Consider the following 71,323-nt stretch of genomic DNA (forward strand, 5'->3'; position numbering starts at 1 on the left):
TTTCTGTGGATCCTCAGGAGTGTGGGGAATTTTCTACAACCTTTTGTCAGGTTCTTCTCTATGCTTATATCTTCTCTTATACTTCCTTTTATGGCTGATTCTTTCCCACAGCTTTCTTTTCCTATCGTCTCTTTCTTTGCTCCTGCCTAGTCACCATGATGTAGCCTTTCAAGAAGTTAAAACCCTAGGGTAGTTTCCTTGGAAATACTGAGGGCAAGGAAAATGATGACTCTCTATTTGGAGACCATATATAAACACAGAAGAAACCTTGAAGATTACACATCTAACTCAGTCGTGTAAAAAGAGATCCTAAGGGCCAGATGGGGAAGAAATGTTTCAAGTCAATCACCTGATTAAATAGCCAGGGAGGGTGAGCTTAACAGTCAATAATTTTGCCCCATAAGTCCCAGGAGAACATTTCCAGGGACCAACACTCAAGTATGCAAAATAAAAGGACTGTAACAATTTGAGCTGGCACGGATGTCATATTTACATATCATTTGCATACACCTACATCAACCCCGCCCTGCAATCCCTTCTCGGTTATTTCTGAAGTGAGAATTTATCATTGCTTCCCTTGTTTGTCATTTTTAGTTTTTCATTTCTCTATTCCTTTTCACCCACTCACAGTCTTTGGCCCAGATCCCCTGCAGCATTCAAGGGGAAAAAGTATTCACAGAACATTAAAATTAAACTTCAGACAAGTGTGTTTCTCTGACCATCTGGCCCCCTCTAGAACAGCCACTTCTTGAAGACAGGGGCTCTTGGCCTCAATATTCCCTCCAGAACCCAGAAAACGGGGATGCTCAGTGAGGCCCAAGCTGAAGAGGTGGATGGTTGCAGGCGGAGCCAGTTGGGGGGGTTGGGACACAGCGTGACAAAGGTTTTAATGCAAGACCATATATTCCATGAGGACAGGGACTTTCCTCCTTATCACATTACCTCCAAGACTTAGTCCAGCATCAGATACAGAGTAGACCATATACATGTGGGGAATACATGAACGTATGAAGTTATGTAGAAAGTTTTGCATACTTATGTAAGGGTAAAAAGCCAGGTATCAGTTAGTTATCTACTGAATATGTATTTCATAGAGAAAATCATAACTTTTCATGCTTTTAGAAACTTCACAGTCTTCCTGTCACTTGCTCTCTCTCCAGGTTTCAGGGAAAGTGCCATGTGAAGCCTTAAGTGCTACACAAGTGAGATATGCTGTTATTTCTACACAATTAATCCATTTTTGGAACCAATATTCTCAGTCCTAGATTATATTTCTGGGAGGCAGAGTTACAAAATTTAACATTAAGAGCTTATTAGAGAAGAGTGACAGATAAATAACTTCTTAATAAAAACATGAATGTGCACACTGCTATATATAAAATAGACAGCTAATAAGGATCTTCTGTATAGCACAGAGAACTCTACCCTGTACTCCGTAATGATCTATATGGAAAGGGAATTTAAAAAAGGGTGGAGATATATATATATATCCTGGAGGAGGGCATGGCAGCCCACTCCAGTATTCTTTCCTGGAGAATCCAGAGGAGCCTGGTGGGGTACAGTCCATGGGGTCGAAAACAGTTGGACACAACTGAAGTGACTTGGCACGCATACACGCGTGTATATATACATATATATATATATATATGCACGCATATATAGAACTCACTCACTTTGCGGTGCAGCAGAAACAATGTTGTAAATCAACTATATTCCAATAAAAATTAATAAAAATAGACATTTAAAGGCAGGCCTGGAGAAGCCAATCTGAGCCATCTTAAACAAAAGAGGAGACTCTGTCGTTAGATTCCAGAGGTATTCCACGGAACTGGTGGTGGTTTTGAAGCAGGTACACAAATCCTGAGAGTCCTCCTTTCAAGAGGTGAGGCTTAATTCCCGTCCCCTGGAGCCTGGGCTGGACCTCGGGTGACTCACTCCCGATAAATGGCAAGTGGACGCAGCGATGACGTGTGACTTCTGAGACGTGGTCGTTGCGTTAGTTTCGGGGCTGCTGTAAGGGGTAGCAGAAACTGGGTGACTCAAACAGCAGAAGGGCGTGTCTCCTGGTTTTGGAGAAGTCAGGGAAGCCTGAGCCCTAGGTGCTGGCACGCTGCCCCCTTCTGGGGCTGTGAGAGGAGCCCCCGCTTTGCCCCTCTGGCCGCCCGGCAGGGCTGGCTGGCCGCCCTTCTCCCCAGGCTTCTCCCCGTCTCTGCCCTCACTGTCACGCGGCAGTGTTCCTGTAGGCACGTCTGGGTCCAGAGCGCCCTACTTTTTTTTTTTTCGAAACAGGGAAATGTTTATTACAGGGTCATATAAAGAGATGGGTGGCTCATGCCTTAAGAATCCCAAGATTACTGAAAGCTTTCCGCCAAGCCCTTTTAGAGGAAAGGTGAGGATGGGGTGTGGTTGTGCAGAGTCGCCCAGTCGTGTCTGACTCTGTGACCCCATGGACTGTAGCCCGCCAGGCCCCTCTGTCCATGGGATTCTCCAGGCAAGAGTACTGGAGTGGGTTGCCATTTCCTTCTCCAGGGGACCTTCCCAACCCAGGGATCAAACCCAGGTCTCCTGCATTGCAGGCAGATTCTTTTCCATCTGAGCCAAACTTCTTGGTGTCAAATCTTTTGTTCTTTTTTTTTTTCCCTCTGAGTGTTTCCTGATGAACCTATTTGCATGGCAGCAGAGGGTGTGCCGACATAAAGAACAGAGTTGTGGACACAGCGGGGGAAGGAGAGCGTGGGACGAATTGAGACACTGGCGTGAACACATGAACATTACCAAATGTAAAATTAGATAGCCAGTGAGAATTTGCTGTGAGACGGAGGGAGCTGAAATCTGATGCTCCGTGACAACCCAGAGGGGTGGGATGGGGTGGGAGGTGTGAGGGAGGTGAAGTGGGAGGGAGCAAATGTATACCTGTGGCTGATTCATGCCGCTGTGTGGCAGAAACCCACGCAGTGTTGTAAAGTGTTTATCCTCCAATTAAAAATAAATACATTTAAAAAAGCTGTCCCCTTTTATAAGGACATGAATCGCATTGAATTAGCACCCCGCTTCATTACCTCATTTTATTTTATTTAAACGTTTTTAAATTTTACATTGAAATAGAGTCAATTAACAATGTGTTAGTTTCAGGTGTATGGTAAAGTGAATCAAGTATACATATACATGTATCTATTTTTTTTTCAAATTCTTTTCCATTTAGGTTATTACAGAATGTCGAGTAGAGTTCCTTGTGCTATACAGTAGGCCCTGTTGGTTATCTATTTCATTTTGTTATCTTTAAGATGATTTATTTGGCTGTGCTGGGCTTGCAGGCTCTTCGCGCTTTAGTTGCAGCATGTGGGATCCAGCTCCCTGACCAGGGATCGAACCCGGGCCCCCTGCATTGGGAGTGCAGAGTCTTAGCCCCTGGGCCCCCAGGGAAGTCCCGGTTATCTGTCTCAAATATAGCAGTGTGTGCATGTGATGACCTCATTTAATGTGAGTACTTCTGTAAAGACCTTATCTCGAGATAAGGTCACATTCCGAGGTACTGAGGGGTAGGACTTCAATGTGTGAATCTGGGGATGGACGCAGTTCAAACCGTAGCAATCATAAGCGGTCTTGTGGCTTCCTTCTTGCTCCATCTCTTGGATCACTGGCTCTGAGTCTGGCTGCCAAGCTGTGAGAACACTCAATGTCTGCTTGGCAGGGGACCAAGGCCTCCTGTTAACAACCAGGTGAAAGCAGCTACTCCAGCCTTGGAGGTGATTGCCGCTCTTGATGGCATCTTTCCCCTCCAGCTTCATGGAGGTATAACTGACAATTAAAAATTGGTTGCATTTGAGATTATAACTTGATGATTTGTTTTGTTTCTCAGGCAACTTGTGGGATCTAGCTCCCTGACCAGGGATTGAACCCAAGTCCACAGCAATGAAAGGGCCAAGTCTTAACCACCAGACCACCGGAGAAGTCCCAGCGATGTAGGAGATGTGGGTTTGACGCTGGGTCGGAAGATCCCCTGGAGAAGGAAATGGCAGCTCACTCCAGTATTCTCGCTTGGGAAATCCATGGACAGGGGAGCCCGGCAGGCTACCGTCCGCGGGGTCACCCAGAGCCAGACAAGACTGCGCGCCCAGGCACCAGCCGTGCGGGGTTGTGTATCAGATCTGCAGAACTGATTCGTCTTTCATAACTGAAACTTTGTGCGCCTTGACCGACATCTCCCATGTTCTGCTTCCTCTAGCCCTTGGTAACTAGCATTCTACTCTCTGCTGCTCTGAGTCTGGTTTTTTAGATTCTGCATGTAAGTGAGACCACGCAGTGTTTGTCTTTCTGTGTCTGGCTTATCTCATTCAGGACAGTATCCTTCAGGTTCATATGGGTTATTGCAAATGGCAGGATTTCCTTATTTTTAAGGCTGAATGGCATTCTGCGTGCACGTGTGTATACGTCTACATACACACATATCCATGTATAGAACCTTTTCTTTATCTGTTCATTTGTTGACACTTACATAGTTTCCATTTCTTGGTGACTGTGAATAATGATGCAATAAACATGGGACTGCAAATATTTCTGACATTATTTCCTTCGGATATATACCCAGAAGTAGGATTGCTGGATGAGAATGGATTTCTAGTTTTGATTTTTTGAGGAAGCGCCATGCTGCTTTCTGTAATGGCTGTACTGATTTCCCTTCCCACCAGGGGTGTACAAGGACTCTGGCTGACCCCTTGACTGCAGCCGTACGGGAAACCCTGAGTAGAACCACGCGGCTCAGCTACCCTGGAATATTCAACTTGCAGAAATTGTGAGAAAATGAATGCTTGTTATTTTGAGCTGCTAACTTTGGGGGTAACTTTCATGCAGCAGGAGGAAATTAAAATGGACCCTACTGGAAGGGACAACGGAGGAAGCAACAGGCAGGGAAGCAGACAGTGCTCCTGTCCTCCGGCTCCTCTCCTGCTGGCTTTCTCTAGGACTCCATCCACGGAGAGAGGCATGGTCACCTCATGGCTTTTGAGTTTACCTGTTACAGTTCCAGTAATGCAGAAATCCCAATTTCAAAATTCTGAGAGAACAGGGGTCAGCTGTGGCAGGGACAATAGCTCTATGGAGAAGTTCAGGTTTCCTGGGACATGGAGAGTTTATCTTTGGGGGAGTTCATCAAGAAAAAGAACACTAGGGAATTCCCTGGTGCTCAGGACTTGGAGCTTTCATTGCCAAGAGCACAGATTCAATCCTTGGTTGGGGAACTAAGATCCTACAAGCTGCTGAGTGTGGCCAAAAAAAAAAAAAAAGAAAAAGAATGCACGATTACACAGAAGAAATGATTTTTTTGGGATGGATGAGAAAATAAATCACAACAAATTAAAAAGTTCTATCAGTGACAAATACCAATGCATTACAAAAAAGAAAAAAAATCGTATGACATTTTTATCAGTTAACCCTGGTGATTGAAAGTAGTTTCTGTGACTATACTCTGTCCATTTCAGACCCGTGTGCATCTGAGTGCTGTAGGCCACATGAGTGCAGTCATCTGAGTTCTGACCCCACACCGTCATGCCTAATGCCAGGAGAGCTGGCACAATGGGTGATGTCCTGGAAGCTGTTCTCCACTGGGATGACTGCCAATGTGTGCCAAGTCGCCTCAGTCATGGCCAGCTCTTTGCGCTCCTATGGACTGTAGCCTGCCAGGCTTCTCTGTCTGTGGGATTCTCCAGGCGAGAATACTAGAGACTGTTGCCATGCCTTCCTTCATGGGATCTTCCCCACCCAGGGATCAAACCAGCATCTCTTATGTCTCCTGCATTGGCCGGTGGGTTCTTCATCACTAGCGCCACCTGGGAAGTCCTGGAATGACTACCAATAACTGAACTAAATGCCAGGCTATTTAGAAATCATAAGAATATATGCAATAAACCCAAGCAGAGTGTATTCCCACCTCAACCACCCCTTAGCTGGGTCTCACTTTGCCAGCAGCCACTCTAAAGCTGCAGAAGCGTAATGGGATGTGGGGGAAATCAAGGTGGAAAGAGGCAGTGGTTTTAACAAGTTGTGGTGAAAAATACCTTCTTTCTAAAACTTTACAAAAAGACATCTGATGATGTGAGCACATGGCTATGGCCTTCCTCGGGCCTTGGGAGGGTCCTGGCAGGTAAGGAGGCCCTGAAGCCTTGGGGTGTCACTTTCCTGGCAAATCTGTCTCTGGGCAGAGTCTTGTATTAACAGAACACAGTGATTGCTGGAAGCTTAACCTGGTGGATGGGGCAAGTGTTTCCTGAGAAAATTAAAAGAATCCCATGAGGACAGATAATTCTAATATACAGTGAGAAGAGGTTGGGGCAGACTAAGCAAGCAGAAACGCAGAAGTGGAGGGTTGACTCAAACTCGCAGAGTCGATGTGAGGGATTGCTTACTGTGGGGAATGACGTCTTGGTGAGTGGGAAGAATGTTCCAGGCGGATACGTAGCATACGTGAAGAGAGGAGGTGTAAGAGACCATGGCTGATTTGGGGGGCACAGCAGATATTGCAGAGATGTTGGCATGAAGGGCGTGAGGATGGGGTTGCTTGAGAGGCAACCCAGGAAATCAACCTAGGTCAGGTCACGAAGGGCCTTTCGAGTCATGCTATGTCTTTGGACTCTATTCTGAGGGAAGTGGAGCATCAGTGAAGGGTTTTCAGCAGGGAATTTGGACGATCAGTTTGCATAAGCCTAAGACAACCCTGAATAGTCACCGGAAGGGCTGATGCTGAAGCTGAAGCTCCAATCCTTTGGCCACTTGATATGAAGAGCTGACTCACTGGAAAAGACCCTGATGCTGGGAAAGATTGAAGGCAAAAGGAGAAGGGGACGACAGAGGATGAGATGGTTGGATGGCATCACCGACTCAATGGATATGAGTTTGAGCAAGCTCTGGAAGAGAGTGGAGGATAGAGGAGCCTGGCGTGCTGCAGTCCACGGGGTCACAAAGAGCCAGACAGGACTTAGTGATTGGACAACAACAACAAAAATTACAACACTTGAAGTCAGTATGGGAAACTTCGCTATATTAGAAGAAAACTTTCCACAGATAATTTAGTGATCCGATGGACTTTTATTCAGTGACAGCATCTAGTCTAGCAGACTGGGAAGAGCTCCGAAGAGCTGTGAGATGCGAGAGATTTTTACAGACCAACATGAGTAGGAACAAGGAAGTTAACCTGGGCATTTGCTTTTTGTTTGATTTTTTGCAGATTGCATTTCATTATAGTTATTACTGGAGAAGGAAATGGCAACCCGTTCCAGTATTCTTGCCTAGATAACCCTTTGGACAGAGGAGACTGGCAGGCTACAATCTGCCAACTGGGGTTGCAATGAGTTGGCCATGACTGAGCGACTGAGCACATAGTTAATTACAACATATTGAATAAAAATTCCTGTGCTTTATGGTTAAAAAATTAAAAAACAAAACAAAACTGGGCACTTGCCAACTGGGTAAAGCGGGTTGTTTTCCTTCCAAGGAGAAAAGGGAAGTCTTGGATACCGGTCAGGTAACTTGTGCTGAGTAGGTAAGCAGTGTTGGGTTGACCTGGGGCTTCCTTTTCTGGGGGAGCAGAGAAATTTAGTTAAGTTTGCTTTGTTGATATGGGGCTTAGCATGAGTCCATTTTGGGTCTATTGTGGTTACTTTAAGAGAGGAAACTGGAACCCCTTTCTATCTCAAACACAGAAATGCAGGAAAAAAAAAACCTAATAAAATAATTTGAAAGATATGATTGAACTCAAATCTCAGGAAAGGAAATCGCTGAGAGCCAGAACAGAGGAGAACTCCTAAACGTGGGGAAGGGAGGGGAACTTGAACCATGGCCCCAACGGAAGGGGACTGGATTAGGGTCTTTAGGGTTGGGGCTGGGCTTGAATGATCAGACACGTGGTGGGGTTGTCTGGATCACAGACTTAGCACAGGCTGGATACAGTGACTGACTTCAGGAGTCATAAATCCAGCTGTCCACCCAAGCCTCTGTGGATGAAGGGTCAGGACTCTAGAAAACTGGGCAGTTAATGGATCATTCCTTCCTTAGCTTCTGACACGGAGACCTCTCAGAGACCTCCCTTCTCTCCCAGGTGGACTGTAGACCACCAGGCTAATCAGTCCATGGGATTCTCCAGTCAAGAATACTGGAGAGGTTTGCCATGCCCTCCTCTAGGGGATCTTCCGGACCCAGGGATCAAACCCGCGTCTCTTACGTCTCCTGCATTGGCAGGTGGGCTCTTTACCACTAGTGCCACCTGGGCAGCGGTTATAAGTCTCCATCAAGGGCCCCCATCCTACGTCTGGTACCTTAACCAGGAATGTGTCCATCAGGCTCGGGACTTCATCAGCTGAACAGAGGCTCTCCGCTCAGCTGAGCACGATCTCTATCTAGCAGCGAGCAGATGTGACTGGAGGGCTGGTGGACCGATGATGACACACAGGCAGGGTCTGAGGGCCTCACGGGTCTGCGGTCTTACACTGGGCAGCTTGCATGGGGCAAGCAGTGAGCACAGTAAGATTCCAGGGAGAAGCAGGGTGTGCATAGGCTGGGTGGAATTCGCTGATGGCTGGGAGAAAGTCCGTGTGTAGGGTGGGGTTAGGGTAATGTTCGCCCTGAGGATTTATAACTTTCTTCCTGACGAGGGGTGTGGCGTGGAACGTTTGAGGTCCAAGTCTTGGAAAAGGACCCAATGGACAACCTGCAGGCTGCTATGTTTATGTGCCCAAGAGTGGATGTTGTATTGGATGGTGTGGGGGGCCCCCTTGAAATGGGTATCGTGTTCTCTAAATTACAAATATCTACTTGGAGGTTAGATTGCCTCACTGTGTTGCTAAGATCATGGCCTTCGGAAGCTCTCTGGTGTTGGGGGAAGGGCAGGGGTGAACCTCAACCTCTGAGAGAAAACCTGGTCCTACCATGGCTAGTATGGAAGCCACCAGCCAATGTGGCTGTTGAACCCTTGAAACGTGGCTGGTCCAAATTGAAATATAAGAAAAAGATACACTTCAGATGTAGAAGACTTCCTGTGGAAAAAAAGAATGGAATATAGCTCATTACTACTTTGAAAATATTGATTACATGTTGAGGCGACTACTGACATATTGGGTTAAGGAAAATACATTTTTGAAATTAATTTTGCCTCTTTATTTTAATTTTTTAAACAGTGTGGCTAACCACGAGGAAAGGTAAATGACATGCGTGGCCTGCATCTGTGGTTTGCATGGCGTCTCTATGAATGGTGCTGCTCGGTCCATCAAGACTTTGGTTGCCATGGGAACTGAACTCCTGGGTCCCTTCTGGGTTCTTCCTCTCCTCCCCACACTCTGAGGATTTGATGATTCTCCACGATCATCACTTCCTCTTTCTCATCTACGAATCTGAAAGAAGCAGCCATAAGCCCCTAAATGTGATAAGGAGATAACCTTTAGGAATTGCTAGGAAGAAGCAGCTACGAGGGAAGGGGTAAGGAAGACGGAGACCCAGCCCTGCTTTCTGTAGAAGGGAGGGAAGGTGAGGAGGGAAGTCCTCTAAGGCCAGTGGTCTCAACCAGGCTCCTTCCTTCCTACCCCCAGGGGACATTTTGAAACATCTGGGGACATCTTTTAGCTTCCCTGGTGGCTCAGATGGTAAAGAATCTGCTTGCCAATGCAGGAGAAGCAGGTTTGATCCCTGTGTCAGGAAGATCTCGTGGAGAAGAAAACGACAACCCACTCCAGGATTCTTGCCCAGAGAACTCCATGCACAGACGAGCCTGGCAGGCTACAGTCCATGGGGTTGCAGGAGAGTCGGACACAGTTTAGCAACTAAACAACAACAAAGAGACGTCTTCGGTTGCCACACCCGGTGAGACAGGGATGCTGCCAACATCTTAGGGCAGAGGCCAGGGATCCTGTGAAATATTCTACAACACACCAGAAAGCCCTCCCCGCCCGCCAACAAAGAATCATCCTGCCCCAAGTGTTGACAGCGTGAAGGCTGTGAGACCCTCACCTGCCTAGGAAAGGCCGTGGATATCCGAGGACCAGGGGCAGGAAGAGAGGCTGCGGACCCTGACACAGCAGGGAGCCGGCCCCACCCTCCCCCATTGCCTGGCTCTTTCTTTTTTTGCAGAATTTATTTATTTTTAATCAGAGGGTAATTGCTTTACAATGCTGTGTTGGCCTCTGCCAGACATCAACATGAATCAGCCGTAGGAATAATACGTCCCCTCCCTCTTCAGCCTCCTCCCCACCTCCCTCTCCACCCCACACCTCTAGGAAGTCACAGAGCACGGAGCTGAGCTCCCCGCGTCATGCGGCGCATCCCCACTGGCTGTTTATTTTACAGACGGCAGTGTGTGTGTTTCAGCGCTACTGTCCCTGGCGCTTTCTTCCTCCTCAGTGACTCACAGCCCTTCCCCTGCACTCCGAGCCTGTCTGAACTCATCCTGGTGAAAGGAGAAGAAGCTCTCCTTCTTGGGCGTGACTCACAGGATCCGAGCCTCAGGTAGAGACCTCTCCCTACAAGAGGCAGGGTTTTCTTACAGAGAAGAAAACTGTCAATTTGCCTCTGGATTTCTTAGAGCTCTCCAGGGTCTGCAGTGGGGAGCAGTGCTGCTAGGGCTTGGACAGTTCCATTCTGTAACTTGGACAAGGTCCAACCAGTCCACCCTAAAGGAAATCAGTCCTGAACATTGACTGGAAGGACTGATGCTGAAGCTGAAACTCCAATACTGTGGCCACCTGATTTGAAAAGCTGACTCATTGGAAAAGACCCTGATGCTGGGAAAGATTGAAGGCAGGAGGAGAAGGGGACAACAGAGGATAAGATGGTTGGATGGCATCACCAACTTTATGAACATGAGTTTGAGTAAGCTCCAGTAGTTTGTGATGGACAGGGAGGCCTGCCGTGCTGCAGTCCGTGGGGTCCCAAAGAGTCGGACACGACTGAACGACTGAACTGAATTGAACTGATCTCGTAACTTTCCCACCAGATTTCATGGAGCCCTGATTCCAAACCCCAGCTGTGAAAGGCAAACTCCCTGCCCTCAGAGAATTTACTGTCTAGCTGGGGAACATGAAATGTGTACGCTTACAATGATCTAAATGGCTCTAAGGGGGACTCAGTGGTAACAGAGGCTTTAAGGCAGCAGAGGGCCAGGGTTCAGAGAGATGATGGGGTTGCCAGAGCTGAAAATGCTTGGGCTCTGGAGCCAGCTTTGGCTGTATCCTTCAGTATTAAATGTAGCACTAGTGTTACCAAAAGAGTGTGGTGAGGTCCGGCTGCTCGTCACTCAAAAGCCAATCAACAGGCTGGGTTGACGGGAAGGAAAGTTGGCTTTATTTCAGATGCCAGCAGCTGGCGGGGGTGGGGGGGGTGGACATCTGTCTGAGGGTTGACTCTCCCCCCATTGGCAAGCAGTGGGTCAGAGCTTTTACGGGCAGAAGGAGGGGGCTACGTGCAGAAGCAGCACAGTCAGCTCTGACAGGCATCTTCAGATCGGTCATTGGGGGTCTGACCAGCGTCAGACCTTGTCTGTTTGACGCACAGTTAATATTCAGTTCTGGGCTTCCCCGGTGGCTCAGTGGTAAAGAATCTGCCTGCCATGCAGGAGACCCTGGTTCGATCTCTGGGTCAGGAAGATTCCTGGAGGAGGGCACGGCAACCCACTGCAGTATTCGTGCCTGAAGAATTCCATGGGCGGAAGAGACTGGCTACAGTCCATGGGGTGGCAGAGTCGGACACGACTGAGCAACTGAGCACAGCCCAACACAGTCAGCTCCAAGGTCCATCTGTTCCCGTTTCTCTGAGGCCAGTTCGCGGAACTTCCCTGGGTACAGCCCAGTCATTGTGCAGTTAACTTCTCCACCTGGCGTTTCAGTGTCGATAAGACAGCTCACAGGATGTGGCTCAGAATATGGTCTGTAGGCCTTGCTGCCGCTGCTAAGTCGCTTCAGTCGTGTCCGACTCTGTGCGACCCCATAGACGGCAGTCCACCAGGCTCCCCCATCCCTGGGCTTCTCCAGGCAAGAACACTGGAGTGGGTTGCCATGTCCTTCTCCAATGCATGAAAGTGGAAACGGAAAGTGAAGTCGCTCAGTCGTGTCCGACTCTTAGCGACCCCATGGACTGCAGCCTACCAGGCTCCTCCGTCCATGGGATTTTCCAGGCAAGAGCACTGGAGTGGGGTGCCATTGCCTTCTCCCTGAGAAAGAACTAAAGTCCTTGACTTTGCCTAATGACTACATTGTTACTATTTAGTCTCCTTTGACTGTTTCCCTTTGCTTCTGCCTTTCTCTGATTAAGCTTACTGACTAAATTCTTCCACAAAAGACAGGCAGAGGACCTGAGGGGGCTGGGGGTGGGGCAAGGACAGTGGGGTCCTGCTCCGTTTCACCAAAATCTAGGAATAAACGAGACTCTGCTCTCTGCTCCCGTTCCCCACACACAGCTGGGAAGAGTCCTCCCATGGAGGACCACTAGGGGTTTCCAGATTGCTGTCTGCTGGAAAACGGCTCACAGATGCAGCTTGCCGATCTGGAGGTGAGGAGCCTCAGCTCCCCACAGAAGCACGCAGCCCTGTAACTTGCAGCAGTGGCCTTGGGCTTAAGCTAGAGGCATCCTCCCGGCTCTATTCTTGGGAGAAGGGTTCGTCCCGTTATTCCGCCTCGTGTGTCCTTCTGATGGGAGCTGTGATTTACTGAGCATCTATTATGCGTCAGGTACCATGTAGGCACTTTGCTGTTTTATCCTATTTGTCAAGCAAGAAGCAGTAGCTGAATATCCTCTCTGTTCTGACCACTAGGGCAGAGGCTGGGTGACGGGGAAGTAAGATAAAAAAAAACAAACAAACTGAAAATACAAATGGGAGAGAAAAACAAACCTGACATTTTCTTTTTCTAAAATTATTTAAAAAAAACACCACATTTATTTCTTCTGGCCGAGCCCTGAGACATGCAGGGTCTTGGTTGCCTGATCAGGCATCGACCTGCGCCCCCTGCGTTGGGAGCATGGAGTCTTAGCCACTGGACCACTTAACTGCTGTCGTTCAGCTGCTTAGTCATGTCTGACTCTATGTGACCCCATGAACTGCAGAGGGCCAGGCTTCCCTGTCCCTCACCATCTCCCGGAGCTTGCTCAATCTCGTGTCCATTGAGTGAGTGATGCCATCCAACCATCTCACCCTCTGTCGTCCCCTTCTCCTCCCGCCTTCAGTCTTTCCCAGCATCAGGGTCTTTTCCAAGGAGTGAGCCCTTCACATCGGGTGGCCCAAGTATTGGAGCTTCAGCATCAGCATCAGAGGGAATGGCAAACCACTCCAGCATTCTCCCCTGGAGGGCCGCGAGGGAAGTCCCCACACTGACGTTTTCAGCGCCGTGTGTGGGCACTGGTGAGCGGGTGATAGTCAGCCTGGACCTGGTCCCTGGCTGCTGCTGAGATGGCTGCTAACTGGGGGACCCCCGCCTCAGGCACCTGGTGCACCCTCACAGGCAACTGGGTGCCGCGGCCCCACCCGAGCCAGGCGCCAGACGGGAACCGGAAGCCCACCTCTAACGACGCCAGATCCTCTCTAATTAAAAGCCCAGGGGACTTCCCTGGTGGTACAGTGGATAGGAATCCAGCTGCCGATGCAGGGGACACAGGTTCAGTTCCTGGTCCGGGAGGATTCCGCACGCACGGAGCAACTGAGCCTGTAAGCGACAGCTCCCGAGCTGGCCTTGTGCAGCTACGGAAGTCCATGCGCGTCACAGCTAGAGCCGTGCGCCCGAGCCAGAGAAGCCACCGCGCTGGAAAGCCTGCGCGCCGCAAGGAAGACCAGCTCCTGCCCGCTGCAACGAGGGAAAGCCGCGCCCAGGGGGCAGCAGTAGGCGGGAACACCCAGCGACGCTGCTCTCCTAGCCTGGGACAGGGACAGTTCCTGCTCCTCTGGCTTTAGAGAGTGACCTTTCTCCTCCCACATTCTCAGATCCGAAGTTTTCCTAGGCAGTGCTGGACTGGGCTTCCTACTTGAATCTTTTATTTCTTTCTTTGTTTTTCCCATTCAGCACTCAATCTTTAGTTTCCGGTAGCTTTCAAATTTTTCTTTAAGGAAGACAAACCACAGCACAGAGGAAGGAAGGATGAATGACGGCTGTAGAGGTCAATGAAATTCCCCAGAAGAGGCTGTGTTTACACTGGGACTAGAATCTCCAAAAGGGCTTCCCAGGTGGTGCTACTGGTAAAGAAACTTAAGTGAAAGTGAAAGTCACTCAGTCCTCTCTGACTCTTTGTGACCCCATGGACTATGCAGTCCAAGGGATTCTCCAGGCCAGAATACTGGAGCAGGTAGCCTTTCCCTTCTCCAGGGATCTTCCCGACCCAGGGATCGAACCCAGGTCTCCCATATTGCAGGCGGATTCTTTACCAGCTGAGCCACAAGGGAAGCCCAGTGGTAAAGAACCCGCTAGCCAATTCAGGAGACGTAAGAGGTGCGGGTTCAATCCCTGGGTTGGGAAGATCCTCCAGAGAACGGCATGGCAACCCACTCCAGTATTCTGGCCTGGAGAATCCCATGGACAGAGGAGCCTGGCTGGCTACAGTCCACAGGGTTGCAAAGAGTTGGACACAACTTAGCGCCTAAACCACTACCACCACCATGACAAAAAGACAACAGAGACTCTGGGAAGAGTGATGGGGAAGAATGGGGTGGGGAGAACTGGAGAATCTGTGTCTTGTTTTAAAGGGCATCTCTGACTCAGCACCAGATGACTCAGCACTATGCTGAGATGAAGACTGGTGGAGTGCTCCAATTCAATTTTTCTTCGCAGAGAAGGTGGGAATGTGGGTTTTTGAAATGTGATTGCATCAGAATTTTTTACGTTGGCTAAAAACTTTAAGCTTACTATTTGCTGCCCATGCACCACTTGTTGGCAGGGTGCGTCAGGGTTGTGGGCGAGCCATCGGTCCTCTGCCAACCCCTGTGCTGGGCGGTAGGCAGCAAGGGCGGTGTGGTCAGGAGTGCCGGACGCCAATCCAGGACGCATTCTCCCCTTCTTTGTTAAAAACAGGGCCCCAAGATAGTCGAGGTGGCTGTGTGTGCCACTGAGGACCATGTCCCCCAGCCTCCCTTGCTTAGTCATCTGACTCCCATGTGGCTAAGTCCTGGCCAATAAGAGGCCAGTGGTTGCACTTGGCTGTTTTTGAAAAGGCTACAAAATGGGGATCGACAGCTGGAAGTTTCCCCCTTTTCTCCAACTTTCTTCTTCAAACAGTGAAGTGATGGCTAGGGCTTCAGCAGCCACAGTGGACCAAGGGGAAGCCTTGACACAGAAGCCATATTAGCACGCTTGGCCTACCATGACAAAAATGGCAGGGACTGGGTAACGTAAGCTGCAGGTATTTATTTTTTCAGCGTTCTGGAGGCTGGAAGCTCGAGGCTGAGGAGCTGCGCGGTTCGGTGTGTTCAGAGGCCTCTCTGCACCTCCTGGCCATGTCCTCCCAGCGTCTTCTCTGCACACGCTCGTCCCTGGTGCCCTTCTGTGTCCACATTTCCCTGTCTCACGAGACATCCGTCAGATTGTATTAAAGGCCCTGCCTCCAGATACAGCTGGAGAAGGAAATGGCAACCCACTCCAGTGTTCTAGCCTGGAGAATCCCATGGACAGAAGAGCTTGGCAGGCCACAGTCCCTAGGGTCGCAAAGAGTCAGACACGACTTCAGCGACTTAACACACGGTCCAAATACAGTTATGGTCTGAAGTGCTGGGGGTTAAAACGTCAGCATACCAGTTTTGGGCTGGGGAGATAATTCTGCCCACAACAGAAGCTGTGCATGAGAGATGCTGGGACCGAAGGACGCTGTGCCTGGGTGTTCTTCACCTGCGGGGAGTGTCCGTATCAGTCGGAACCATTTCTAGCCTTTTCTTTTTACATTTATTTTGTTTATTTATTTTTAGCTGTGCCGTGGGACATGTGGGATCTTAGTTCCCTAGCCAGGGATCAAGCCCGTGCCCCTTGCATTGGAAGCGTGGAGTCTCAACCACTGGACAGCCAGGGAAGTCCCAAGCCTTTGCTTTTTAAAAAATAAGATTCCATCACAATTCAGGACGCATGGGGATGTCGTCTCCCTGATCCTTTGTCAGCCTGAAAAATCTCTTTGTTATTAACTCAGTTCTGCCTTTAACTTAACCTCTTCTGGGAAACGTCTCTGACTCCTGTAGGCAGCAGGCATCATAAGAAACCTTCGAAGCTTAAACTATTATGGTCAGATTGTTATTGGGAGCAGCGGCAGGCAGTTCTTGGCAGATTCACGGGGCTTCCTGGAAGAGGAGGGGTCTGACCGGTGTGTGTTTTCCGGAGGTCTGAGGGGAGGAGGGACATTCAAGGGTAAGGGAGGCGCCGGCAGGAGAAACCGAACAGGAACCCAAGGACAAAAGCTCCCGCAGTCAAAAACGACCAAGAACGTTCATGTTTTCTGAACTAAAGTTGAGAAGTGTGTTTAGGGGATTCCATTTTGATTCAAGGAGCCTGGGTTCTCAGCTCTAAACCACTTCATGACCTTCCAGTGAGACTCAGAGCTGATCAGTTCATCCTCTAGGATTTGTTATTATTTTTAGATTATCTGTAACCTGGGGGTAATAATATTTGGCTTACTTATCTTACAACTTTTGGTAAAGATCGAATAAAAGAATGAATGTGAAAATATTTTAAAAAATATGAATCAATACCAGTGTTCCCAAAGTCATTTGTCCAACTCCTTCATGGTATTTTGCCTTGCGTATCACCTGTACTGTGATTTTTCTAAAAATTGGGCTATTCTAAAAAAGTTGTATGAAAAAAAATAAAATAAAATAAAAAAGTTGTATGAAAAATATTTTATGAGGATCATAGTAAAGTGACACAGTAAAAAATAAAAACAAAAGCAATATAATGTTAATAATTGCTAGCTAGCTATTGTGAAGTGCTAAGGTTTGCTCTTAAAAACAGAGACTAGATTCAGGAAGGTTTAAAGTCAAACTAGTAACGGGTAGAAACTTCAACTCTGACATAATCAGAAGAGTTAAAAAAGGAAAACGAGAAAGGAAGGACTTTTCCATGATTCATTTAATCATGGAAATTAAATGAATGCTATTTAATATAGCTACATGGTGTGGCCTCTCAATTTTAAAAAAGTGAGGTATAGTAGATGTACAATGTCGTGCTAGTTTCTGGTATACAGCCAAATGGTTCAGTTATACATGTGTATATGTGTGTATATACACACACACACATATATACATATACATTCCTTTTATATTCTTTCCCATTATGGTTTATTTCTTGCTACTGAATACAGTTCCCTCTGCTATGCAGTAGGACCTTGTTGTTTATCTGATATGGTCTCATTCCTAACAAACACTGGTGGAGGGAATTCCCTGGTGGTTCAGCCGTTAGGACTTTCACTGCTGAGGCCGGGTTCAGTCCCCGGTCAGGGAACTAAGATCCTGTAAGCCACGCAGCATGGTCAAAATAAACAGAAACAGACAAAAGCGATGTATGAGTGTTTGGTTTTTAACAACGACCTACTGTATCACACAGGGATCTCTGCTCGGTGTTATGTGGCAGCCTGGATGGGAGGGGAGTTTGGGGTAGAGTGGACACATGTGTGTGACGGCTGAGTCCCTCTGCTGTCCCCCTGAAACCAAGAGCATTGTAAACTGGTTCTACCCCAATACAAAATAAAAAGGTAAAAAAATACAAAGAATACTTGGTTTTACGGAGAGGTTTCCCCAGGGAAGAAGAAAGCTCAATGATTGGTGAATAGTTGTTTGTGCCAGGCCCTGTGTGGGCCCATTTTATCCTCATGGGCACCTTGATAACCAGCTGAGATGGGGATTGATGCCCCGTTTCACTTGGGAAAACGCAGGGTCAGCGGCTGTGTACCTTGCCTCGACATCGCACAGCTGCCCAAAGAGAGAAAAACTCAACGGCAGCGTGAACTCAGGTGTGCCCACACCACTCGAAATGCCATGACCCAGCTCCTCCTTATGACGTATGGAACTTAGGAAGAGCTGTGCTCGCTGTCTGCTGCTAGACGCATCATCAGAAAAAGCCAGTGCAATGAGTTGGTTGAGAACCAGGTCTCTGGAGCCAGACTGGCTGGATTCACAAGCTGGCTCTGCTTCTTATTTGCTGTGTGACCTTGGGCCAGTTTCTCTACCTCTCTGTGCCCCAGATTCCTAAGGGATAATCATAGTGCTCGTTTCAACTCGTTGTGAGAAGATTAAACGGACTGGTGTGTGTCAGTCACTTAAACGGTGCTGGTACAGGCTTCCCTCTCTTCAAGCATCAGTATTACCCAAGCTTTATGTTACGTCTACCATGTTATAACTCGGGGATAGAATGTTCCACCCGGGGTTAAGAAGGCAGCAGGCCAGGGCATCTCTTCTTTAGAGCAGCCTTCACATCTTTATTCCTCAGGCTGTAGATCAGAGGGTTCAGCATGGGGATGATGACTGTGTAGAAGACAGACACCACCTTGTTCTGCTCCGCGGAGGTGCGCGAGCTGGGCTGGGTGTACATGAAAGTGGCGGTGCTGTAGAAGAGGCAGATGAGGGCGAGGTGGGAGGTGCAGGTGGAGAGGGCTTTGCTCTGAGCGTCCAGGGAGTGCATCCTGCAGATGGTCACCAGGATGAAGCCATAGGAGACCAGGGTAAAGGTGATGGTACAGAGGAGAATCAGGGCAGCAGACGGGAAGATGACGGCCTCAGCCCGGGGCCTGTCTCTGCAGCAAGCTGGAGCACCGGGGGGATGTCACAGAAATAGTGGTTAATGACGTTGGGGCTGCAATAGGGCAGGCTGAAGACGTTCCCGGTCAGCAAAGCTGAACTGGCAACAGAAGCTGTGTAGGTGGCCGCCACCAGCTGGACACACAGACGTGGGGACAGGAGGCTGCCACAGAGCAGAGGGCGGCAGATGGCGGAGAAGCAGTCGTGGGCCATGACGGCCAGGATCAGACACTCGGCGGTGCCGTGGAGCATCATGAGGGCCATCTGGACCACGCAGCCTGCGAAGGAGACGGACTGGCTGGGGGCGAGCAAGCCCCCCAGCAGTCCCGGGGTGTTCGCGGTGGAGAAGGAGGAGTCTGTGATGGCGAGCACGCTCGGGAAGAAGTACATGGGCGTGTGGAGCTGCGGCTCCGCGTGGATCAGGCTGATCATGCCCAGGTTGCCCAGGAGGGTCGCCGAGTAGATGGGCAGGAACAGAGCCAAGAGGACGCCCCGGAGCCCCGCCCGCTCCGCGAGCCCCCGCAGGACGGAGCCGCTGACGTGGGTGCAGTTCTCGGCCGTGGCGCGCCTGTCAGGCCAGAGACGCCAAGTCAAGCCCCGCATGCAGCCTCGAGGCAGACGCGGGGTCCAGGCCTGACGTTCGCCTAATGCCCCTGGAGCGGGCGGCGCCGGCGGGACTGGGGCCGGACGCTGGCGTGGACTGAACACCTACTGTGTGTCACGTGCTAACTCATCTCCCAAACAGCTGTGGAAAGCGCACACATGCTCTCTCTTTTCGATATTATGCCCATTTAACTATGGACAACAGCCAAGACATGGGAGCAGCCTACACGCCCACCGACAGCGGAAGAGGTCACGAAGATGTGATACATGTGTACAATTACTACTCAGCCATGAAGGGAGTGAAATGCTGCCGTCTGCAGCAACGTGGATGGATCTAGAGATGATCATACTAAGTGAGATAAGTTCAGGAAGAGCAAGACAAATATCGCATGGTATCACATGTGGAACCTAAAGTATGATGCCAGTGAGCTGGTCCATGAACCGGAAACAGACTCACAGACACAGGGGCCGGACGTGCGGTTGCAAAGGGCTTCAGATGGGGGAGGGGTGGCTTGGGAGTTTGAGATTAGCAGATACAGATTACTGAATACAGTAGTATGTATACAAACCATGGTATGTATATAAAACTATGTGTATACAAACTATTACACAGAGAATGAATAAACAAGATCCCACTATATAGCACATGGCACTCTATTCAGTATCCTGTGATAAACCATGATGGAGAAGGATATGAAAAAGAATCTTTATATATGTCTAACTGAATCACTGCCGTATAGCTGAAATCAGTACATTATTAATCATCTGCACTTCAATGAAATAAATTTAAAAATATATACAACTTAAAAATATTATGCCCACTTATATTTACTGAGATTAGCAACTTGACCAAGGTAAGAAAGCGAGGACATAGGAAAGTGGGATTAGAACTCAGTGAAATGAATTGTCATCAGCCTATTACATAGCTTTAGTCACTTCCTGTCCCCAAATTTCCTGTTCCATGGGAAAGTGGCATCACTAATGAGTGTTGCGGGCCTGGTGTGTTGGCCCAGAGGGGGAATGCATGGCAGTACTAATCTGTAATTTATTTTGGGGCAAAGGTCCCTCAGGCCAGGGACGCAGGAGACCGGCCTAATGTCACTGGAGCACAGGGGACGCAGGAGAGCAGAGGTTTGTCCCCGTGTTACGGTCTGGACTGCCTCTGTCAGGAAGACTTGCTGAAGCCCTCACCCCTGGGACCTGTGAATGTGACCTGATTTGGAGATGGGGTCTTTGCGGGTGTGAGCAAGTTGAGTCATATTCGATTAGGGCGGGCCTTCAATCTACTGTGACTGGGGTCCTTAAGAGAAGAGAAAGTGGGGGCTCAGTGGTGAAGTGGGGGCTCAGTGGTGAAGAGTCCCCCTGCCAACACATGAGACACGACTTCATTCCCTGATCCGGGAGGACCCCACGTGCCGTTGAGTAACAGCCCATGTTACTCAGCAACTGGGAGCAGTTACTCCGCACCTGGGAGCCCACCGCAACAAGAAGACCCAGCACAGTCAAAAAAACCCACCAAGATTAAGAAGAGAATGTGGGGATACAGGGAAGAGAATGCCCTGTGAAGGATCAGACACAGGGAAGGCGGGCATGTGAAGACAGGCAGAGATTGGGGTGACGCTGCCACAAAAAAAAAGAGACTGGTGATGCGAAGAGCCGACTCGTTAGAAAAGACCCCGATGCTGGGAAAGATTGAGGGCAGGAGGAGAAGGGGACGACAGAGGAGGAGATGGCTGGATGGCATCACTGACTCGATGGACATGACTTTGAGTAAATTCTGGGAGTTGGTGATGGACAGGGAGGCCTGGCGTGCTGCAGATCATGCGGTCGCAAAGAGTCAGACGCAACTGAGCGACTGAACTGACTGCCCCAAGCCTAGAATGCCTAGAGCTTCCAGAAGTTGGAAGAGACAAAGAAGCACCCTTCCCTCGAGGCTTCCGAGGGAGCTCGGTTCTGCCAGCAGCTTCACGTTGGACGTGTAGCCTCTGGAACTACAAGGGAGCATATTTCTCTTGTGTGAGTCTGCACACTTTGTGGGACTTTGTTACAACAGCCCTTGGAGACTCACACTCCCTTCTGGGGACCCTCCTGGCTCTTGATGGAGGCTCCTGAGCCGTTGTCAGGAGCCTGGGGTTTCTGATCTATGTCTGCGACAGAGCTGAGACTCCAAGGGGAGAAAATGAAACGAAATAGAGCCAAGTCTGTTTTGTTATTTACTAGCAACTAAGAAAAAGATTGGAGAAGGCAATGGCAACCCACTCCAGTACTCTTGCCTGGAAATTCCCATGGATGGAGGAGTCTGGTAGGCTGCAGTCCATCGGGTCGCTAAGAGTCAGACACGACTGAGCGACTTCACTTTCACTTTTCACTTTATTGCACTGGAGAAGGAAATGGCAACCCACTCCAGTGTTCTTGCCTGGAGAATCCCAGGGACGGGGGAGCCTGGTGGGCTGCCGTCTATGGGGTCGCACAGAGTCGGACACGACTGAAGCGACTTAGCAGCGGCAGCAAGAAAAAGATTTGTCCAGGTTAATGGGCAGCTACAGTAAATATGAAAATTCCCTTTCGGCAAAGCCATAAGCAAAGAACAAACTGCTGCGCGTCAGCTATGAACAGCCGAAGGCAGCAGGCCGCGGCAGATCTGAAGCACCGGGGCCCGAGGCCGGGCAGGTTCTGAAGGCAGAACTGGAGGCCAGCTCTGTCCCCAGCGAGCACAGCTCAGCCTTCTCACTCCCACCTGCTCGACCTCCCCAGAGGGGCTCTCTCCGCTGGAGTCACGCTCCCAAGCACTTCCTTCTGGAGAACCCCGCTATCTAGATTTTCAGATTGCCACGGCTGCTTGCTGTTCTGAGGGGAAACCCTGGGGTGGGGTCCCGGCCAGGGTCTGCTCTCTCTGGCTGGGCGTCTGTTCGGTTAGTGGAGTGTCGGTTCTGGATTGGGGCCTGTGGCTTTTCAGTTGTTAAAACACATAATTCTGAACGGTCTGGATGGAACAAAGGAGGAGTAAGACAGTCTCTTTAGAGTGTCTCAGGATAACGAGAAGTAGGTGGTGTCTGTGTGTGTCTTAGCCACTCAGTCGTGTCCGACTCTGCGATCCCATGGACTGTAGCCCGCCAGACTTCTCTGTCCTTGGGATTCTCCAGGCAAGGATACTGGAGTGGGTTGCCCTTCCCTTCTCCAGAGGATCTTCCTGACCCAGGGATTGAACCCTGGTTTCCTGCATCACAGGCAGATTCTCTACCGTTTGAGCTACAGGGAAGTCTAAATCAGGTGGTGTCTAAATCAGAGCTACTAGCATGACTATGTGGTATCAGCATGTGGTGGCAACTCAGTCTCTTGCCGATAAGAAGAAGGGGACACTTCTTCTGCACTTATGATGTGTCCTTCCCTAAAGCGAGGACCCACTGGGTAACAGTCCTGACGCCCCCTTCTCCTAGAGGAGGACTTTTTCTGATCAGTGAGTTTGGGATAAGGCACTGGATGTGTCTAGCTCTGCGTGGCTCTCTCCTTTGCTTTACTAGAAGCACAGGTTTTCCTCTGCTCTGCTTCTCCGTAACGTAGATCTGAAAACTAGGTCATTGTCTGTCTGATTTTTAAGACCACTTACAAGGCTGAGTCATGTTCTGCAGCACCAGTTTTTTTTCAGTCCTGCAGGTGGTATTTTCCTCTCCGTCTGCCTTGCTTCTACCTCCTCTCTCTTAATTGGTTCAGAATTTGCAGAGAGGTGAGATGCTAGCTGTTGGGATGCTTCAAGACCTCAGAGAAAACAAGAGGGGAACAGGCAGGCATGCTCTGCCTGGCCTGTCTCTTCAAGGCGTCCATGAGCTGGGTCAGGACACCGATAGGGTTAAGGGGTGAGGTGGTGGAAACAGTGGGTGTGGTTGGACCTCAGAGGACCAGGGTTCACAGTGGCAAACTCCTGGATGAGACAGCCGGCTCCAGCGCCTCTGCTGAGATGCTCACGAGGGGCTGCCGCGGTGAGGAGAGTGTGTGAAGGAGACTGAAGTGTCCTGATGTGAAGGAAAGAGTAGGCTTGTCAAGGTCAGCAGAGGGGTGGCTCGTGAACGTGGAGGTCACTGAAGGAGGGAGAGTCCCTGAGAGTTTCTGCAGGTCTCCTGTTCCCACGGACACCTTCCAGGGTCATGGATGGGTCCCGGTTCTCTCTCTGACACCCCTGCTCTTTCCTCGGGCACAGGAATTGCTGTTTTGGGTTATCACTTTAAATGCTCAATAAGTGAAATTGAAGTCGCTCGGTCGTGTCCAACTCTTTGGGACCCCATGGACTGTAGCCCACCAGGCTCCTCCATCCATGGGATTCTCCAGGCAAGAGGACTGGAGTGGGTTGCCATATCCTTCTCCAGGGGATCTTCCCGACCCAGAGATGGAACCCGGGTCTCCCGCATTGCAGGCGGATTCTTTACTGTCTGAGCCAGCAGGGAAATCGAGGCACTGTGAACCAGTACACAGGTTCGCTTTTTAACAGGAGACATTCACTCACCAGTTCTGGTCATTTTTAACCATGAGGAATGCTGTTCAGCTTCTGGAGGACGGCCCTCGAGAGCCCCTAAGTGGAGAGCAGCTGTAGGCATTTAAGCAAGACAGCGACATGGTCAGACTAAGCTGTTAAAATGAATTCAAGGGAAATTAGACAGGAGGCAGGAGCTACATTTGGCAACTGGTCACAGTGGCCTTAGCTGAGATGATGTTGTCTTATTGACTCACAGATAATCTAATGCCTTTATTAGGACTGGAGATACAATGGAGATGAAGGTAGGGGAGATTTTTGCTCCCAGAGACAGAGGAAAGGTTAGGGAAAGGGTTGGGAGATGGGTTTATCCCTGCTTGCTCATTAATTAGATATGCGGGCTGAAGGAGAGTCAGGCGTGACATCCCGGGTCCTGGATCGAGTGATGGAGTGGACAACTGTGTCATTCACTCTAACAAATAATAGACTTGAGGAGGGATGTGTTGAGTTCCATTTTTAAAAAAAAAAATATTAATTTATTTGTTTGATCTTAGTTGTGGCATGTGGGATCTAGTTTTCCCTGACCAGGGATCGAACCCAGACCCCCTGCACTGGGAGGATGGACCCCCAGGGAAGTCCTGGTGAGATCCATTCTTGACAGAGAGAGCCCAGTACACAGATCTGGGAGACAGGGGGGTCTACCATTCTGAAGCTTGGGAGGAAGCTCTTTGTAGGAGACGGAGGCCTCAGAGTTGATGGACACGTTCGGTCATTCAGAACATGCCTATCGTGTGTGTGCTGAGCACAGAGTGGGGGTGGGGATCCAGTGGTCAGGGCAAACAGACGTGGTGCCCCTTCTGGAGCTCAGAGGGAGAGCCGGACACTAACAAAGTGGCCACACAGGTCACTGAGAGTTGCAGCTGGGGCAGTAACTCCAACACGGAGGTCCTCAGTGCTGCAAGCCTAACACGTGCGCTCAAGAAGACCAGGGAGCATTTTCCCCAGGAAGAGTTTTTTCACAGAAGAGTGGCACAGCCCACGCAAAGGCCCTGAGGTCTGAGCAAGCCTCGCGAGGCTGAGGAGCTGGAAGGGGCCAGTGCTGGCAGAGGGCGATGAGGTAGGGCGTGCAAGCCGAGACCGGCAGGCGGGCAGCGCCCTGGGACACTTAGTGAGAGCTTTCTGTCTGCCAGGCGCCACCCTAAACACCATTCATGTAGCTTAATCCTCCCAACAACCTGATCAGATGCACCATTGAAATCTCGGTTTTACATCTGAGGAAACCGTGAGACAGAGAAGTTAGGGGACTTGCCCAAAGGCTCAGCGACCAAGTGGCTGAAGTGTGGTTTGAATTCCGATGATCAGATTTAGAGCCTGCACTGTTATTATCTAGTACCCTAGATTATGTTAGGAATTTTTTTTTTTTTTTTTAATGTGGGATACCGTAAAAAATGGAGGAGGGAATGGCAACCCACTCCAATATTCTTGCCTGGAGAGTCCCATGGACAGAGGAGCCTGGCGGGCTACAGTCCACGGGGTCGCAAAGAGTCGGACAGGACTGAGAGACTAACACACATCACAAAGGAATTTTAACCAGGAAGGTGCCAGGGCCGCACCTGCTTTTTGATAAGATCACTCTAAATACAGTTGTGGAGGAGGGTCCGTAGACGGGGGAGACTTGTTGGGGGGATGTTGAAGTCATCTAGGAGGGACTCATCGCTTAAACTAGAGTGGCCGTAGCGGAGACGCTCAGAGCGAAGTGGGTCTGAGAGCGGCTCAGCTGTCAGCGTGTCAGGATGTGGTGACGGGCTGAAGAGCCGCGTGAGGAGGAGAGCATGTCAGGGCGAACTCCCAGGTCTCTGGTGTGCAAAGTAAAGCTGGTAGTTGAAGCCGAAAGAGGTTAGGGTGTGAGCTGTAAAAGCCAGGAGACCCCAGGGCACTGCCCTGAGGAAGTTAATTTCAACCTTACGGCTCACTGCTTCTGAGCTCCAGTTTCTGCCCGTTCACCTAAGTGTTCAGGCAGGTGGTAGGATTGGAATAGTGTGAGCAGGTTCATGAAGAAGGGAGAATCAAGGAAGCCAAGCCCTCACTGGAATTAGGACTCCGTCTCTCAGCCTACTTACCTGTGGTGCAACGGAGGCCGTCCATCCATGAGCCTGATTTTTGCAGACCTCTTGGGGGTGTTCGTCTCCCCTTTTCATTAATGGCCTCTGACCAGCTTTCTCAAGAGAACTTCTCGAGTTGTAGCAAAGCTTTGGGACTCCTTATTGCTGGGAAGGCCGTTGTCTTAAGTTTCATCTGACTTTTTCCATCCTGACCCCTGGACTTTAGAAATGTGCCAGGGGGAATCTGTGACTCGTTCTCCCAGGAGCAGACCTAAACTGCAGGTGGTCCCCGAGGGATGCTGGAGAGTCTTAGGGAGGGTTGTCTGGGAACCGCCGAGGAGCAGGGATTCTCCATCAAATGCCAGGATGGTTGGTCTTCACTGACAGCGTCCACCCATGGTGAGCCTCTCTTCGCAGGTTACTGAGACTCAGAAAGCCAAGATGTTCACAGGGACACAGTCAGCATAATCCTCAGGTCTCACGGGAAGTGACGGAAACTGACAATGACATCCACGTGTGAACTCTTTGATTGTGGAGCTGTGGCTTCCCCAGTCGTATTTCCTCTGATCTTCAGAACATCTCTGGGAAAAAAGCATGTGTATTGTATTTGCCATAAATATACAGCTGGGCTTCCCAGGTGGCTCAGTGGTAAAGAATCCTCCAGCCAAGCAGGAGATGTGGGTTCAATTCCTGGGCTGGGAAGATCCCCTGGAGAAAGACATGGCAACCCACTGAAGTATTCTTGCCTGGGAAGTCCCATGGACGGCGGAGCCTGGTGGGCTGCAGTCCCTAGGTAGCAAAGAGAAGGATGTGACTTAGCGACTGAACTATGGCAACAACAAATAAATATACAACGATGGGATTATACCATCATTGCTTTATTCACTTAACGATATTCAAAATACATCTCTCCATCAAAAAAAGAAAAACAAAACGTAATTCTTCCCACGTACAAAATAACTCTAATGTCTTTGTAGAAATAATACATGCTAGTTGTAAAAAAATGTAAGCAACACAGAAAAGAACCAAGTAGAAAGCAGAACATCATCTAAAACCCCACCACCACAAAAAAATGGGCATTGGTGAGTGTTCCTGAATAAATGTCTTAATGCACTCATGACCATAATTTTCCATAAACAGAATTATACCATTCAAGCTATCCTGTCATTTACTTTCTCACTCATGCCATGGACATTTCCCCATATCAATCAATAAGCAATAATCTACAAAATTGTATTTAATCACCACATTTTTTTTTCTTGCTGTGTATGTGGGTCCTCATTTACTTAACTGGCCCCCTGGGTTGACAATAAGGTATTTGCAACTTTTCACTGTTATAAATAACTTTGACAGACACCCCTAGGTGTGGACCCTGAACAGCCAAGTCTCGGGAGAACAAGGTGTAGAGAGCCTGATTTTCACAGGCCAGGAAGGAAGACGTTGGCTCATTCCTTGGGGACCTTGGCAACTTGGGTTTCCACAATCCCAGGGGACATCTCCGCACACACCAAGGGCCTCGTTAGGTAAATGACTTGTTTGGATAGGAGAGATTCAGTCCCTAGAGTACTGACCTGGAAGAGAGTCTCAGCAGATGAGTGGCGGGATGGCCCACGTTTCCTGCAGGTAAGAGGAGGTTTATTCGTGTGGGAGAGACCTGCTGAATCTCACCAGCAGAAGTGAAATGGGGCCGAGTCCTCTGCCCTTCGGGTTGCGTCCCACCTGCACAAGGCGTCTGACACGTCTTCCGGTGAACCCGCCTCGTGCTGCTGGCCTCTCCCCAGGAGTGCCGCGTCTTCCTCGTTGTGTTAGATTTTGTCATGATGCCTAAGCATCAGGGCTCCTCCATGGGGCTCTTGGAAAAAAATTATTCCCACGGCATGTGGGACCTTAGTTCCCTGACCAGGGGTTGAACCCAAGCCCCCTGTGCTGCAGTTCAGTTCAGTTCAGTCGCTCAGTCGTGTCCGACTCTTTGCGACCCCATGGACCACAGCACGCCAGGCCTCCCTGTCCATCGCCAACTCCCGGAGTTTACTCAAACTCATGTCCATCAAGTTGGTGATGCCATCCAGTCATCTCATCCTCTGTCGTCCCCTTGTCCTCCTGCCCTCAGTCTTTCCCAGCATCAGGGTCTTTTCCAATGAGTCAACTATTCCCATGAGGTGGCCAAAGTATTGGAGTTTCAGCTTCAGCATCAGTCCTTCCAATGAACACCCAGGACTGATCTCCTTTAGGATGGACTGGTTGGATCTCCTTGCTGTCCAAGGGACTCTCAAGAGTCTTCTCCAACACCACAGTTCAAAAGCATCAATTTTTCAGCACTCAGCTTTCCTCACAGCCCAACTCTCACATCCATACATGGCCACTGGAAAAACCATAGCCTTGACTAGATGGACCTTTGTTGGCAAAGTAATGTCTCTGTTTTTTAATGTGTTGTCTAGTTTTGTCATAATTTTTTTTCTAAGGAGCAAGTGTCTTTTAATTTCATGGCTGCAGTCACCATGGTGGAGTCTTAACCACTGGACCACCAGGGAAGTTCTGGATAAAGATTCTTGTTTGGGAGGAGGGGACTGCTCTGGGTCTTTGTCAAAGCCCAAGAGCATGGACTCTGGAGCATGGGCTCTCGAGTGAGGGCTTAGTATTTGTGGGCCAGGGGCCTAGCTTCCCCAAGGCACGTGGGACCCTCCCAGACCGGGAATTAAACCCATGTCTTCTGCATTGGCAGGTGGATTTCTAACGGCTGGACCACCAGGGAAGTCCCTGGATAAAATTTTTATCCACTCTCATATATGTATATGTATGGCTGAGTCCCACTGCTCTCCACTCAAAGCTATTACAACATTATTAATTGACTATAGTCCCCCCAAAAGGAGAGAATTTATATCCATTTTCTTCCCTCGTTTCAATTAAGCTTGGCCACATCACTGGGTTTGGTCCTGGGGGTGTGAATGGAGGTGATCTGTGCCCTGTCTGAGCACAGATGCCTCAGAAGCCACCCGTGTCCTCCACGTCCCCTCTTTCCCTCTGCTGTGACACCAGCCATGTCCAGACATGGGGATTTCTCTTACGTTCACCCAAGTCTTGGAATAAAAAGTAGCAGGCTCACTACTGACTCATGATAGACGTGAACAAGAGTGAGAAATACACTTTCTGCTGTTGTGAGCCAACGAGATTTGGACATTTGTCTTTTAATATGGTAAAGAATCTGCCAGCAATTCGGGAGAACTGGGTTTGATTCCTGGGTTGGGAAGATCACCTGGAGAAGGGAAAGGCTACCCACTCCAGTATTCTGGTCTGGAGAATTCCATGGACATGGGGTCGCAAAGAGTCGGACACGACTGAGCGACTTTCACTTTCACTTCCTGTCACCATGGCAGCCTCCTTTTCATACGGTCACAGCTTTCTCTTGGCCGTGACTCTGCTTCTCTCTCCTCTGTCCTGTCTCAGATGGTCCATGCTTCTCAGGCTTCACCTTCCTGTCTCCTCTGAGAAGCCTTTCATTCACACTGACTGAGCCTGCATCTAGTCGATTGACCTAAGGCAATTTTTAAAACTGTTTTGGCTTTTATTTAAAAACACTTTTTTGTTTGTTTTCTGTTTTCAAATTCTGTTCCTACATTTGTGTTTAACGTCTAAATAATTTATTTGTTGTGGTTTTTGGCTGTGCCGGTCTCCGCTGCTGCGTGGGCTACTCTCTGGCTGTGGTCAGAGGCCGTCTCAGAGCCGGGCCTTCCCCTGTTGCGGAGCGCCGTCTCCGGGGCCTGCGGGCTCCAGCAGTTGCGGCATGGCTCTGAGCTCAGTAGTTGAGGCCCATGGGCTTAGCTGCTCTGTGGCCCGTGGGATCTTCCCGGCCCTGAGATTGAACCCATGTCTCCTGCGTTGGCAGGAGATTATACACCACTGAGCCTCCAGGGAAGCCCCCTAAAAACACTTTTTTATTGCGATATAATTGACATCTAATATTATGTTAGTTTTATGTAGACAATATAATGATTTGATATTTACATATGCTGAGAAATGATCACCACAGCAAGTCTAGTTAACATCCATCACCATACATAGTTACAATTTTTTCTTCTAGTGAAGAGATATTTTAAGATCTACTCGCTTAGCAACTTTCAAATATACAGTATTATTAAGTATAGTGACCACACTGTACAGTACATCCCCATGACTTATTTGTGTCAATACATTTTTTAAAATATGAGAAGGCTGTAGTTGTTAGCAGTAGGTTCCGTACAACCCCATTCTTTCAAGCCTGATTGACAAGTGATATGAGCTCTTCCACAGCTGAAGCTGTCTCTTTATTATCTATCTCTGCTCACTTTGTGGGCTGAGGTGGGAGCATTAGACCACAGGCTTCATGTCAGCGGTGGGAGGAAGGGAGGTGAGGTTCTGTTTCCATGGGAATGGAACAGCATCTCATGGTAGCTTTAAAAAAATAAATGAAACTTGAGCTTGGAGATCAACTGTACTCACAAAGTCTATCTATGGGTCTGCGTCTTCCTATGGAGACATAACTGAGCTCATTGTTCTTGGAAATTCAGGTCTCAGAAGAGATGATTATAAACCAATAAATAACTTCACTGCGTGCTTTATGAAATTCCTGCTGGCCAATTTTTCTGTACAAATAGTTTGCACCTCTAGGCAAACATCTTTCTTGTTAAGACAATAGATCACTCTTTTGGATAAACAATTTTCTCAACGAACAGCAGTTTACTCATTAAGATTTGTTTTTAGGCCCTTCCTCTCTTGTATCTATCAACCCTAAACTATAATGTCACAAACTTTTTCCAGTCCTGATCTGCTCCCTGATTTAGAAAATCCACCTTAAACCACTTGAAGCCTGACCTCCAAATTCTTTAAATGTTGTTGTTCAGTTGCTAAGTCGTGTCTGACTCTTTGTGACCCCACGCGCTGCAGCGCGCCAGGCTTCCCTGTCCTTCACCATCTCCTGGAGCTTGCTCAGATCTGTGTCTCTTGAGTTGGTGATGCCATCCAACCATCTCATCGTCTGTCATCCCCTTTTCCTCCTTTTGAGAACCACTAATGGCAAAAAAAAGAAGGAAAGAAAGTGAAGAGGAACTAAAGAGCCTCTTGATGAGGGTGAAAGAAGAGAGTGAAAAAATGGGCTTAAAACTCAACATTCAAAAAACTAAGATCATGGCATCTGGTCCCATCACTTCATGGCAAATAGATGGGGAAACAGTGGAAACAGTGGCTGACTTTATTTTTGGGGGCTCCAAAATCACTGTAGCCATGAAATTAGAAGACGCTTGCTCCTTGGAAGGAAAGTTATGACCAACCTAGACAGTGTATTAAAGAACAGAGGCATCACTTTATTGACAAAGGTCTATATAGTCAAAGTTATCATTTTTCCACTAGTCATGTATGGATGTGAGAGTTGGACCATAAAGAAGGCTGAGTGTCAAAGAAATGATGCTTTCGAATTATGGTGATGGAGAAGACTCTTGAGAGTCCCTTGGACTGCAAGGAGATCAAACCAATCAAACCTAAAGAAAATAAAAACTGAACACTCATTGGAAGGACTGATGCTGAAGCTCCAATACTTTGGCCACCTGATTCCAAGAGCTGACTCATTGGAAAAGACCCTGATGCTGGGAAAGATTGAGGGCAGGAGGAGAAGGGGACGACAGGGGATGAGATGGTTAAGTAGCATCACTGACTCATGGACGTGTATCTGAGCAAAGTCCAGGAGATGGTGAAGGACAGGGGAGCCCGGCATACCGTAGTCTGTGGGTCACAAAGAGCTGGAATCACCTTAGTGACGGAACAACAACAACGTTGAGAGATACTAAGATTCTGTATTCTCTCTTAGTTTGGTTGAGGAACAGGTTTTCTGGTGGCCTGTCAAAGGAAGACAATCTGCTCTTTATCCAGGGCTACTTGGGGCCATTTTGGTTCCTGTTTTGGCCACCTGATAACTGAGAAGACAAACAGAGTTACGTCACACGTAAGGGAGTTTGCTCAATCAGTTTTATGAGTATATAGGTTCATTGCTCCTGCCAAGAGGGGTCAGATTTCATGTGACTGTCAGGACTGGAAGCAACCTTACATGGGTCATATTCTTTAATTCCTCCTTTTGCATAAAGGCTTCCCCTTGTGACTCAGCTGGTGAAGAATCCGCCTGCAATGCGGGAGACCTGGGTTTGATCCCTGGGTTGGGAAGATCTCATGGAGAAGGGACAGGCTACCCTCTCCAGTATTCTGGCCTGGAGAATTCCATGGACAGTCCATGGGGTCGCAAAGAGTCAGACACGACTGAGTGACTTTCACTTTCACTTTCATTCTGACCGGTGTGAGGTGATATCTCATTGTGGTTTCAATTTGCATTTCTCTAATAATTACTAATATTGAGCATCTTTTATGTGTTTATTAGCCATCTGTATGTCTTCTTTGCAGAAATGTCTGCTTAGGTCTTCTGCCCACTTTTTGATAGGGTTGTTTGTTTTTCTGGTATTGAGTTATATGAGCTTCCAAGCCCCTTGTTTTGATCCTATCAGTGAATCACTACTTGTCCACTCTTGAAACCAGTCTGGACTTGCCTTGGAACAAAAAGTGGCTGCATTGTTTGCTGTGACTCACAAAGAAACTATGCTAGCATTAAGATGAAACGCAGAAAGGGCATGATGGAGTGGTAAATGACTTAGGAGACGAGCTTTCTTTCGTGGCCAAAGGAATGGGGTCAAAGCAGTGGCACCAAGGGCCTTCCTTCCCCTTCTTACCCATTTTTTTTTTTTCCTCTTCCAAGTGGCTCTTCAGGTGGGCTGTGGGAACTGAAAACTCCTGATAGGAGTCAAGGCTCTATGGGATTATTAGAAAAACTGGGTCCTGGGGGAAATATGTGAGAAGCTCTTTGGATATTTTGTTGGAAGCAGTAGAAATGTAAATTTCTATAATTTTCTGCAAAAATCCAAGGAGGTTTAGGCCTCAGAGTAGAGCATGGACTTTGGAATCAGCTGGACTTGGGTTTGCCTTTATGAACTCTATTTGACCTTAGATTTTTTGGACTCTCAGTCTTCTCATATGTGAAATAGGTCTAGCCTACTCATGGAGTTGCTTTGAGGCTTAAATGAAATAGTGTGTACGAGGTGCCTCCCAGAATACCTGGCACATAATATATGCTCAATAAATATTAGCTATTAATTATCATTATTGGGCAAATTCCTTCTTCAGGCATCAGGAGTGTTTCATGAAAGTCCTGAGCCTTATAGAGTAGCAACAACTGGTCTTCTTTTTATCTTCTGCCATCTACAAGTTGCAAATCCAAAGAGGAAGAGGTGAAATATATATAAATCCATAAACCTTAATTAATATGCCCCGATTAAGTACCTTGCACTGTGCTAAGTTCAGTGGAGCATGAGAGGAAATATGAGCTTCGGTTCCTGCTTCAGAGAGCCTGCAGTTTATTTGGGGAAGCCAGAGACAGTCAGATCACAACGGTGAGCGGAGGGTGTAGGAATGTAACTCCATAGGAATCATTCAGCTCTGTCCCAGGGACAAATGTGCTCATGTCTGTCTGCTGTCCTGGGGGCAGAGAGCTCATGAACAAACAGGGGCTGGGGAGGAAACGGGTGCTGAAATAGAGTACTTGTCACCGCAGCCTTTGAAGTGCTGTCTTTGGCCACTGCCTTTAATTGGGGGCAGGAGAGATGTGGAGGATAGGTGAAGGTCAAGTGCCAGAATATGACAGGCCAGGTCTTTCAAAGAAGCTTGCATGCGTGCGAGCTAAGTTCTTCAGTCGTGTCCAGCTCTTTGTGACCCCAAGGACTGTCGCCCACCAGGCTCCTCCGTCCATGGGGTTCTCCAGGCAAGAATACTGGACTGGGCTGCCATGCCTCCTCCAGGGGATCTTCCCAACCAGGGGTCAAACATGCATCTCCTGTGTCTCCTGAATTGGCAAGCGAGTTCTTTATCACTTGGGAAGCCCTCAAAGAAGCTTAACTCCAAACACATTTTGTATATAAGCAGGAGTCTAGAGGGATCAGAAATACCCCTTTACTCTGAGTCTGGCTCCTCACAAACTAGCTTTGACTTCCAATGGCCTTGAGGACAAGAAATCTGACATATGTCTTGCCCCCAAGGGCACTAGCTATTGGTCTAAGTTCATGTATGACCCCGATTTCACTCTCTTCACTTGACCTGGGTTTTGAAAAATCTTATCCTTCTTCTCTTGGTATTTGGCCCTTGGCTTATCCTTGGCTTAGGGTTCCTCTGCTCTCCAGGTTCTGATTACTTGTCCTGGCTCTGTCCTGCTGGAGGGTTTAACCCATTGTTTTGAGACTTGAGTTTTGCTTTGGGCTTTCAGGGAATGCATCCTTCTGAACGTGACTAGGATGATGGTGACAGCGAAGCAAGCAGAGGAAGAGGATGGTCTCAGCCTTGGCAATGTCGGCACAGGCGAGCTGGAGGTTGGGCAGAGAGCCAGAGGCCACAGACGTGCTGATTAACAATGCTGGGCCCACAGAAGGGTGAAAGGAAGAGGTCATCTTGCACAGCTGCATCTTGGTAGCAGCAGCGCATGCCCTTTTAATGCCCAGAGTGCATAATCCAAAAGAAGTGGGGAAACTGGTCTCCAGGGATCATCTACTACAAAACACTCTATCTGCAAAGCTTTTTGTCATGTATTTAATCTTTACACAACGGTCTTGTTTACAGATCATGCTAGATTGTACGTGGCAAAACCAGACTCGGACACCAGTCCTGTGTTGATTCCATAACCCCTGTAACTTCTGTTTCATGTTATGCTCCTCCAAATCTACAGTTTTCTGTCTCAACATGTCTGGTTCATGGGAAAAGAGAAAGACAGAAATTTGGGAGAGTGACTGGGTGGCCAAGGAGGTCGATTCATCACCCAGTAGGTCCAGGTTGCCTGTGATTTCTCAGGGACAGCTGGGCCCAGGAAAAGCAAACGGGCTGGCATGGTAGAGTGAGGGGCTTAGACAGGCTGGACACCTAAGTGTTCCCCACCCCGGGAGTCTCTTCTCGTGGACAGCTGTGGTTATGTGGTGGTGGTCCCCGCCACCCTTGTTATTGTGATTTGTGACTTCACTAAACTTTCTCCCCTGGATAGAAATAATAATGAGGATAAACTTGTAGAATAACACAGGTGAGAGAAGTTATTCAGTGTGAGGATGACTAATAACAACAGCTAATGTGTGCTGAACGCTCAGTAAGGGCCTGGTGCTGTTCTGAGCTCTTTACAGACATTAAATCTCCTTTCATCTTCACAGATAACCTCACGAGGCAGTTAATATTGACAGACTCATTTTGCAGGCCAAGAGACCAAGGTCATAGAGCTTCGTGCGACAGAGCTGGGATCCAGTCCTGGGTCTGGCTGTCTTCAAAGTCCTCCTCTGAACCTCAAGAAGACACTGCCTCCCTAAGGAACAGTCAGAGTGAGACTGGATCAGACTTCACAGCCTCATAGGGACCAAGCTTGACGGAGGCACCGCAGAGGACCCCACGAGGTCTGGGGACTCAAGGCAGAATAATTCAAGCATGATTTGTTAAGGGTTATTTTGGTTATCTGTTGCTATATAAGAAAACTCCCTACCATGTAGCATCTTACAAATATGATGATCTGGTCTTTCTCACAGTTCCGGGGGTTAGGAGCTTGGGGCACATTGCTCTTCCCCCTCTCCTGGTATAGACGGAGGTCACTGCCTCAGCCGCATGAAGCCGGCAGCTGCGCTGTCCTGCCAGGCCCCGGCCTGACCCAGTGTCGGGGGCTCAGAGCCTTCCCGTGGGGCGCTGGCCCACAGCATGGTGGCCGCAGGGCGGGCTTCTGAGACGGAGGACCTGGAAAGCAGCCGCCCTCCTCGGGGCTGGGCTTGGACTGGCCCACGGTCACCCCTGCTGTTTGTTATCGGTCAAAGCAAGGCACATGGGGAGCCGTCCAGTAAAACATATGCTGCTGAGATGTCCCTGGAGGTCCAGCGGCTGAGACTCTGCACTTCCAAGGCAGGCAGCACGGGTTCGATCCTCAGTCAGGGAACTAAGATCCTGCCTGCCTCACGGTGCCGCCAAAAAATAAAACAATCCACACCTGGTAATTTCAGATAAGCAATCAATTTTGGTTTGTGTCCCATGCAATACTGCAACATAATTAATCTGAAAAATTATTCATTGTTTATCCAAAATTCAATCTTAAGTGGGCATCTGTATTTTTTTTTTATGTGTGTGTGTAATAAAGTTTTATTAAAGTATAGAGGAGATAGAGAAAGCTTCTGACATAGGCATCAGAAGGGGGCAAAAGAGTACCCCCTTTGCTAGTGTTAGCAATGGAGTTATATACTCTCCAATGAATCCAAAGAATGTCTGGAGGTTGTAAAGACCTCACCAGACCCACTCCCATAATTTACATTTTAAGATAACAGAGTTGGCCAGAAGGTTTAATCCAAAAATCGTCCTCAGGCAGGATACATCCTTGTAAAGACCAGACCTACTCCCATAATTTATGTTTTAAGATAACAGAATTAGCCAGAGGGTTTAATCCAAAGACTGTCCTCAGGCAGGATACATTATTGTTATATAATCCTAAGGAATGTAGAGGAAAAAAAGTAAAAAAAGTTTGTCCTTTCTTCCTCCTTGAATATCCCAGACCTCTCTCTCCTTGGGGACCCCTAGACTTCTTATCAACCTGCCTAGGAAATGACTCTCATTCCCCCCTTTTCTTTTAGGAGAATTATGTTGCCTAGGGAAAAGGGGCATCGTTCTCATTCCATAACTGCTTCCTAGCTGACAAGGGGCGTTGTCCCTAAATTGGTGAGGCAAATATTCTCCTAATCCTCATAGTGAGGATGTCTGATCCAGGGGCCCCAAGTAATAGTTGGAGGAGGCTGTGGCACTCATAGGAGCTCGGACAACTATTTGTAAATTAAAAGCTTTTAGACTGTTAGAAAACCCCATTATACAGTTACAGACGTAAGGCAAAATAGTCATTAAACCAAGTTAAAATCAAAATGAAAAGTCACATTATGTCCATAGTTACATCAGTCCATCTTAAGGTTGTTAGATATCATCAGTTTAAGAAGAGGCATCACATGCGATTGTTGAAGGTATTTGCAGACTTGGAGAAAGTCCTTTCCTTGAAGTGGAGATGTCCACCATGGGATGCCTTCCACTGATGAAGAGGGGAGTGCTCGGCAGACACAGCAGTTAGACCGATTGTGGAATGCAGCATAGGAGTGAGCCCAGGACAGGAAGGCATTGTCTTGAGGATCAAACGGCAGACTCAGGATTTCTGGAGTCAGCAGAAGTAGGCTCACATAGATTGTCAGGCCCGTCTTGTCCTGAAGGATCCCGGACGAGCCCCCAAGATGAAAGGTTGTTGCTGAACGATAAGACGCGGGATTCTTGGCCTCCGGAGGAGAGAAGACGAATTCAATCCGGGGCCAGAGACGAGGCTGGATCGCTCAGAGCTTTTGTGCAATAAAGTTTTATTAAAGTATAAAGGAGATAGAGAAAGCTTCTGACATAGGCATCAGAAGGGGGCAAAAGAGTACCCCCGGCATCTGTATTCTTATCTGCTCAATCTGGCAATCCTAGTCACAAGGCTAGAGCAGATTCCATGGGACACAGACCTCCCCTGAGCCCAGGCTTGATGGGAGGAGGGCCCGGACTTTCAGAGAAGGAAGGAGCTAACAGTCTCCATCCTGGGAGACTCTTCGCTTTATGTGTCCACAAAATGCTTCCTAAATAGTGCAGACAATGTAGTGGCTGGACATTCCCAGTCTGTTTCAATCTTGATTCTGCTGCTTTTTAGTGTGTGACCTCAGGCAGGTTATTTCACCCTTCCGAGACTCAGTTTTCTAATCTTAAGAATGGGTCTATTAGGAGTTTGTGCCTCATGAAGGTTGTTGGTAGAATTTTATGAGGAAATGGAAACAAAGCGCTGCATGGACAGAAGGTGTTTGATAAATGTCAGCAGTAATTAAGGCAGGATTTTAAGTGAAGCTCTGGGTAACGTTTCACTCCTCCAGGGTCAGCGATCAAAGGGCAAAGGGGCCCCCGCTTTCACCCTTCGCCGTCTCCTGGAGGACCGCACCCACGTGGAGCACGGTTTTGTTTTATTTAACTTTTCACTTTGGCCGCGCTGGGTCATCGCTGCAGCAGGCGGGCGCTCTGGTTGCAGGGTGCGGACTTAGTCGCCTGTGGCGTGTGGGATCTTAGTCCCCCAACCAGGGATCGAACCTGTGTCCCCTGGATGGGAAGGCAGATTTTTAACCCCTGGACCCCCAGGGAAGTCCCTCCAGCACTGTCTCCAATACCGTCCTTGTATTGGAGTGGCCAGCGGATCTGGTTCTTCCCCAGCTTTGCTGTAGACACAACACACACGTGTGATGCAGGTATGTTAGAAGATGCCTCCACGTCAGGGAATACTTTCACGGCTTTGTTACTTTCCCAGCCTTGGGTTCTGAGCTTCATGTAGTGCAGAGGATGGGCCGCAGGAGAAACATAAAGGGAAAATGGCAGAGTTTACCATGAAGCAAATATTGGGTTGCAGAAGTGAAGGCTGAGAAATTGGGCCTTTGAGGAAAAGTACTAGCAGGATCCCTCCAACCTGAGCTTTGGATAAGAGGACGGAATCTCCAGGCTCCCTGAAATGCGGGCGCCTCTGGAGCTTGAGAAAGAATGCGGACCAGCTCACTGCATTCTGGAGGGGATGCTTTGGCCCCCGTCACATCTGCCAGCGGCCCTCAGCCCCACAGCAGATGGGCGATCAATGAGCTGGAGCCGCTGATCTCGGGCAGACGCAGCTCATGTTGAGTTGGATTTAGCCGTGGGCTGCGGTGGTCACCCTGAGTGACCGCTCTGGCTTCCCCAGGAATCCCACTGTGAGCTCCCGGGGACAGAGCGGCCAGGATGGCCTCCCACATCGGGGTGAACGTCTGAGCCCAACTCCTGTGCTGGCAGTCAGAAGGGGACAGAGGCATGAAGACAGAGAGGTCGGAGGGGAACTGATGAGAAATTTGAAGGATCCCATCCCGCCTTCCGGTCCTCAGGTCTGTCTCTGGCCTTCCTTGAGCACGACTTAAGAGCCTGCCAGTCTTGCTCACATCATTTGTTCTACCGTCGGCTTTGTAAATTCCGCGATTGGGTCATTTTTACAAAGAGTGGCTGTTTTGAGAGTAGAACAGCACACTGCCTGCTGGATGCAATAGTGACCCCCGAGGGAAGCCACACCATTCAAGCCTGAGGTCCTGCTGCGAATGCAGCGTTTATGGGGCATAGGGCTTTCTGGGCGATACTGATTCTGGAGGGCTGGCCTTGAAACCTCAGCCGCTCACATGATCAGACATCATAGTTGACGCGCATCTCGGAGTAGGAGAATGGGGTCTGAGGTTGACCGGTCCCCCTCCATGGGGCAAAGTCAGCTTTATAGGGCTTATCCACACCCTGACTGTGAGTCAGCCTCTTGCTGTCGCTGTTAGTTGCTAAGTCACGTCTGACTCTTTGGGACCTCGTGGGCTGTAGCCTGCTGGGCCCCGCTGTCCTGGAGTTTGCTCAGATTCAGGTCCACTGAGTCAGTGATGCTGTCCAACCATCTCATCCTCTGCCGCTCCCTTCTCCTTTGCCTTTGATATTTCCCATTATCGGGCTCTTTTCCAATGAGTTGGCTCCAGTGAGTCAGGCTTGCTTCCCATCTAACTCAGCTCCTTGGGACTGGCCAGTTTCTCTGAGGTTCCAGAACAGGGAGGGATGAAACAGGGTCTATGACCCTGGAGTGGGTGTGGCCAGCGTTCAGTACCCTGTGGAGAAGGCAGGATGGCCACTCCCTAGTGAGATCCATGAATCTTCCGGAGGGTGTCTAACCATCTGCTCTCCTTGTGATGCTGGCTGTCTCTGACCAGCTCCAGCTGGAGACGCCCTCAGCCTGTCTTGAATTCTTTCTGCAAGGGAAGGCCCCTCGTTTGCCTCATTTTGGTTCCTCTCACCTTGCCCCAGGTTGTCCCTGGGAGTGACGTCTTGAGAGCATCACACTCGGTGATTGACGCTGTCAGCCACTGGAGCGGCTGAGTTTCCCACTGAAGGTCCCAGTGCCAGGCTGAATCCCCACCTTGTTGCAATGTCCCTCCCTCGAAGACCTTTGCTGCTGTGGTTTAGTCCCTAAGTCACGTCCGACTCTTTGCGAGTCCATGGAATGTAGCCAGCCAGGCACTTCTGTCCATGGGATTTCCCAGGCAAGAATATTGGAGTGACTTGCCATTTCCCTCCTCAGGGGATCTTCCTGACCCAGGGATCAAACCTGCATCTCCTGCACTGGCAGTTGGATTCTTTGCCCCTGAGTCACCTAGAAGCCCAGGAAGTCCTTTAGGGTTAGTTTAAATGAATTTGAGATGCTTGAGAACATGATGAACATCTAGGAGATTCAGAGTGATTTATCCCCTTTCTGTCTGTAAGCAGGAGACTTTAGAGATCATCTCTGTTCCGCATAGACCAGACCTGAGGTCCAGCAAGGCCAGCTTTTCTCAGGTGACAGAAGCAGTCATCGGTAAGAGTAACCACTCATTCATGCTGACCATTGACAGGGACCTTGATCCACTGTAGCTCAGCGCTTTGGCTGCCTGGCAGGGACCACAAACTGGTCTTTGTTTCAGCACTTATGGCTTGATCTGCCCCTAACTTTAGCTGCACTTCCACCCAATGGAAGGTTCTAGATCTTCCGGTGCCCGGTGGGCTCTGGGTGCTCTGAAGACGTGTAGAGAAAAATTTAATTCAAATGCTCTTGAGAGAGGTAACGCTTTGACTGGATTTCCAGTCTCCAGCAGACTTTTGCTCTGTTGTGTCCAGACGGTCTTAGGTGAAGGCAGAGAGGAGAGAGCTGGGCTGGTTAGAGGGCAGGGTGTGTTTGCAGAGGGCAGGGTGTGTTTGCAGAGGGCAGGGTGTGTGTGGGGCTGTGGGAGCTGGACGCCTGGTTTCCCCGGCAGACATTGCTGTGTTGTCGGCTGCTCCTGCCCTCAGCCCTCTGCCTGTCTTCCCTCCGTGCTTCTCCAGATTCTCACCAAATTTCTGGGGAACCTGTCTACTCCTTAGCCTGTGACCTGGTTGACTAGGGCTTTGAGGCAACCTTCGCTCAGCAACTGGTGAAGTTAGGAGGCAGAGCCTGGGATTATAGGGCAGTGAGGAGGGGTTGGCATCCCTCTCTTGCTTCCCTGGTCCCCTGTGCCTCCTTGGCTGAAAGGGAAATTATCGTTCAAAGAAAACTTTCTCATTAAGTGAATGGCTTATTTTCATGAAACGATTGCAGTCCTTAACCTCCTGAGTCGGAGACGGTAGGAGACTGGCTGGAGCTTGCTCTATTCTTAGTTTATGTGAAGGTTAATTTTATGTGTCCATTTGGCCAAGCAAAAGGATGCCTCGCGAACTCATAAAGCGTTTCTGGGCACCTGTGAAGGGTTTCTGGAAGAGATCAGCTTTATAATTGGGGACTGAGTAAAGAAGGTGACCCTCTCCAGCATGGTGGGCAATAGCCAGTCATTTGAGGGCCTGAAGAGACCAACAGGGTCAAGAAGGGGCGACTCGACTGTTTTGGTTGGAGCTGGGAGTTCTGCTCTCAGACATTGCTCTTCCTGGTTCCCGAGCCTTCAGATTCCCACCACGGCTTTCATCGGTGGCCCCCTGGGTTTTAGTTTTTGGATTCAGACTGAATTACAGCACTGTCTTCTCCTACTTCTCCAGCTTGCAGATGGCAGATTGTGGATCTCAGCTTTCATAATTGCATGAGCCAACTCTTATAATAAATCTCCACTTTTATCTCTCTGTATATATCCTGTTGGTTCTGCTTCTCTGGAGAAGCCGATACAGCATGTTAAGAAAAATGATCTCAAACCTGTACAGAAAGCCGGGAGATGATTCCAGCATGATTACTAGGCATTGATCAGTAGGTTCACCCGTGGATTAGCTAGTTTTTTCAGAAAGCATTTTGCTTTGACATCTGTGAATTTACAGGTGAAAGTTTTATCTGGCAGAGTTTCAGTTTCCTTGGCTTCTTCTCAGGGCTCAAGCCCAGCTCTGGGGCCCTCAACGCAACCTGCCTGAATTTGCCCCCTTTCCCCTCCCTTTCAGAACCTAAAATGGTCACAGTTTGTTTTTTCCCATTTCCTCATTTACATCATCCACATTTCTAAGCCCATGCTTTCCCCCATCCCTGAATGAGTCATAAACTGAAGTCATTCAGCGGATTAAGGAGCTCAGACTGAGCTGAGCAGGCAGAGCATGAACACATGCGTAGGCCTCTCCCGCCACTTCCAAGTCCCCGGGAATGTTCGCAGGAGTTTGGGGACACCACCACACCTAGACCGGGGTTCAAGCTAATTTCATCTGTGTCCTCCAAAGATACGGAGCCTCAGCTGACGTCTGGACTTCACAGTAAATTGCACCTCCATTTCCTTCTCTTAAATCAGTAAGACTGATGTCTGTTTCAATAAAAGAAAGGTTTTGTCTAAAAACATAGTTTCTGATTGAAAAAAAGATTATATGGTCTTTCGGCCTGTAATATCGCTTCATTGGTCATTTACACAGAAACGATAGCTCACTGCTGCTTTAGAGCAGGTTTTAGTCCGAGGCTGATTAGAGATCTCTGTTCTGGCCCCCATTCTCAGCTGCAAAGTCGAGTGACTACTCTCTTCCTTCTGCGGTCAGACACCACGTGGATTATTCCTTCAATAGTGTTTATTCAGAAGGGCAGCATACCTTGTAGAGCCTTACAGGGAAGGTTGCTTTGGTTGAGATATGTTGTTTTCACTGTTTGGCATTCAATGAGCCTTTCTATATCTGAGAACTCTCAAAACAGGAAGAAGATAGAATCTAGCTCCCCCTTCTACCTCCCGGGGCCCTGTAAGAAGAAGTACGGATGGAGGAGATGAGCATATGTATGCTATCTATGCTGAATGTAGTTAATACATCAAGAGATATAGAGTAGGCCAAGAAAGGCAGGATTGCATTTTTTTTTTTTCCTTCCAGATTGAGTTGGTGTAGTGTATACTTGGTTACCAGAATACTTAGAGCTTTGGGACTTTGAAATGGTTAATATTCATGATGTGTAAAACAGCATGAGACATAACTGCATGATCTTAATAACATAAATACGGATGCTTGGTTGTGAAAATGTACAAATGACACCTAGAAGGACGCGTCAAATGGTAAACTGCTTGTGATTATGAATGACTTTGCTTTTTGCTTCTTGTGCTTTTTGCTTTCCTATTAGGCACATGTTAACTTTTAAGAAACAAATGTTAAAAACCTTCAAAAAAGAGATAGAATAGCTACGCTGCCAGACAGGTGAATGCTCCTGCTTAGGACCTGAGCTCCGAGGAAATGATGAGAGGTCTGGGATCAGCAGGAGACGACATGTGGTTGGATGCTCTCGAGGGTGGTGCGGTGGCCAGGACAGGCGGCCCTGTCCAGCGTCTGAGTGTTGCTGAAAGCGCAGGGCAGTGATGCCAGCCACAGCCCTGGAGAGCGCACAGACGTGAAGCTGCCGACGGTGGCATCCTTCACAGAGCGCCCTGCGGCAGGGGCTTGGCTGTGTCTTGCCACTCTTGGCTCTCGTCCCGGCTGGGTTCTCTAGGCTTCTCTTCTACCCTGTGGTCTTCTGGAGGCCTCTCTAACAGATTCTTTTTCTGCTCAGGCGAAGAACCCTAGGCAGTACAGCAGCCTTGACGTCTTTATTCCTTAGGCTGTAGACCAGCGGGTTCAGCACGGGGATCACGATGGTGTAGAACACAGAAAAGATCTTGTTGTAGGCTGAAACACTTTCCGGGTTGGGTTGGACATACACAAGGAACACAGACTCGTAGAAGAGGCAGAGGGCGGTGAGGTGGGAGGTGCAGGTGGAGAAGGCCTTGCGCTGGGCCTCCAGGGACCTCATCCCACAGGTGGTGACCAGGATGTAGGCATAAGAGACCAAGATGACTGAGACTGTGGGCACAGTGATCAAGGTGGAAAAGATGAGCAAGATGACGTTGGCCACAGTGGTGTCTGAGCAGGCCAGATGGAGCACAGGGGGGATGTCACAGGAGTAATGGTCAATGACGTTTGGGCCACAGTATGGCGAGCTGAAGACATTCCCTGTCTGCACTGCTGAGATGAATACCCCGCAGCATAGGTGAGCCCCACCAGCTGGACACACAAACGCTTGGACATGATCCTGTGGTAGAGAAGAGGGTGGCAGATGGCCACAAATCGGTCACAGGCCGTGATGGACAAGAGCACACACTCCCCGGAGCCATGGAGGGTCATGAGGGCCATCTGGACCACACAGCCCTCGAAGGAGATGGACTGGTCAGTGGTGAGAAGGCTGATCAGCAGCCTAGGCGTGAACAAGGAGGAACTGCAGACGTCAAGGAAGGAGAGCACGCCCAGGAGGAAGTACATGGGGGTGTGGAGGCTGGTGCTGGCCCGGATGACATCGATGAGGCCCAGGTTGCCCACCAGAGTCACCAAGTAGATCAGCAGGAAGGTGGCAAAGAGGAGCTCTTTCTGGTCTGCCCGGCCTGTGAGCCCCAGCAGGATGAATCTGGGCACTGTGGTGTGGTTCTGTACCGAGGCCATTCCACTGGTGTGTTTCCCACATGACAAAGAAGAAGAGAAACAAGGTTGACTCTCTCATCCAAGGGGCAGCCTTTAATGTCTGTGTGCCCAGTTGCTCAGTGATGTCCATCTCTTTGCGATCCCACGGACTGTGGACCACCAGGAGAGCCTGGATTTCCCTGGCAAGAATACTGAGGTAGGTTGCCATTTCCTACTCCAGGGGATCTTCCTGACCCAGGGGTAAACCCTTGTCTCTTGTACCTCCTGCATTGACAGGTGGGCTCTTTACCACTGCACCATCTGGGAAGCCTGTAGCCTTTAATGTCTCCCACTAACCCCGCCACAGAGCCACCAGACCTTGCTCAGGACTGGGAAACAGACTCCTGGAGGCACAGACAGAACCTTGTGCACCAGGACCCAGGAGAAAGGGGCAGTGACCCCACAAGAGACTGACCTAGACGTGCCTGTGAGTGCCCAGGAGTCTCCAGCAGAGGCGTGGGTTGGCGGTGGCCTGATGCAGGGTAGGGATCACTGAGTGTAGCAGCGTGTGCATGGGGCCTTTTGAAGGAGGTCGCCATTATCCTCATTACCTCCACCATATTTGGCCCCAGGTAAATAACAGGGAGGGAAACAGCCCCACCCATCAACAGAAAATTGGATTGAAGATTTACTGCGCAAGGCCCCGCCCATCAGAACAAGACTCAGTTTCCCCCTCAGTCAGTCTCTCCCATCAGGAAGCTTCAAAAAGCCTTTTATCCTTCTCCATCAGAGGGCAGACAGAATGGATACCACAATCACAGAAAACTAACCAGTTTAATCACATGGACCACAGCCTTGTCCAACTCAATGAACCCATGGCCCATGCCGTGTAGGGCTACCCAAGACAGACGGGTCATGGTGGAGAGTTCTGACAAAATGTGGTCCACTGGAGAATGGAATGGCAAACCACTTCAGTATTCTTGCCTTCAGAACCCCATGAACAATGTGAAAAGGCAAAAAGATAGGACACTGAAAGAACTCCCCAGGTCAGTAGGTGCCCAATATGCTACTGGAGATCAGTGGAGAAATAACTCCAGAAAGAATTAAGGGATGGAGCCAAAGCAAAAACAACACCAAGTTGTGGATATGACTGATAATGGAAGCAAGGTCCGATGCTGTAAAGAGCAACATTGCATAGGAACTTGGAATGTTAGGTCCATGATCAAGGCAAATTGGAAGTGGTCAAACAGAAGATGGCAAGGGTGAAACTTGACATTTTAGGAATCAGCAAACTAAGATGGACTGGAATGGGTGAATTTAACTCAGATGACCATTATATCTACTACTGTGGGCAGGAATCCCTTAGAAGAAAGGGAGTAGCCATCGTGGTCAACAAAAGAGTCTGAAATTCAGTACTTGGATGCAGTCTCAGAAATGACAGGATGATGTCTGTTCATTTCCAAGGCAAACCATTCAATATCATGGTAATCCAAGTCTATGCCTTGACCAGTAATGTAAGACCTAGAACTAACACCAAAAAAAGATGTCCTTTCCATTAAAGGGGACTGGAATGCAAAAGTAGGAAGTCAAGAAACACCTGGAGTAACAGGTAAATTTGGCCTTGGAGTACAGAATGAAGCAAGGCAAAGGCTAATAGAGTTTTGCCAAGAAAACACACTGGTCATAGCAAACAACCTCTTCCAACAACACAAGAGAAGACTCTACACATGGACATCACCAGACGGCCAACACAGAAATCAGACTGATTATATTATTTGCAGCCAAAGGTGGAGAAGCTTTATACAGTCAGCAAAAACAAGACCAGGAGCTGACTGTGGCTCAGATCATGAACTCCTTACTGCCAAATTCAGACTTAAATTGAAGAAAGTAGGGGAAACCACTAGACCATTCAGTTATGACCTAAATCAAATCCCTAACGATTATACAGTGGAAGTGAGAAATAGATTTAAGGGACTAGATCTAATAGACAGAGTGCCTGATGAACTATGGGCAGAGGTTCATGACATTACACAGGAGACAGGGATCTAGACCATTCCCAAGAAAAAGAAATGCAAAAAAGTAAAATGGCTGTCTGAGGAGGCCTTACAAATAGCTGTGAAAAGAAGAGAAGTGAAAGGCAAAGGAGAAAAGGAAAGATATTCCCATTTGACTGCAGAGTTCCAAAGAATAGCCAGGAGAGGTAAGAAAGCCTTCCTCAGTGAAAAGAAATAGAGGAAAACAATAGAATGGGAAAGACTAGAGATCTTTTCAAGAAAATTAGAGATACCAAGGGAACATTTCATGCAAAGATGGGCTCAATAAAGGAGAGAAATGGTAGGGACCTAACAGAAGCAGAAGATATTAAGAAGAGGTGGCAAGAATACACAGAAGAACTGTACAAAAAAGATCTTCACGACCCAGATAACCACGATGGTGTGATCACTCAGCTAGAGCCAGACATCCTGGAATGTGAAGTCAAGTGGGCCTTAGGAAGCATCACTACGAACAAAGCTAGTGGAGGTGATGGAATTCCAGTTGAGCTATTTCAAATCCCGAGAGATGACACTGTGAAAGTGCTACACTTGATATGCCAGCAAATCTGGAAAACTCAGCAGTGGCCACAGGACTGGAAAAGGTCAGGTTTCATTCCAATCCCAAAGAAAGGCAATGCCAAAGAATGCTCAAACTTCTGCACAATTGCACTCATCTCACACGCTCAAAATTCTCCAAGCCAGGCTTCAGCAACAGGTGAACTGTGAACTTCCAGATGTTCAAGATGGATTTCGAAAAGGCAGAGGAACCAGAGACCAAAGAGAGTTCCAGAAAAACATCTATTTCTGCTTTATTGACTATGCCAAAGCCTTTGACTGTGTGGATCACAGTAAACTGTGGAAAATTCTGAAAGAGATGGAAATACCAGACCACTTGACCTGCCTCTTGAGAAATCTGTATGCAGGTCAGGAAGCAACAGTTAGAACTGGACATGGAACAGCAGACTGGTTCCAAATAGGAAAAGCAGTATGTCAAGGCTGTATATGGTCACCCTGCTTATTTAACTTATATGCAGAGTACATCATGAGAAATGCTGGGCTGGATGAAGCACACGCTGGAATCAAGATTGCTGGGAGAAATAGAAATAACCTCAGATATGCATATGACACCATCCTTATGGCAGAAAGTGAAGAAGAACTAAAGAGACTCTTGATGAAAGTGAAAGAGGAGAGTGAAAAAGTTGGCTTAAAGCTCAACATTCAGAAAACTTAGATCATGGCATCTGGTCCCATCACTTCATGGCAAATAGATAGGGAAACAGGGGAAACAGTGTCAGACTTTATTTTTTTGGGCTCCAAAATCACTGCAGATTGTGACTGCAGCCATGAAATAAAAAGATGCTTACTCCTTGGAAGAAAAATTATGACCAACCTAGACAGCATATTAAAAAGCAGAGACATTACTTTGCCAACAAAGATCCATCTGGTCAAGGCTACAGTTTTTCCAGTAGTCTTGTATGCATGTGAGAGTTGGACTATAATGAAAGCTGAGCGCTGAAGAATTGATGCTTTTTAACTGTGGTGTTGGAGAAGATGCTTGAGAGTTCCTTGGACTGTGAGGAGATCCAACCAATCCATCCTAAAGGAAATCAGTCCTGAATATTCATGGGAAGGACTGATGTTGAAGCTGAAACTCCAATACTTTGGCCACCTGATGTGAAAAACTGACTCATTTGAACCTGATGCTGGGAAAGATTGAAGGCGGGAGGAGAAGGGGACGACAGAGGATGACATGGTCGATGGCATCACCGACTCAATGGGTTTGAGTAAACTCTGGGAGTTGGTGACAGACAGGGAGGCCTGGTGTGCTGCAGTCCATGGGGCCACAAAGATTTAGACACGACTGAATGACTTAACTGAACAACTGAAAAGTCACTTCTCTTAGTAGCAAACTGCTCTGCAAATCCCACACCAATCCCGTGATGTCACAGTCCGGCTTTGTGTGATGATGTCATTGTGTGATGTCATTGTGTGATGTCACACCATGTGTGCTAAGTGTCTCCTGTCCCTCTTAAGACAATGTCTAAATTTTTTATCTTTCAGATGTTCTCTGTGAAACACCTCCATGCTACCCTGCTTTCCATTTACCCTTTAGCAAATCTCAACGACTTACTTCTACAAGCATACCATGTTATTGCAAATGTCTAAGTTTTCACAAATTCTATATTATCCTCTTGGAATATCCTTGGGTCTCTCTGTATCCAGCTTGAGGTCTGTTCCCTTCCTCTCTCCCCTGAATTTCACAGATACTCCTTTAGCTGAATTAATGGGATCATACTTTAACATAAAAAATTCCCATCCAATATTACTCAGCCACAAAAAAAGAATGAAATAATTCCAGCAACAAGGATGGACCTAGAGATTATCACACTCATTGACCTACCAGATGTGGGTCTGGTTCCCGTTCCTCCACACTTGGTGATGTGATCCTGGCAAGTCACTTGGAGAAAGCTGGGTCCTATGGGCTCATCTGCAAAGTGCAAAGAACAGCTCTTGGCTGGGTTTTGGGATTCACAGATGGTAAAGACAGAGGTACTTTGAAAAGAACGAGGTGCTTATAATAATCCTGGGTACTGGTGGAGGGCAGAAGAGATATTATGATGGAGGAAACAAATATTTGTTGAACGTCTGCTCTGGGCTGTTCTCCAGACTGGGGGCTCCCCTACCCTGACCTCATTTGAGAGGTGAGCAACCTGCTTGAGGTCCCAAATGATGACCTCATGTTTGAACCTGGGTGACCACAGAGACAGGAACTGATGTCATCCCTTCTTCATTGGGTAGGAATCACAGCCTCAGGAAAGAAAGCAACTAACAGCAGCTAAGAAAGAACTTCACGAGAAGTTATAGAGAAAAAGAGTGCTGTGATGTGCTTAGCTGCTCATCTGTGTCTGACTCTTTGTGACGCCATGGACCACAGCCTGCCAGGCTCCTCTGTCCATGGGGATTCTCCAGGCAAGAATACTGGAGTGGGGTGCCATGCCCTCCTCCAGGGGGATCAACCCAACCCAGGGATCAAACCCAGGTCTCCCAGATTGCAGGCAGATTCTTTACTGACTGAGCCACCAGGGAAACCCAGAGAAGAATAGTAAAACCCATTAATTCAGGCAGCCTAAGCCAGATACCTAAGCTACAAATAACTCGGGAGAACAGAACACATCCTAAGTTTAGTATGAGCTCCTTACAAGAAGACCTTTCAAGGGAAGTCATTGTTCTCCCACCTGAAGTCTTCAGACATAGATTCCAGCTCAGCCCCCAGTTATAGGAGGATCCTGGACTTTCCCCCTTCGCCCAGCCTCCAGCCTTCAAGGGTGACCCAGGGGTGCAGCAGGTCTTCCACTTCCAGAGCACTCGATTGGCAGTTCCTGCCCTCAGTGGACGATCTCTTGGACTCCATAAGGGAAATCAGGACCCCAAGAGCATCCAGCCTCTGAGGACACACCTTTCGGGGTCTCCCAGCAGTGACACAAGGCAGAGCTACTCTGATCCCTTTCCAAGAGTTGACTCAGTGGGGGACTCACCAAGAGGGTAAATGAAAATGTTGAGTGAATCAATTTCATTGAATTTTGGGGCGGATGGAGGTACAGTGAGAACAAGGGGATTGCCTTTCAATTTTAATTTCTGTTTTCTTTTTGAATGGAAATAGGTTGCTATGGTACAAAATTCAGAAGGGACTACAGTGAAAATAAGTCCTCCCATCCTCTTGCTTATAAGTCTCCAGTCACTCACCTCTCTTCATCAAATCTACCACGCAGTTGTGGATTTTTCCATGGTTAGTCATTGTTTAGATGATCAATATATATATACTCCTTTTCTTTTAAAATATACAAATGGCAGCAAGCCATGTCCATTGTTCTGAATCTTGTTTTACTTTTTAAACCACGTATCTTGGAGATCTTTCCATGTTAGTAATTAAGTATGGTCCACTTTTCCCCCAAAGATATATTATGGACATTCCTTTTACAAAGTCTCCTGCTGAGGGATATTTAGGTTGCTTCTCTTTTACAGTTACCAATAGTACTTGTCTTAAAGTGCCTTTAGATTAAAGCAATTTGGAATCTAGAGGCATGAAGTGAAGTCACTCAGTCATATCTGACTGTTTGCAACCCCATGGACTGTAGCCTACCAGGCTCCTCCATCCATGGAATTTTCCAGGCAAGAGTACTGGAGTGCGTTGCCATTCCCTTCTGCAGGGGATCTTCCCAACCCAGGGATTGAACCTGGGTCTCCCGCATTGTAGGCAGACGCTTTACCGTCTGAGCCACCAGGGAAGTCCGTGGTGAAGAATCATGAAGCTGCAATAAAAATATTGGCGTGCGACCTCTGATTTGGTTACCATTCAGAGAGCTCCCAGTCTTGCTGGACTTTCCACCATTTCCTTTTTGGGGGGAAGAAGAAAACTGGTGGTTCTTGGAGGGGCCTTTGGAGAAGGCAATGGCACCCCACTCCAGTACTCTTGCCTGGAAAATCCCATGGACAGAGGAGCCTGGTAGGCAGTCCATGAGGTCGCTAAGAGTCGGACATGACTGAGCGACTTCACTTTCACTTTTCACTTTCATGCGCTGGAGAAGGAAATGGCAACCCACTCTGGTGTTCTTGCCTGGAGAATCCCAGGGACAGGGGAGTCTGGTGGGCTACCGTCTATGCGGTCACACAGAGTCGGACACGACTGAAGTGACTTAGCAGCAGCAGCAGGGGCCTTGCTTGCCTTCATTTTGCTTCATTTTCTTTTCCCTCCTGGCCAGAAGGAACCGATGTTCACAAACTGTGGGCGCTGGTCTCCAGCATCTGGCCACCAAAGAGAGCCTGCACGCCTGTGGCATCTCTGGGTGCTCCTGAGAAAGGCAGAGTCTGGTCCTCCCAGCCCACCAGCATTTTCACAGGATCCACAGTTGACTCCTGGTTTGCTTAGAGTCTGAGACACTCTGACTAAGCAGCCTGAGTGGGTTTGGCTCTTGTGCCAGTTAGCTGCTGGTGGGAAGGACAGAGGTGAGGAGGCTCCTGGTCCCCCATTTGTCAGACTCTGTGTTGAGGCTGATCCAGAAGGGACCAGACATTTGGTGGGAGCGTCTGAAAGTGATTTGGGAGGGTGAGGAGGGGAATGTCATGATTTGCTGGAGGGGAAAGCCCCTGAGAACCAGACATTTTCCTTCTAGTCTGAGTGCGAGGGTGTCAGAGAGAAGCCTTCCTAGGGGAGGTCTCCAGCCTTGCGCAGGAGCGAACATCACTGTCCTCCTTATTGGACTTTCTGGTTGATATATATGTCCAAAGAACAGAATCAGCACTTGCTTGAACTAGTTTTTTTTAGAAAATATTTTTTTATATAAGTGAGTAGAAGATAAGTATGTAACTTAAGAACCAAGACTAAGGGCTGCCTCACTGATGAGATGTCATTGGACCACATACAGTTCTGAGGCCAGGAGGACGTGCAGACTTTGAAAGTATCACGTGGAAAACCCAGCTCTGTGGAGTCATGGCGGACATCTGATTGGCCTAGAACAGCTGGGGGACAGGAAGATTCTACAGCACTCTTCCCACAGTCCCCCCCCATCTCCCAACCATTGCAAATGCACCACCGAATAGGTGACCGTTCACTGCTTTTTAGAAGAGCTTCTTCAGTCCTTCGCTGGAGCCTGAGGCTGCTGGCTTGGTCCTGGAAAGGCTATTGCCTAGAAGTTAAGAGCATGGGATTTGGGATTGGCCAGATCCAGATGGCACCCCACTCCAGTCCTCTTGCCTGGAAAATCCCATGGACGGAGGAGCCTGGTGCGCTGCAGTCCATGGGGTCGAAAAGAGTCAGACACGACTGAGCGACTTCACTTTCCCTTTTCACTTTCATGCATTGGAGAAGGAAATGGCAACCCACTCCAGTGTTCTTGCCTGGAGAATCCCAGGGATGGCAGACGCTGGTGGGCTGCTGTCTATGGGGTCGCACAGAGTCGGACACGACTGAGGTGACTTAGCAGAAGCAGCAGCAGCCTGCCCTTAGTCCTTTTGTGACCCGGGGCAAGCGATTTAACTTCACTCAGATTTTCCTTCTGCATGGTGGTACCTACCATTAGGGTTGCCATGGGGACTTAACAAGATGATGCATTTGAAGCCCTTGTCAGCGTGTTTGGCAGACAGTAAATACAGATGGTCCCTGACTTTCGATGATTCAACTTAAGTCTCTTGAACTTTATGATGATACAACAGCAATACACATTCAGTAGAAACCACACTGTTAGTTTTGAGTTTTGATCTTTTCCAGCCTCTCAGCATGCTGTAAGATCTTTCTCGTGATTCTGAGTAGGGGCGGTGATCACAAAACAACCGATACACTTACAGCCATACTGGACCGAGACAATCATTCTGGTGTTTACTTTCAGTACAATATTCCATAAACCACAGGAGCTATTCAACACCCTAGTAGAAAACAGACTCTGTGTTAGATGATCTCCCTTAAATGTAGGCTAATGGAAGTGTTCTTAGCACCTCTGAGGCAGAGCGGCCTAAAGCTATGATGTTCAGTAGGTTGGGTGTATTAAATGCATTTCAACTAATGATATTTTCAACTTATGCTTGGTTCACTGGGACTAACCTTACTGTCAATCAAGGAAGATCTAGATTCAAGGCTTGTTATTAATGCTAAGTGGGCGCTTGAGGGTAAGTGGGGCGATGGGAAGCCCAGGAGAAGAGGTGGGGGTCACCTGTGAGGGTCACCTGTGCACTCACTGACCTTCGGGGGAGCAGGGACCATCCCCGAGTCCAGTCTGGAGGCCCGGGGCTGTGACCGTCCCTCCCTGTGACGCTGGTGCATCCAAGCTGCTTCCGATGTCTCCTCCTCTGAAGCCTCTGGATGAGGTCTCATCAGCCCTTTCCACCTGGGCCCGTGGGAATTGCCTCATTTCCGGGTGTCCCAGGGGCTGAGCAGGAAGCCAGGGACTGGTGGTCTGGGACACCCAGACAGTGATGCCTGGAGACTCAGATCCTGTTGGACCTGGGGTCTGGGAACCTCGGGAGCCCAGCCCAGGGCTGACCCTCCTGACTCACCGAGTCTCTCCCCTGAGGGCCCCCACCCGGAGCTTAATGAACGTGAGCCTCCCGAGAGCAACCTCTGCCCAGAAATCCAGCGGGGAGCGCTCACAGCGCGGTCTTCCGAGGGGCCCGAGGCTATTATTTTTGTTTGTCTCTTGAACAGCGGAGAGGTGGTTAGTGATCTTTCCCTCTCTCATAAGACAAACCTGAGACCCCAGGAAGGCTCACTCATTTTTTTTTTTCTGATCTCACAGCAAATCACTGGTAGTAACTGGTAAAATCTGGCAATGGTTTTTTTCACCATTTCATTTTCATAAAATCCTCAGAGATCTGATCAGCAAACATTATTGTCCACATATTATGGAAGGGGAAAACAGAGGCTCAAGGAAGCGAAATGACCAGTCCACGGTCATAACTGATAAGTGTCAGAGTTGGGACCCAAAGCCAGGCTCTTTAAACCTTTGATCTTTGCTTCCTCCACAGCTCCCGGACTCCAGGAGTTCAGTCATCCTGGAATTACTTGATGTTACGGGTCTGGTTTAGAGGAACCATATTTTAAAGGAGAGGCATATGCAATTTCAGCATCCTAGTCTTTGCCACAGCCCCACTGTCCTTGATAAGGTTTCTGTCCTGCTCATCAGCAGCAGATTCTGACAAGAGAATCCCTACTCTTTTCCCTGGAGGATTATGACCCCTGCAGTAATGGAATCCTGTTTTGTTTTTTTTTTTTAATTTAATATAATTTAAAAATATCATTTAAGTATGCATACGATTGAAACTACATTTGGTGTTTTTCTTTTCACTTTATGTTTTTGCTGCACTGCGCGGCATGTGGGGTTTTAGGTCCCCCACGAGGGACTGAAGCCCTGCCCCCTGCACTGGAGGCATGGAAGCTTAACCCCAGGCCCCAGGGAAGTCCCCGGGGTCCTGTCTGTCATCAGACCCGGAGCCTGTTGCTGAATTCCAAAGGGTGTTTGCAGGGTGCTGCCCCCCACCCCGCCCACTGTCACTTGTTGCTCTGGGGGCTCTCGGCCTGCATCTCTCCCCATTTTTAAACTTATTTTTTAAATTGGAGGGTAGTTGCTTTACGATGTGTTGGTTTCTGTTGCACAGCAATGGACCCAGCCATAATTGTACATGTATTTATATTTACACACCCTCGCTCCTGAGTCTCTGCCCCCCCCCCACCCCGGGTCATAACTGAGCCCCAGGCTGGCCCCCGTGTTGTACGGCAGCTCCCCACCGGCTGCCTGTCTCACACGCGGCCGTGTAAGCATCTCACTGCTGCGTTCTCGGCTTGTCTCTCCTTCCCTCGCTGCGTCCACAGGTCCGCTCTCTACGTCTGCATCTCCACCCCTTCCCTGTAAACAGCTTCCTCAGTGCTGTTTTTCTAGATTCCACATTTGTGCATTAATATACCACATTTGTCTTTCTCTTTCTGGGTTACTTCACACTGTGTGACAGGCTCTAGGTTCCTCCATCTCACGACAACTGTCGCAAATATCTCCTTTTTCACGGCTGAGTAATATTCCCTCGGACATACGTGCCACATGTGCTTTATCCATTTACCTGTTAATGGACATCTCAGGGGCTTCTGGGTTCTGGCTGTCGTAAATAGTGCTGTTTTGAGCATTGGCGTACATGTATCTCTTCAAATTGTGGTTTTCTTGGGGTATATGGCCAGGAGTGGGATTGCTGGATCTTATGGTAGTTTTACTCCTAGTTTTTTTTTTAAAAGAATCTCCGTGCTGTTCTCCATAGTGACTGCATCGGTTTACATTCCACCGACAGTGCAAGAGGGGTCCCTTTCCTCTCCTCATTCTCACCCATCTCTGGCTCAGTATCACCCCTTCGGGACCCCTCGCTCACTCTTCCTTCTCTGTGACTGTCACCTCCTGGAGCTCCAGTGACGCTGACTGCTTGTCCCAAGTTAGCCCTGTCATTACCCCAGGCTGGGGTGTTCTCCTGGGTGGCCGGCCTTTCCTTCTCGCAGCTGCTGCTCCTGGATCTGTCCCCGGTCACCTGTAACATCCCACCTCTTCTCCCTGTGAGTTTCTGTGACTTCATTTTCCGTTTCTTTCTATCTGGTGGCAGGGGCCTGAGTCATGGCCGAGGGGCCCTGAGATGTGACAGCCCTTTGCTTTCTGTATCTCGAGGCTCAAGCTGAACATCCTTCTGTCCGAGGGACCTGCAGCGCATGTTTGTATTATTTAAGAAAAATTCCACCCCAGGATGTAAGAGAGAGTAAGGAGAGCACCAAGGAGCCTCAAGAAAGGAAGTAGAGTGTGTGTGATGAATGTTTATAGCCAGGCATGAAAGGACTGTGAAACCGTGCATATTTATGAAGCAATGAGGCGGTTTCACAAAGCACTCAGAATGCATGAGCTTGTAAATTGGCACCACCGGGTGATGCCCATTTTTGGTCCCACTTGTTTTCTGCCCAAGACATGGAATTAAAAGGCACGGTTGCTTAGCAAGTCGCTGCAGAGCTAGAGCTCTGGGCGAGGCTTACTTGCTCCTGCTTTTTTCTGACGGGCACCTGTGGGCTCCCGGCACCTTCGGTCCTCCGGCGTCCTCGTCTGCCCTCGGCTCAGTGTTCCCCTGATCATAGGTCAGCGGGAACGCAGGCGTGTCAGAGAAGGAGGAGAGTGACAGGATGGGAGTTGGAGGCACACGCACACACACACATACACACACACAACAGAGGTTCAGGTAATGCGGTTCTTTCATCCTGCTTGAACGGTTTCCTAAATTTGTCCCTTTCCTCTTGATTCTCCACGCATTTCTATTATTGATTGAATACATCATTCGATTTGAGCATCTTCATTTGGCTCATGAACCTTTCTGCTCTGTAAGCTCTCGGAGGCTGTGGTTGCAGCAAGGATATTTCCCACATAGCAAGTCCACTTTAATTAAAGTCCACTTTAATCCCATCCTATAAGCTCCAGCAGGTTCTGTCTCATTGGGAATTCTATGTGAGTGTGGGGATGAGGCAGGCTTGCACGAGGCACATGAAAAGATGACAAGGGGGTGAGACAGAGATTAGAAGTGAATTCTGGGTCCTGTGCCCCGAGTTTGTTTGGGGGACAATTTTGCCATAGCTGGCAGCTGGCTCTCTGTGGGGGCTCTGCTTGCGTTCCTTTTCAATTTCTCCATCCATCCGCAGCCTGGTACTCGGAATCTCAGCTGCTTCTCATTCTACTGAGTTTCCTGTTCTGAATCTGGGAAGCCGGCTCCTTTCTCCGTCCTGGGGTTTCCTGGGGCAGAGTCTGAGGCTTCAGAAGAGCCAATGAGAGTGGCCATGTGGTGGTGCTGCTCCAAGGGGACGGAGGAAGGGTTGGCCCTTTCCCTGGGCAACTGGAGACCCTGTGTCTCCTGCCACACTGAGCAATTAGTATGCAAGACGGATGTTTGGTAGGTAGCTTGTTTGTGTGCGGGAAATCCAGCCTCTGGACTCTTGAAGCTGAGACGGAGCCCTGGAGTGGAGAGCTTTGGAGAGGGTGTGAAGACGTGAGAAGGAATTCCCTGGTGGTACAGTGGTTAGAACTCCGTGCTTTCATTGCTGTGGCCCCAGGTTCAATCCCTGGTCGGGAAACTAAGAGCCCACAAGCCACCTGCTGCACCCCCTCCCTCCCCCTCCACCAAAAAAGAAAGAGAAAAGAAGAAATGGAAGGCATGGGAGGCACTCTAGAGAGACCTTGCAAGTCCGTCTGCAGGGCTGGACTCCTGGGTGCCCTATGGGTCGTGACTCGGACTCCCACATGCCATCAGCTATTACCCCCGTCTTTCTCAAGCACCTCCTTCATTGCCCCTGTATACTGCGCAGGGGCACGCATGGCTCCCTGAAGTTTTACTGCATAACCTGAGCAGGCCAGAAGCAGAATGGCTTAGCTTCTCTTCTAATCATGATCTTCAATCTACTCTGATATTTTTTTCCCCATTCCTTGATGATATCTTCATCATGAATCATCACCTTCAGGTACAAAAGCAAGGGCTCAAAGTAGATTAATCGCTGGCCCTGATACCTCACCTCTCTCTGTGTTCATGTACCTTTCTCTGAGGAATTTAGGACCATTGGGAGAGTTTAGTCAATCGTCCAAGAGTTCTGACACCAACCTCAAAGGTTTAGGGTCCAACTACAAAGTTGGAGAGTCGAGTCCACACAAACCACTCTCATGAGTGATGCCAACTACAAATTCGAAGGGGTTCCCAAACCTACGCTCAAATTAGATAATTCTGGAAAGAACTCACAGAACCCACTGAAAACTTATACTAAGAGTCACGGTCTATTACAGCAAAAGGATACAGATTAAAATCAGCCAAGGGAAGGGATGCAGAGGGCAGAGTCTGAGAGGGCCCCAAATATAAAGCTTCTGCAGCCCTCAGGACGTATCGCCTGCTGGACATTGGAGGTGACAAGAGCATTGCCAAACAGGCAAGCTCACCCGGGCTTTGAGGTCCAGAGTTTTTATGGGAGCTTTTTTTTTGCAGTATAGTTGATTTTCAATGCTGTTATTTTCAGCAAAGTGGTTCAGTTATACATATCTGTCTTTTTTTGACTCTAGGTTATTGTAAGATATTGAATACAGTTTCCTGTGCTATAAGTAGCTCCTTGTTGTTTATTTTCTATATATAGTAAGATGTATCTGTTAATTCCAAGATCAAATCAGCCAATACTAAAGGAAATCAGTCCTGAATATTCATCGGAAGGACTGATGCTGAAACTGAAGCTCAAATACTTCGGCCACCTGATGTGAAGAGCTGACTCACTGGAAAAGACCCTGATGCTGGGAGAGATTGAAGGCGGGAGGAGAAGGGGACGACAGAGGATGAGATGGCTGGATGGCATCACCGCCTCAGTGACTTGAGTTTGCGCAAACTCCGGGTGATGGTGAAGCCCAGGGAAGCCTGGTGTGCGGCTGTCCATGGGGTCACAAAGAATCGGACGTGACTAAGTGACTGAACGGCAACGGTGTGTGTCTGTTAACCCCGAGTTCTTAATTTATCCCCCCCAACTTCATGCACCCCTTCTCCACTGGTAACTGTAAGATTGCTTTCTATGTCTGTGAGTTTGTTTTATGAGTAAGTTCACTTGTATCATATTTTAGATTTCACACATAAGTGATATCATAGGGTATTTGTTTTTCTCTAACTTCACTTCGTTTGATAATGTCTAGGTCCATCTATGTTGCTGCAAATGGCATTGTTTCATTCTCTCTTATGACTGAGTAATATTCCATTATATATATATCTTAATCTTCTTTATCCATTCATCTGCTGACGGGCACTAAGTTGCTTCCATGTCTTGACTATCGTAAATGGCGCTGCAATGAACTTTGGAGTGCATGTATTTTTTCAAATTATGGCTTTGTCTGGATATGTGCCCAGGAGTGCTATTGCCGGATCATAAGGTAGCTAGCTCTACGGTTACTTTTTAAAGGAACGTCCATTCTGTTCTCAATAGTGGCTGCACCAATTTACTTCCTATCAACAAGCTAGGAGGATTCCCTTTTCTCCACACCCTCTCCAGCATTTATTATTTGTAAGCTTTTTGATCATGGCCATTCTGACTGGCGTGAGGTGATACCTTAATGTAGTTTTGATTTGAATTTCTCTAAAAATTAGCAATGTTGAGCATCTTTTCATGTGCCTGTTGACTATCTGTATTTCTTCTTTGGAGAAAAGTCCATTTAGGCCTCCTGGTGTTTTCACTTTCTTGATGTTTTTTGAAAAACAGATGCTCTTCACCTTTAATAAAGTCTATATAAAATTTAAACTGAGCTTGTCTCTTTCCACAAAATTTTGCTGGATTTGGATTGGAATTATATTGACTCAATTGGTCAATCTGGGGAAAACTGACATCCTTCCAATAATGAGTATATGGAACATGAGTGTAATGTATCCATCAACTTATTTAGGTTTTCTTTAATTATCTAAGTCATATTTTGTAGTTTTCTGTTGGGGGTCGTACATATTTGATTTTGGTTAGGTTTATTTCTAGGTATTTTAAGTCTTTAATGTAATTGTAAATGGTAAAAAAATTTATTTTTCCTGTTTTTATTGCTGTGCCTGTTTGTTGCTTAGTCCTGTCCAACCATTTGAGACCCCAGGGACTGTAGCCCACCAGGCTCCTCTGTCCATGGAATTCTCCAGGCCAGAATACTGGGGTGAGTAGCCATTCCCTTCTCCAGGGAATATAGTCACTACCCAGGGGTCGAACTCAGGTCTCCTGCATTGCAGGCAGATTCTTTACTGTCTGAGCCACCAGGTGAAATTAATTAGGTGAAGCACGTCTTGTCTGGGGAAGAAGCTATACTGAAATGGTTAATGGAAAATACAGAGTTCTGGGATTAGAGACGCAGGTTGTTTCAGGCAAACAATTAGATTGTTCCACTCAGAGAATGGGGCATATTGTACCAAGCAGGGGAGAAATTTTAAGCGGGTATGTGGGTCCACACTGGTCTGGGTATTCAAGCTTGGTTGTTTGTGCAAAGGATTAATTTCCCTTTGAATGAACTGTCCTTTGGTGTCTGCCTGCCAACTGGGAGTGAATTTGTTTCTAAAACAGGACAAGGATTTTTGGTTTCACCTGGGAGAGAGAACGCGTTTCTGTCTTTCAAGGTCGCGCATTTTTCTGCGTTTTGTCTAGGAGGAGATAAGGGCTCCAGGGCTGCAGAACACAATGGGCTATTCTTGTAACTATTCTGGGCTCTGTGAGCAGCCTCTGTTCTTGACCCTACACCCACCTTGATGCGGGAACTTTGTTATCATTTCCCTGAAAGCAAATCCAACGTGACAGAGGATGGATGAATAATGTCACTTCCACTGAAAATGTCTTGGGGAGACTGAAAAGCCCTGTGAATCCCGGGGAGGTAGTTTTGATCTATGACAGAACCCAATAAAAATCCCTATTAGTCATATGTGTTTTCTCTCCAAGGGGGAAGGTTTCACATTTCTTTCATCTCTTTTCTCCATATTCTTAAGCAACACAATCTAGTCTCTTTCAAAGTCTCCAGCCTCTCTCTCACCCTGCCATCCGTTCCTCTGCCTGGCTAATGGAGGCCCCTTCTTAGGGTCCACTCCTCTTAGAAAGGAAGCGGATTCTCATCCCCTACCCCTTTCTGGGGAATGGCTGTAACTGGTGATCCACCTCCAGGTATCTGAGCACCCACTGGCTCAGAGGGGTAAATGGGGTAAAGCAAAGGAGAGCCACCTCCCTCCCTAGGACTAGGGGTCCCATGGCCCCTCTTGGACACATTTTCTAGTTCTTCCCATTCTTCTCACTGTGTGTATTTAGAGAATTTTCTGGGACCCACCTGATAGCTTTATGGTTCAGCAGGAATAAGAGAAAGGGTGGAAATTCCATTTTGGACCTTCTGCAATGAGTCGGACACCACTGAAGCAACTTAGCACGCATGCACACGCACGCACACACCCCACTTCTTCAGTCTTTTGAGTCACTGGCTGCTCCCAGCCCTCTCAAGGAGCATTCTTGGGTGTTTATCCTGTATCTTCTCACCTTTTCACCTGGGCCCTAGACACAGAAACCATAGCAGCCCTGCCCCACCCCAACACTGTTGCATTTTATTGCCGTTTTCCCCCTCAGGCAGACATTCTTCTCCACATTAGTCTTGAATTCAGCTGAAAAATCGGAGAGTCACACACACAGAATTACTAAGCCTTGCTGTTCATATCTTTAAAATGTGTTAATGGATGGTTCATAGATTGCTGTCTCTCCTTATTCATTGGACTTGGATTCTTGTTGCCATTGACTGGGGCTCTATAGCTTTCATTCTGACATGAAAATTTGCCATTGAATAGTGATTCACTTATTCATTCATTCATTCCTTCAGTGTTTATTGAGCTCATACTATGTGCCAGGCAATGCTCTAGGCACTGGGGATACAGTGATAAAAAAGGCCGTGAAGACTGCTGTCCTCATGGCTCTTATATTATGTTGAAAAAGAAAAACGCAAACAAGAAAAAAAAAAAAGGAAACCCAGATGGGGACAAATTCTTGAAGAAAATCAACATGAATGAGACAGGGCAGTGTTAGAAGCTACTGACACTGAGTGAATGAGGAAGGCCTTTATGAAGAGGTGACACTTGCTGACTTAAATCTTCACGTTCACAGAGTAATTTGCAATTTACCCTTCCTCTTCAGAGTCTGAATTTTCAAATTGGTGTTCTAACATAGACTGTACAACTGCCATTTCAGAGGAAATGTGATTCTAGACCAGGGATTTAACTTATATGCAGAGTACATCATGTGAAATGCCGGGCTGGATGAAACACAAGCTGGAATCAAGATTGCTGGGAGAAATATCAAGAACCTCAGATACGCAGATGACACCACCCTTATGGAAGAAAATGAAGAGGAATTAAAGAATCTCTTGATGAAGGTGAAAGAGGAGAGTGAAAAAACTGGATTAAAACCCAACATTCACAAAGCAAATACCATGGCATCTGGTTCTGTTTTAGCCACGCATTCCGGGAAACAAACTCACTCAGAAGGACAATGCAGATCGTGGAGTGCAGGTTATTACGCCGGCGGGCCCAAGGCAGAGTCTCCTCTTATCCAAGGACCCCAATCAGCATTTGTGAAAACCTTTTATACCCCATGTGTACGTGTCCAAACCCACCAGCCCAAATCCCTTGAGACTTACATAAACTAAGGAAGGGTAAATACAGTCCCAATAACCCCATCACTTGTGTGCCATGTGCTCAGACAGTTAAACAATTAGCCAATAATCAATAAAGCCCGAGGTTACACTCTGATAGGTATGGAAAATTTATGGCCTGTCTGGAGGAAGGGGTGATTAGTGTATGTGCTCTCTTAGGCGAGGAGTAACCCGGATATGATCTTCAAGGTTCCCCTGTCTGGAGGGGGTCTTATCCTTCTGTTGTCGTTTCCATAGACACTAAACACAGGGTTCAGAGTCCATTGGAGAGGTGGCCATGTGTGGTCAGCATGGACAGGCCTGAGATGGAGTCCAGGCCCTATGAAGTCCTTCTTCAGTTCTATTACTTCAGGACAAATAGATGGGGAAACAGTGGAAACAGTGATACTTTATTTTCTTTAGCTCCAAAATCACTGCAGATGGTGATTGCAGCCATGAAATAAAAAAAATGATGCTTGCTCCTTGGAAGAAAAGCTATGACCAACCTAGACAGAGTATTAAAAAGCAGAGAACTTTACTTTGCCAACAAAGGTCCATCTAGTCAAAGCTATGGTTTTTCCAGTAGTCATGTATGGATGTGAAGTTTGGGCCATAAAGAAAGCTGAGTGCCAAAGGATTGATGTCTTTGCAGTGTGGTGTTGGAGAAGACTCTCTTGGATAGAAGACTCCTTGGACTGCAAGGAGATCCAACCAGTCCATCCTAAAGGAGATCAGTCCTGGGTGTTCATTGGAAGGACTGATGTTGAAGCTGAAACTCCAGAACTTTGGCCACCTGATGTGAAGAGCTGACTCATTGGAAAGAAAAGACCCTGATGCTGGGAGGGATTGCGGGCAGGAGGAGAAGGGGACGACAGAGGATGAGATGGCTGGACGGCATCACTGACTCGATGGACATGAGTTTGAGTAAACTCTGGGATATCGTGACGGTCTGGGAGGCCTGGCGTGCTGCAGTCCATGGGGTCGCAAAGAGTCGGGCACGATTGAGCGACTGAACAGCAACAGCCAAGACCAGGGGTTGATTGGCAGACTCCTTCTGGAAAGGGCTGGGCAGGAAACACTTCTGGCTTTGCGGGCCGCAGTCTCTGTCTCTGCTGGCTGTTGCACAAGGGCAGTCATGATGATGTCAGTGCAAGGGGGAGGCTGAGATCAGACACAGCTTTCCTTACAGAAACAGGAGTCCCAGTAGCCTGCCGCCCCACCCACAATAGTGTGCGGACCTTTGCCCTCAACCGCTCTTTGCAGCCCTTTTTCTTTGAGGGGAGAACCCCCTCCCCATTAAATAGTCTTTACTGGGACTTCCATGGTGGCTAAGACTCCACGCTCCCAATGCAGGAAAGGAAAAGGGAAAGTGAAAGGCGCTCAGTCGTGTCCGACTCTTTGAGACCCCATGGACTGCACAGTCCATGGAATTCTCTATGCCAGAATACTGGGGTGGGTAGCCTGTCCCTTCTCCAGGGGATCTTCCCAACCCAGGGATCGAACCCACGTCTCCTGCATTGCGGGTGGATTCTTTACCAGCTGAGCCACCAGTAATGTCCAAATCCTTGGTCAGGAAATCAGATCCCACATGCTGTAACTAAGACCTGGAGCAGCCAAATAAACAAATAAATACATATTAAAAAATAATTCTTTCCTTAATTTTTCTTCATTAGAAAAAATGCAAATTAAGATAAGCTAATTAAGAAAATTTATACAATAGACAAGAAAAAGTAGGGTAAAAAAATATTAGCTTTAACCTTTACCTTCAAATACCTTGAGAATAACAGCTTTTTCTTTCTATTTTTAATAAATTTTTAAATAGTGTTCATGGATTTTGTTATAATATTGCTTCTGATCTCTGGTTTGGTCCTTTGACCATGAGGCCTGTGGGGTCCTAGCTCCCCATCCAGGAATCAAACTTGTACCCCCTGCATTGAAAGGTCTCTTACATTTTGGAAAGGTAAGACAAATTTACCTTTGGAAAGGTAAATTCCAAATTGTTTTGTGAACTTGAAGATTTAAATCAGCAAGTGTCTTAACCACTGGGCCACCAGGAAAGGCCTGGATGACCAGTGCTAATGTGCTTCTTTTTGGATGTTTCTATGTGTGTGGATATACTTAAGAAGTAGATATACAAGAGATATACAAAAAAAGGCATTTTTTTTTGCTTTTTTTATTTTCTCTTTCCTTTCCTTCCTTGTGTGTTGTGTTCAGTCGTGTCCGACTCATGCGACCCCGTGGACTGTAGTCCACCAGGCTCCTCCGTCCACGGGAGTTTCCAGGCGAGAACACAGGAGTGGGTTGCCACTGCCTTCTCTGGGGCTCTGCCCGACCCAGGGAGGGAACCTGTGTCCCTTGTGGCGCCTGCGTTGGCAGGCAGAGTCTTTACCGCTAGTGCCACCTGGAGGCTTCTCTTGTGGCTCAGTAAAGAATCCGGCTGCAACGCAGGAGACCTGGGTTCGATCCCTGGGTTGGGAAGATCCGCTGGAGAAGGGATAGGCTACCCACTCCAGTATTCTTGGGCTTTCCTTGTGGCTCAGCTGGGAAAGAATCCACTTGCAATGCAGGAGACCCAGGATTGATCCCTGGGTTGGGAGATCCCTGGAGAAGGGAATGGATACCCATTCCAGTATTCTGACCTGGAGAATCCCATGGACCATACAGTCCACGGGGTCACAAAGAGCCGGACACGACTGAGCGACTTTCACTGAGCGCGGCGGGAAGCCCTTTTCCTTCCTCCCTGCCTTTCCCCCTCCCTCTTTCCCCTCCTGTCTCCCCCCTACTCCATCCCTCCGTTGTCTCTAGCACATGTGGGACTGTCCTGAAATCCTGTTCCGCAGCCCGCTTCTCTCACCCCACATTACATCATGGTGCCTCTTTGGCTCTGAGAGACACGCATTCCACAGTGGGCGGCTTGCTGTTGCCAACCAGCATGACGTGAGTGTCGGGTTATGTGTGGTGAGTGGAGCTGTGAGCAGGTGGACGCGGGGGCATCTCCATCTGCACCCACATGACCCTGGCGCCGGCTGGACCGCGGGCCCCAGGGCGCTCTCAGACCAACTGCCCCCAGCTTGTAACCCTTCCCTGGCTGGCAGGCGCCAACAGCTGCTCCGGAGTTTGGAAGGGGCCTGTCTCCAGGGGCAGCCTGGCCAGCTCTGGATTGTAAGGCTTGCTCCGGAGCAGGTACTTCTCCCAACAGGACTGGCAAACTCCTCTACAAAGTGGAGAGGAGTGGGCCCAAGGGGGCTGGAGCTCAAGCATTCCCCTCCCCATGTAGACTGACGGGTTTACCTTAATTTAAAAAAAAAAACCCTTCATTGGAATGTCAGGAGCCCTCCTATATGATCCAAGCAAATCAGCTTTCCTTTCCCTTCTTACGGAGAAAAACTGAGAGAATAATAAAACAAACACCTGTATATCTTTCACTCAGATTCATAGCACTTTTCCCCACATTTGCTTTGCTTATTTTTCTTTCTCTCCCAAAGTATGTATGTATGTATATTATATGCACACATACATGAGCTTCCCAGGTGGTGTTAGTGGTAAAGAATCCGCCTGCAAAGCAGGAGACATAGGAGACGTGGATTTGATCCCTGGATGGGGAAGATCCCCTGGAGGAGGGCATGGCAACCCACTCCAGTACTCTTGCCTGGAAAATTCCATGCGCAAAGGAGCTTGGCAGGCTCCAGTCCATGGTGTCACAGAGTCAGACACAACTTGACTAATGAGCGCACACACACACGCATGCCTGCTAAGTCACTTCAGTCGTGTCCATCTCTTTGTGACCCCATGGACTATAGCCCGCCAGCCTTCTCTGTCCATGGGATTCTCCGGGCAAGGATACTGGAGTGGGTTGCCATGCCTTCCTCCAGGGCATCTTCCTGACCCACGAATGGAACCCACTTCTGTCTCCTGCATTGACAGGCAGATTCTTTTTTACCACTATCACCACCTGGGAAGCAACCCCCCATACATAAATTATAAATATTTAGGCGTGTATATATTTAAACATTTAATTTAATTAAATTTTGGTTTTTGGCCACACCATGTGGCTTGTGGGTTCCTAGTTCAACCAGGGATCGAACCCTGGCCCCTAGCAGTGAAAGTGCCAAGTCCTAATCCCTGGATCTTCAGAGAGCTCCCAGTTCTATTTTAAACTGTGGTTCCAGAATAAACCACATATCACATGTCCAAAGTAAATCACAACTCTAATTTCTACATTCAAAGCTATTTCTAATATTTCTTTACCAATTAGCTAGGGGTTGAATAGAGTTCCTTTTCCTCAGGTAAGTTCCTGTCTTTAGTTCAGCTGCTTAGAATGTTAAAGCTGAGGCCCAAGCAAGCCTAGCTGCTTTCCTTTGAGTTGCGGGGTGGTCCATGAGAGTGCACACATCCCGGGGCAGACGCATCTGCTTTGTTCTTGCTGTTTGTCCGTGGTTCAGAGGAGCACCTGGCAGACAGCAAATACTGAGTGACTGAATGTTTGCTGAGTGATTTGTGGTGGCTTCAGCGCTCACTTAAGAGCTACAGGCAGCAAAAAAGAGGACGAGACGCAAAAGCCAAGAAAACACAACATTCCTGGGAAATCCACAGTAAATGGATTAAAATCCATTGCTCTATCTACTTGAGATCCACTGACTGGAGCTCAGGGCTATACCCGCAGAGAGGCTGGAACATAAAGTTTTGGGTTGGGCACGTCGCTGCCACACACACACACGCTGCTTTTCTCTAAGTAAGGAAGAGGGGACTTGATATTGAGCAGCAATGGAGACAATTTTTTCTGGGCCTTAGGCCCAGAATATGCCTAAGGATGTGCCTGTGGATGATTCTGTCTGGAGAGTGTGAGAAATCTAGACAGACAATAGATGACAAGGGGTTAGTCCACAGAAAAGGAAGCCAAAGCGACTGCTTCTTAGAAAACTGATCAGAGTTAGTAGAGAAACCGCTCTGATGGTGAATTTGTGACTGTTTTCTCTCTGCAAGGGACCAGATGTCTTATTTGCATCCAACCTAATGAACCGCGGGGCCAAGGTAGTTTCTAAGAAGCTAAAAGTGGAAGTGGAGGTTCGGTCACTGGCCTGAGCCGAGCGCCACTAGTGGTCAGTTATGAACTGACAAGATAGTGAATTGTCTGAATCAGACAATCTTCCTTCCTGTGAGCGGCATTGTTTGTACCTTTATCTTGCTGCTTGCCTTTGGTTGGCAAGACTGTCTTCACGGGGTTCCTATACCCCATGCATATCCAGGACTGCCAACATGCCTTGTGGAGCCCAGGCAAAATGAAAATGCGGGGTCCTTTGCTTTGGGATTTCAGGATGATGATCGTGAAATTTTAAACCAAGCGTGGGGCTGTCTGAGCACGGGGCCCTGTCTGGTCAGTTCAGGAAGTGTGTGCACAGGTCACAAGCTCCTGAAGCTGGCTTGCCAGATCCTTACAAGCGATGAACCCTGCAAGACTGAGGCCAGTTGTCTCTGACTTATTTTTTGACAGTTAACCTGAAGATCTCATCCCATAGGATCGAATCCCTCTGTGTTGGATCAGATTTTCCTTGCTTGGCCTGGCAGTGAACTCAGGCTGACTCACACTCATGGTGAATCAGAACTTGTTATTTTAAAATTTTATCAATGGCAATTTTGGAGTGGCTGGCACAAAGTACGTAGACTAGTTAAATGTGGGAATTGAGACTATGATTTTTTGTGTGTGTGTGTGTGTGTTTCCTTCTATGACTCTGCTAAAATGTCAGCAAAAGAAAAGTAAAAGGTATGAATCCACAAGGACAAAGAGATCACGGGAGGTGAGCAGAGCAGCTGAGAGAGAAAGCAAGCTAAATCTAAAGCCCCTAGAAAGCAGCAGGGAGAAGCTAACAAGGCATGAGGTGAGTCTTACTGCAGAAATCCTTAAAGACTCAGGAGCTGGCACCCAGGTGTCTGTCTCTATTTTTTGTGTTTCTTGGCTGCTTGGCTTGTGGGATCTTAGTTCCCCGACCAGGGATTGAACCCCAGCCCTCGGGGGTAAAAGAGTCAAATCCAAACCACTGGATCACCAGGAAATTCTCTACCAGCTATCTCTAGGATTAGGGGTAGGCTGGGGTTGAACAGGAAGACAATAGAAAGTCCAGACAAAAGCAGTTGCTTTTTTTAAATCTTGCTCAGAAAAAGACTAAGAGCAAATTTTTTTTTGCTGTAGAAGTCGACCCACAGAGCTCTTGGATTTGGGAATACCATGCAGAATTGAGGGCAGTAGTTGAGTACCCAATTGCCAATGGGGATTAATGAAAAGCTACAGGAAGGCTCCCTGGCTTGCTCATAGCCAAATGGCCCCCAGAATGCCGAGGCCAAGGCTTCCAGCAGGGACACAGGGAAGTGCCCTCTAGGGAGACCACCAGACAGGAGAAGAGGGCTATCCTGACCCCCCGTCTCCAAAGACCAGCTCCCCTCTAAGCTGCCCTTCGCTGTCGTCTACAAGCAAGAAACCCAAGCATGCCGAGCTGTGCTTCGCTCTTCAATGCGAGTGGACACAGTGGGGGGAAGATACCAGAAGAAAAGACAAGATAAAAGTCACCGAACAGGAAAAGGACTCGGGGGAAACAGGATACAGAGGTTAGATGTCAGCTTTGAAACACGGTAATTAACAGGACGAGAGGACGCCACTCCACATCACCTTCTGTTTCCATTTCTTGCTTTTTGAGCCCGTCACCTCTCAGTGTTACACAGTCTATTAGCCGTTCACTCTCTGTCGCTCCTGGGTGAATAGTACCCTCTATGAGAGCAGGACCTCTGCTCATTTTTCTATCGTCAGCGCTCATGACTGGCACAAAGTAAGTGCTCTGCCAATACTGTTGACTGAATGGATAAAAACCGTGTTCGTAAACAAAAGCAGGGTCCTGTAAAAAAGGAGCAATGAGGAGCAGAAGAGACCCTGGGATACCAATAGTGTGATAGAGAATTTAAAGACGCAGGGATTTCCCTGCTGGTCCAGGGGTTCAGAGCCCACTTGCCAATGCAGGGCCACAGGTTCGACCCCTGGTCCAGGAAGATCTCACATGCCACGGAGCAACCAAGCCTGTGTGCCACAGCTGCTGGGCCTGAGGGCTGCAGCCACTGAGGCCCGCTTGCCCAGAGCCTCTGCTCGGCAACAAGAGAAGCCACAGAGATGAGAGCCCACGCGCCACAAGGAGGAGTAGCCCCTGCTTCTGCAACCAGAGAAAGCCCGCAAGTAGTAACGGATACCCAGCGCAGCCACAGCTAACTAACTAAACAGTGACGGATACCCAGCGCAGCCACAGCTAACTAACTAAACAGTGACGGATACCCAGCGCAGCCACAGCTACTAACTAAACAGTGACGGATACCCAGCGCAGCCACAGCTAACTAACTAACTAACTAACTAAGCAATAACAGATACCCAGCGCAGCCACAACTAACTAACTAACTAACTAAGCAATAACAGATACCCAGCGCAGCCACAACTAACTAACTAACTAACTAACTAACTAAGCAATAACAGATACCCAGCGCAGCCACAACTAACTAACTAAACAGTGACGGATACCCAGTGCAGCCACAGCTAACTAACTAACTAACTAACTAAGCAATAACAGATACCCAGTGCAGCCACAGCTAACTAACTAAACAGTGACGGATACCCAGCGCAGCCACAACTAACTAACTAAACAGTGACGGATACCCAGCGCAGCCACAACTAACTAACTAACTAACTAACTAAGCAATAACAGATACCCAGTGCAGCCACAACTAACTAACTAACTAACTAACTGACTAACGAAGTAATAACGGATACCCAGCGCAGCCACAACTAACTAACTAAACAGTAACAGATACCCAGCGCAGCCACAGCTAACTAACTAACTGACTAACGAAATAATAAAGGATACCCAGCACAGCCAAAACTAACTAACTAAACAGTAATGGATACCCAGCGCAGCCCAAACTAACTAACTAAATAGTAACGGATACCCAGCGCAGCCACAACTAACTAACTAAACAGTGACGGATACCCAGCGCAGCCACAACTAACTAACTAACTAACTAACTAAGCAATAACAGATACCCAGTGCAGCCACAACTAACTAACTAACTAACTAACTGACTAACGAAGTAATAACGGATACCCAGCGCAGCCACAACTAACTAACTAAACAGTAACAGATACCCAGCGCAGCCACAGCTAACTAACTAACTGACTAACGAAATAATAAAGGATACCCAGTGCAGCCAAAACTAACTAACTAAACAGTAATGGATACCCAGCGCAGCCCAAACTAACTAACTAAATAGTAACGGATACCCAGCGCAGCCACAACTAACTAACTAACTAAATAATAACGGATACTCAGCACAGCCAAAACTAACTAACAAACTAACTAAGCAATAACGGACACCCAGTGCAGCCAAAACTAACTAATTAACTAACTAAGCAATAACGGATACCCAGCACAGCCAAAATGACTGACTAACTAAACAATCATGGACTGACTTACCTAAAGAAAAAGAAATTTTAAAAATTCAGCAGGAGATTTAAAAAATAAAAGTGAGGAAATATCCTCAAATATAGGATAAAACAATGAAAAATAATTTAAAAAAAAACAGAAGAAAATTGGAAGATGAGCCAAAGAGTTTTAGCATCTGACTAATAGAAGTTCCAAAAAGAAAGAATAGAAAAATCGAAAGGGAAACGGTTGGCACAGAAATGATAAAGAAAAATTCTCAGAAATAAAAGATATTTTCAGAATTCAAATCCACTGAGTCTGGAAAAATAAAGGTACACCATCTCAAGGCACCACTTAGGAAATTTCAGATTTTAGGATTAATTATAAGATCCTAGAAAGCTTCTAGAGAGTAAAATAAACCACAAATAAAAGATGAGTGTCAGAGTGGCATAGGACCTCTCAGCAGAACACCGGAGACCAGAAGACTGCGCGGAAACATGTTCAGAGACTGGAGAGGGTGATCTCCAACTTCCAGTTCTTCACTCAAAGTAGTAAACTGGTGGTACAGTAAAGAACCGCTCAGACATGCCAGGTCATAAAAACATACCGCTGATCAGCCTGTGTCAGGAAGCCACAGAGAGCGCATCAAAATTGGGAAATAAACTGAGAGAAGATCCCAGATTGAGAGGGAAAAAATGTTCCCATTCCAAAGGTATTCTC

General features: G+C 48.1%; 1 protein-coding gene, 1 non-coding gene and 1 pseudogene across 2 annotated transcripts; all 3 read right to left on the reverse strand.

The window, feature by feature from the left end:
• Positions 1-18,353: 18,353 nt before the first annotated feature.
• Positions 18,354-38,793, reverse strand: LOC122449374 (olfactory receptor 477-like). Its single transcript, XM_043480884.1, has 3 exons — positions 38,624-38,793; positions 18,726-19,292; positions 18,354-18,645 (listed from the first exon to the last, which is right to left on the reverse strand). Exons 1-3 carry the CDS (start codon positions 38,791-38,793, stop codon positions 18,354-18,356), a joined length of 1,029 nt encoding a protein of 342 aa, XP_043336819.1.
• A 4,730-nt stretch (positions 38,794-43,523) lies between these two features.
• On the reverse strand, positions 43,524-44,470 carry LOC122450643 (annotated as a pseudogene).
• A 6,205-nt stretch (positions 44,471-50,675) lies between these two features.
• On the reverse strand, positions 50,676-50,747 carry TRNAC-ACA. Its single transcript has one exon. It is a non-coding gene; the product is annotated as a tRNA-Cys (tRNA).
• Between the last annotated feature and the right edge of the window lie 20,576 nt (positions 50,748-71,323).

Source organism: Cervus canadensis, chromosome 11, assembly GCF_019320065.1.
Source record: "Cervus canadensis isolate Bull #8, Minnesota chromosome 11, ASM1932006v1, whole genome shotgun sequence".
Taxonomy (NCBI): domain Eukaryota; kingdom Metazoa; phylum Chordata; class Mammalia; order Artiodactyla; family Cervidae; genus Cervus; species Cervus canadensis.

What these genes read in the sequence shown, in the direction of transcription:
- LOC122449374 (XM_043480884.1), bottom strand. Translation starts at nt 38,793, where the DNA reads ATGTGGGAGGCCATCCTGGCCGCTCTGTCCCCGGGAGCTCACAGTGGG. An exon ending in TCATTGATCGCCCATCTGCT is followed by an intron (nt 19,293 to 38,623) that starts GTGGGGCTGAGG and finishes CTGGCCTGACAG; the next exon opens with GCGCGCCACGGCCGAGAACT. An exon ending in CCCCCGGTGCTCCAGCTTGC is followed by an intron (nt 18,646 to 18,725) that starts TGCAGAGACAGG and finishes CACCTTTACCCT; the next exon opens with GGTCTCCTATGGCTTCATCC.